Raw genomic sequence first — 70,260 nt, 5'->3', positions numbered from 1 at the left:
TCTCTTCCTCTCTGTAAAACATCAATAAAATATATTAAATAAAAAAGCCAAGCTTTTAAAAAAAAATTTTTTTTAATGTTGACATTATTGCAGGTGTCCTCCTTCTAAACCCCCTCCTTTCTTCACCTCCCTCCCAGCATATTGTTTTATGTTAAATTTATAGGTACTCCAAGTCTTTTCTATCTGGTCCTTCTTATGTAGTTATTTTTTCTCTTTTGTTTTGTTTTTTTTTTTTAAATGTTTTCTTAGCTGATTGGTATTTAGAAAGGTATATTTTTGTTCAGTGGTTATCTTTATATTAATGCCTTTATGTAAATATTCTTAGTTTCTTCCACCTCGCTGAGGCTTCCTAAAAGGCTGGTTGAGCCCTAGCTGGTTTGGCTCAGTGGACAGAGTGTTGGCCTGTGGACTGAAGGTCCCAGGTTTGATTCCGGCCAAGGGCATATGCCCAGGTTGTGGGCTCGATCTCCAGTGTGGGGTGTGCAAGAGGCAGCCCATCAATGATTCTCTCTCATCATTGATGTTTCTATCTCTCTCTCTCTCCCTTCCTCTCTGAAATCAATACAAAAATATATCTTTAAAAAAGAAAAGAAAAATATCTTCAGGAGAGGATTAACAACAATTACAACAAAATACTTCATCTCCTCTTAAGTCCTCCACCAGGGCTGGAGGATTTAGCTGAGCAAAGAGTAATTCTTTTTTAAAAAAAGTATATTAACATCAATAATGTTTCTATCTCTCTCTCCCTCTCCTTTCCTCTCTAAAATCAATAACACACACACACACACACACACACACACACACACACACACACACACTAGAGGCCCAGTGCACGAAATTCGTGCACGGGGGGTGGGGGTGTCCCTCAGCCCAGCCTGCACCCTCTCCAATCTGGGATCCCTCTCACAATCCAGGATTGCTGGCTCCCAACTGCTCGCCTACCTGCCTTCCTGATTGCCCCTAACCGATTCTGCCTGCCAGCCTGATCACCCCCTAACCAGTCCCCTGCCAGCGTGATTGATGTCTAACTGCTCCCCTGCCAGCCTGTTTGCCCCCAACTTCCCTCCTCTGCTGGCCTGGTCACCCCTAACTTCCCTCCCCTGAAGGCCTGGTCACCCATAGCTGCCATCCCCTGGAGGCCTGGTCACCCCTAACTGCCCTCCCCTGCAGGCTTGATCGCCCCCAACTGCCCTTCCTTGCAGGCCTGGTCCCTCCCAACTGCCCTCCCCTGCTGGCCTGATCACCCACAACTGCCCTCCCTTGCAGGCCTGGCCCCTCCCAACTTCCCTCCCCTGCTGGCCATCTTGTGGTGGCCATCTTGTGTCCACATGGGGGCAGCCATCTTGTGTTGGAGTGACGGTCAATTTGCATATTATTCTATTAGATAGGATTAGATAGGATAGAGGCCTGGTGCATGGGTGGGGGCCAGCTGGTTTGCCCTGAAGGGTGTCCCGGATCAGGGTGGGGGTTCTCTTGGGGTGTGGGGCAGCCTGGGCGAGGGGCCTGCGGTGGTTTGCAGGCTGGCCATGCCCTCTGGTGATCCAAGCGGAGGCCCTGGTATCTGGAGTTTATTTATCTTCTACAATTGAAACTTTGTAGCCTTCAGTGGAGCCAAGCCTCCTGCTCGATCCGTGGCTGCAGCCATTTCTGTTGGGATTTATTTATCTTCTATAATTGAAACTTTGTAGCCTTAAGCAGAGGCCTGGGCTGGCCAGGGTGTGTGGAAAGCTTGGCTTCCTCCATCGCCGGGGAAACCCAAGCCTCCCTCCTGCTCTCTCTGTGGCTGCAGCCATCTTGGTTGGATTAATTTGCATACCCGCTCCTGATTGGCTGGTGGGCATGGCTGGTGGGTGTAGCAGAGTAATGGTTAATTTGCATATTACTCTTTTATTAGACAGGATATATGAGGCCCAGTGCACGAAATTTGTGCACTTGGCAGGGGGGCGGTGTCCCTCAGCTCAGCCTGTGCCCTCTCGCAGTCCAGGAGCTCTCAGGGGATGTCCAACTGATGGCTTACTGATGGCTTAGGCCCATGGGCCTAAGCTGGCAGTCAGACATCCTTAGTGCTGCCATGGAGCTGGGAGAGGCTCCCCGCCACCTCCACTGCACTCGCCAGCCTTGAGCCTGGCTCAGGGCTTCTGGCTGAGCGGTGCTCCCCTGTGGGAGCACATTGACCACGAGGGGACAGCCCCTGCATTGAGTGCCTGCCCCCTGGTGGTCAGTGCACATCATAGCGACCAGTCGTTCCACTGTTTGGTCAATTTGCATATTGGCCTTTTATTATATAGGATATTTTATAAGTCCTAGCTGAAAAAAATAAAAGCCCTAGCAGGTTTGACTCAGTGGATAGAACATTGGCCTGTGGATTGAAGGGTCCCGAGTTTAATTCTGGTCAGGGGCACATGCCCGGGTTGTGGGCTTGATCTCCAGAGTGGGGGGGCCGCCAATCTGATTCTCTGTCGTCATTGATGTTTCTATCTTTCCCTCTTCCTTCCTCTCTGAAATTAATTAAAAAATACTAAAAAAAGAGAGACAGACAGACAGAGGAAGATATAAACAAGTGGACAAATATACCATGTTCATGGATTGGTAGAATTAACATCATTAAAATGTCCATACTACCCAAAGTAATCTACAGGTTCAATGCAATCCCTATTGAAATACCAATAGCACATTTCACAGATCTAGAACAAACACAAAAAAATGTATATGGAACCAAAAAAGACCCCAAATAGCTGCAGCAACCTTAAAAGAAAAGAACAAAGTTGGAAGGGTCACAAAACCAGATATCAAGTTATACTACAAAGCCACTGTAATCAAAACAGCCTGGTACTGGCACAAGAACAGGCATATAGATCAATGGAACAGAACAGAAAGCCCAGAAATTGACCCAAGCCATTACACTCAATATTTGACAAAGGAGGCAAGAGCATTCAATGGAGTAAAGACAGTCCCTTCAATAAATGGTGTTGAGCCCTAGCTGATTTTGCTCAGTGGGTAGAGCGTTGGCCTGCGGACTAAAGCAGCAGTCACCAACTGGTGGTCCGTGAGGTCCAAAAGGTTGTCGACTGCTGGACTAAAGGGTCCCAGGTTTGAATCCGGTCAAGGGCATGTACCTCAGTTGCAGGCTCCTCCCTGGCCTGGGCCCTGGTCAAGGCATTTGCAGGAGGCAACCAATCGATTTGTTTCTCTCACATTGATATTTCTCTCTGTCTTTCCCCCTCTCTTCCACTCTCTCTAAAAATCAATGGAAAAATATCCTAGGATGAGAATTAAAAAAAAAAGATTGCAATGTTAAACCTTTACATTTAAAAACATAATAATAAATGGTGTTGGGAAAACTGGACAGATACATGCCAAAAAAAATTAAACTAGACCACCAATTTATACCATACACAAGAATAAACTTAAAATGGATAAAAGATGTAAATGTAAGTCATGAAACCATAAAAATCCTAAAAGAAACCATAGGCAGCAAAATCTCAAACATCTCTCGTACCAATTTGCTTACAGATACATCTCCTAAAGCAAAGGAAACTAAGGAGAAAATAAATAAATGGGACTACATCAAAATAAACGCAACAGAAACTGATAGATCCTCCCTTCCCCCAACTGATGGACGGAGAATGACGTAAACTCCACCTGCAGCCCGAACATTCCTGAGCTCCTAACCAGGCACCTTATATGGACTGTACATTGAACCACCAATCAGCACCTGCCAAATACCCTAAGCCCCCCTCCCCATTCCTAAGTTCCTAGGTGCCTAATCATGTGCCTTACATGAAACCACCAATCAGCGTGTGCTGAGTGCCCTAAGCCCCATCCCCTCCTTTCCTCCCCTCAAAAGGCGCTTTCACCCCGCACGCACGCCCTCTCTTTTTCCCTCTGGAAGGGAGCCGGCAGGGTCTTCTCCTCCAATAAAGCCTGTATCCTGGTATCCAGGTTCTCCGCCCCCTGTTTCATCTTTCAGAAACCATCCCAAAAGGGAGCATTTGCTGGCATGTGAGGTCTCAAAGGCGTGCTCTCCCTCCCAGGAGCACACCCGCACCTTTCCTCTAGAAATGGAAAAAGTCACCTCCCCCACCCTTTTCCCCAGGAAACTATTGGAGTAGATTCTCCACCAAAAGGATGGAGTAAATAAAGAAAAAAGAATTCCAATATAGGAGTGAGGCGAGGGGAATCCCTAGGATGATTGTGAAGAAGACCCCAGGGTCAGAGGCAGGCTTTCTGAGAAGCTCCTACAGTGTAAACTTCAGGTTCCAGCACTTCCCCCACCCGTGTGAGGGCTAGGGATTGTAGATGGTTCTAGGCGGGTAGAAGTCAACCAGAAAGCATTTCTGCCAGATTACCCAATGAGATCTCAGAAGAAAAGGCCCTGAGACTCCAAAGGCTCTGAAGCTCCAGGAATTTATTGATTTATCAATCTAAATAAATTATACCTAATTTGGTATTTTTTAAGGGCCTCCAACTTGTACAAACTTTAAACCCAACAAAATCTGGATGTTTCCCTGTCCAGAATAAAGAGCAAACACCCCAGCCTGGTGCAGAGGGAAGACTCCAAGGAAAGTTTTTTCAAGAAAATGAAATTGACAGAATACATGATGTGGTAGTCATGGAGAGCCCCCTTAAGAAAGGACTGCTGCCCTGGCTGGTTTGGCTCAGTGGATAGAGCGTCTGTCTGGGGACTGAAAGGTTCCAGGTTCCTCTGGTCAAGGGCACATTCCTGGGTTGTGGGCTCATTCCTGGGTAGGGGGCGTGCAGGAGGCAGCCAATCAATGATTCTCTCTCATCATTGATGTTTCTATCTTTCCCTCTCCCTTCCTCTCTGAAATCAATAAAAATATATTTTTTTTTTTAAAAAAAGAAAGGATTGCTGCCCCACTGGGGGCTTTTGGACAGCAGACCCTTCAGGGATAGCCTCAGATGCAGAAAGCTGCTTCACCCAAGATCACACCCTCCCCTGGGACAGCCTACACTGGTGACTGAGTCAGGCAGGATACGAAGGCCTGGCCATGTCAGCTGGGCTCAGGACATTCTGATGGGCAAAGCTTGCTCCAGAGCTCTCTGCTAGGTGGGTTGGCAGAGGCTTTGGTAGGCCTCATTGCAGTTGGACTTCTCCCTCTGCCCAGTCCTGCTTTCACCCACTTCCTTTCACAGGTGTTGATCCCTAATAAACATCTGTATCTCCATGTCCACTTCCAGAGACACCCTGTGGAGAGCGGCTACAGTGTTTGGACAGGTTCAAGCCTCCGACTAATGAGAGGGCACAATCCTCTCATTGCCACGTGCAAGTTCCAGCTTGGAGGGCAAAGCCCTCCCAGCACAATTAGAGCCAACAACTAGAGTTGTAAGCTTGAACCTATGGTCCGAACAGGTGGCCCCACGTGTCTGAGTGATGTGGGCTTGATAGAGTTCAGGTGCATGTAATTGAGTAGGATCAAAACCCACGAGAATGTTGTAAACATCTTGACCACGCCCTTACTTTGCCTCGTGGAATCTGGCTATAAAATAAAGACATGGCTTGTAGTCCGTGGCGCTGTCGCTAGCTCTCCATCAGAGAGGACATCGTCCCACCCAGACCCAGCTTTCTTCTCTTGTCTGTCTTTTCTCAATCCTTCACCACCTCCTCTCAGGCTCACTGAACCTGGCTGAGCTGGCACGGCACATAAGGTGCCCTGGGGCTGAGTATGCCATGGCTGTGCCAGCTCGCCACAACACCCCGTTTGTAGGAACTTCTTGAGAAGAGATTTAGATAACTGGTGGACAGTGGAGAACATAAAAATTAAGCAAGTGACAAAACAGGACAATGATTAACTCTGGGGAAACAAGAAGTTGTATAGGAAAGAAAAAGTAATCGTGTCTTACATATAGCAATGTCAACAATGACTACTGAACTAACCAAAATTACGTTGGCAGTTCGGGGAGGTGGGGATTATGTGTATGGTGGGGCAGGTGATGGGGAAAGAGAGTTAAAACTTTATCTCCCATAGTAGAAAATCAAGAGGTAGTGCTTAAAACAGAAACATCAAAAATGGCAAAGCATGTTACTTAGAGATAATGGAGATAACTATACAGTCAGCTAAAAGAGTTGAAAATAGGTGTTTCTGGGAAAATGGAAATGGGGGAAGAGGGACTGCTTTGTTTTTACAGAAACCCTTATACTTGTTATTTCTTTAAACTATGTGTATATATAACGTTGTTTATAAAAGAAGACTATAAACTTCCTGATGGCAGGGACCAGGAGTCTTATTACTGTAAAATTCCCAGCCTTCTGCACAGGGTAGGTGCTCAAAGAGTATTTGTTATTTGAGTAACTAACTGGAAGTCATTCCTATACTTGAAACTCTAAATAGCTCCCCATAGGGCACAGCAAGCAATTAAGATCTAGTGAGGCCTCCAGGGACTACAGGCAGGAACTGGCCTCTACAAGCTCCTCTCCCTGCCTCTGCCTCAGGCCTCTTTCAAGTGCTCACATGTACGTTGTTCCTGCCTCAGGAACTTTGCACATCTGTTTCTTCTACCTAAAAGGCTCTCCACCACCACCATCTGGCTGTCTCCCATAAATCTGTTGGATTTCAGCTCAAATGTCACTTCCTCCAGGAAATGCTGTCTCCCATCTTCCTTTCTTCACCAGCCTGATTGGGCCATGGTGGGTCAATCCTAGGGTCCCAAAGGACTTTGCAAGCCATAGTAAGGCATTTACTCTTCATCCGGAACAGGAGGGGGGCCACCAAAGCATTGCCAAACAGAAAAGATAAGATTTGATACACTGGTAGGTCTGAGGGGTCAGGAAGAATTATGAAAAGCAGCAAGCCCTTTACTTGGTACATAGATGAACCTGGCTCAACAGTGACCTCATCCTACCTAGCCAGGGCCCCTTCACTAATTCCCTCTGGTAGTCTTTTCCACAATGGGGTATGACTACCACTGGGGTCTCTAGTGATGGTTTTAGTGGAATATGACCAGATGTTTTAAAATAGTACATATTTATTTCAAAAAATAAAACTTGCATATTAAACCCATTATTTCATTGGCTTTATTGTTTAGGGCAAACGAATGAAGTTGATAATCAATTTATTCGCTAAAAATTTGGGGCCTCTTCTCAAGTCAAACTCACCAATTACCTTGAAAATCCCTCCATGCCTTTTTCTGTATATACTAGTACAACTTTCCTGCCTAGAATACCTTTCACACCCCCTGCTATAGAAATTCTAGATCCTCCAAAATTCTATACCAGGAAAGTGGCCTTCAATTAGAGCAGGAGATTGGCATAGTGGTTAAAAGCCAACACTTATGAGATGTAAAGTTTAGACTCTGGGTGATAATGAGGTGTTAGGGTAAGTTCATTAATTGTAACAAATGCACTACTCTTGTGTGGGATGTTGATAGTGGGCAAGGGGGTATATGGAAACTCTCTGCATCTTCTGTTCATAAAATAAAGTCTATTAAAAAAACAAAAATCGGCCTGGCTGCTGTGGCTCAGTGGTTGAGAGTTGACCTATGAACCAGGAGCTGGAGGTTTGATTCAGGTCAGGGCACATGCCTGGGTTGTGGGATCCCTCCCCAGTAGGGGACCTGCAGAAGGCAGTCAGGCAACTGATCAATGATTCTCTCTCATCATTGATGTTTCTATCTCTCTCTCCCTCTCCCTTCCTCTCTGAAATCAATAAAAAACATATATATATATATATATATATATATATATATATATATATATATATATATATATATTAAAGCCAAGGCTTAGAAATTCAATTCTTAGCTAGCTGTGTGACTTTGGACAAGTTACTTAACTTCTCTGGATCTCAATTTCCTCATCTGTTAGATAGGAATAATAGTGCCTACCTTTAGAGGATTATGGTTAGCATGTAATGCCATCATGCATGTAAATGTACTCAGGAGCCCTGGCTGGCGTCGCTCAGTTGGCTGGGTGTTGGGTGCAGTCCAGTGCCCTGAAAGGTTGCCAGTTTGATTCTGGTCAGGGCACATTCCCAGGTTGCCGGCTTGATCCCCATCCCCAGTAGGGGCGGTGCAAGAAGTAGCCTATCAATGTTTTCCCTCTAACATCGATGTGTGTCTGTCTCTCTCTGCCTCTCCTTTCCTTTCTCTCTAAAAAATTAATACTCAGTAAATGCCTAGCATACATTAAGCCCTCCTTAAATGTTACCTGTTATTTTCACGAAAACGGGGAGGCAAGAATATGAGAGGACTTTCCCTACTTGTTTATTCATTTTGTAGGTGCTTACAGCTTTTTGGTTGTTTGGGTGTTGGAGGCCTGGCTGCCTTTGAGAGGGATCACTCTCATCCACACCAGGTGAGCTGGTTGGGGGCGGATGCTGGGAATCCACACGGTCCCACGCGGTCCTGAGCAGGATTCACCGCGGCCAGAGGATAGTGCGGGGATTGCTCCAACGTCGCCTTAGCAACCTCAACCCCAGTCCCGCAACCGGGTCTCGAAAGCGGGTCTTCCCTGGGGAGCGACGGGGGCCAGGCAGGCGCTGCTCCCCTCCCGCCACATGGTGGCGGCAAAGAGCTGAGCTCCACGTCCCAGCTGGGAGACTGGGGAAGCAGTGCGCCATCGGTGGGGCCTCCCGGGCCCTGCTCCCCACCCCTGCCAGGTCAGGTCACCTGCATCCAGGCGGAGAAAGCTGCTGGGTCTGAGCTCACCCCAGCTGGGCCCTGGATTCCCTATTCTAGGTCGGGCGTTCCCAGCTCACGTGACGCTTTCCACCCCACGACTGCTCCTGGGGGCGCCCCGCTCAGACTCGGCTCCGAGCCCTCCGGGCCGAGACAGACGGCCCGTCCCGCTCCCAAAGGCGCAGCCGGGGAGAACGGAGGTGGGCGTGAGCTAGGCATCCTCCGCTGCCTCCTACGGCTGCACCTTCCCTAACTTCTCCGAACGCCACGACCCTCGCCGCCCCCAAGCCTTTCTAACGCAGGCCGGGGGAGGTCGATTAGGGTCAGGATTAGGGGGTAGCCCCGCAGACCCCCGAGGCGGACGGAGCACGCGCGGGCACGTGCACGGCCGGGGCCTTGGAGGGGGCGGCGCCCTGGGCTCCGGTGACCGCGGGCCGAGGCGGCACGGGAGGCGCGCGCGGGGTGCTGGGAGCGGGAACGGTGCGGAAATCGGGCTGCGGGAGGCGCCGGCCAGGGGGGCAGGACCGAGGTCTGCCGGGGGCGGGGCGGGCACCGGGAAGGGGGTTCCGGAAGAGCGGGGCCGACTAGACCGGAGAGCTGAAGGGGCTGGCCCTGGGGTTGGACTGGGGTTTGGGGCCCGAATGCGAGAAGGGCCGGGAAGTGGGTGGGGAGGGGGAGGCAGGAACCCCGCCTACTTTCCGGGCAGCGTTCTTGGAATCTGCCAGGAAATACTGGGACTTGATCTGGGGACTAGGTCTGGAGGCCATAGACTGTACAGAGACGGCTGGTGGGGCCCCATGTGTCATCGCGCTCCCTCCCCGCATTCCAGGCGCTGCTCGGGCTTGTCCCCGAGTGTCTGAGGACTCGCGCTCCCTCCGGCCGCGCGCTGCGGGGCGGGCCCACCCCGAGAGCCCCGCAGGCCTCCGCCGTCTCTCCAGAGCCCTTCCTCATCTTCTGTCAACAACTGGGGGAGGGGAGCGTCTCCGGGGCCACAGGCGTCGTCTAGAAACATCTACAGGCTCCGGTTCCTTTTCTAACCCTCATCGTGGCTCCAGCAAACCTTACTCTCCTTAGGGGTCACCGCAGGGAAGGAGGAGGGAGCGACCTCAACCGGCTCCTTTCTGTTGCAGTCTTTGCAAGAGAGGACACGACCTTGAGGGCTGAAGACGGGGTGCGGCTACCCCCCCCCCCCCCCCCCCCCGCCAGCCCAATAGCTGGCTGGAGCGCAGACTGCAGAGATAGACTGAGGTTCGGGGAGTCTTGGAGTCCATTGCCGTCGGCCGTGCTTGTTCTGCTGACGGGACCTGGGAAACCCTCCCTGCCTGCTTTCCCCTCTTAAAATTTTCCTTTTCCATCAAAGTAGTTCATGCGTCTTATTTAAAAAGTTAAGCCTTAAAAAATAGATTTAAAAAATGAAAAACCCTCATCTTCACTGCCGAGATAGCTAAGGTGTTGAGTATCCTCCCAGCACTTCTTTAGTTTATTTATATATTTAACATTTAAATATACATATAAAAGGGTCACACTACACATTTCATCTTGCAACTTGCTCTACTGTGGACATTTTTCATGTCATTATTTATAGAAATACCTTATTTTTAACAAGTTTCTAATATTCCAAAATATAGGTACCCCAAAATTCATTTACCCCTCTACTGATAAATAGTTTGTACCTGTGTTTATAATAATCCTTATGGTGTTTTATTTTAAATGAAAAAATATGTGCTTCTTTGTAAACATTTGTTAAAATCTTGATAAAGGCAAAAATATTGATAAAGACAAAATTCACCATGTTCCCATCAACTGAGACACCTCCTTCATTTTGTCAGTTATACTTTATGGAACACTATGTCAAATACCAGGCTCAGTAATTCACGGAACAGCAATCTGAGGTTTGGAGAAATATCTCCAATGAGGCTTGCCCAAGGTCACACAACTAGAAAGCGGCAGAGCCAGGACCTGGGCCCAACTTTATCTGATTCAAAGCTCTGCTGGCCGCTTGCGGTTAACATTGAGGTGTATTTCCTTCCAATCTTTTTGTTCTATGCAACAGGACAAAAATACTCACATGTAAATATTCATGGCTTTTCCTGCTTCCCAGACTTAGCTAAGGAGTCTGTAAGGAGAGCAGAGGGAGAGGAACAAACCTCAGCAAAAGGGTGCAGTGACTGGAGGAATTTCCTCCCAGTCCCACTCAGGAAAAGCTAATGCTTAGAGAGGGGAGGGGAGTGAGCTGGTAGTCTGGATGGTCAGGAATTGGAGGGAAAAGGAGTTTTGGGAGCTACTCTGATAGCGTGGAACTTTGAGGAAGAAAGAAGATTTAGGAGGATTTTGAAAGGATGTCTTGCTGTGAGGTATGCTGTGTAAAATCCCTCCAGGGACCTTGGTTTCCTGTCAGTGCTTTTTGGAGTTAGATCGATTTCTTTTGGGGGAAGAGGGAGCAAAAATAAGACCAGCTTTATTCGGGTTCGCATACATTTTGTATAATAGTTTTACTTTTACGAAAATGACAGCCCCTCTGCCCTTGCTCACGGAAACCTTCCCCCTAAGAAGACCTGCCTTTCCCCAGTCTTTCTCGGTTTCCTCCTTCCTCTAAGCTCCACCTCCTACCCCTCCTATTGGCCCCAGGTCTTTGCAAGTACAGCCCAAATTAGGACATGGTGATCTGGTAGGCCATATGAAGAGGGACTTTTGTTATCACCAGAATCTCTTTCATTACAAGAAACTCTCTGGTTTGTTGGTTTTCTAAATCTCTTGGTGTCAAGCTGAGAACTGTGCACCGGCTACCAATCCCAGGGGAGGTCTCTGAAACCTTCTAACCCATGACATCTTGTTATCTGAGTCACCAAGGAAAACACTGGTAGTCAAGCACTGGATGGAACAATACTCCAGCTATTTGCAACCTTTTTCATCTCATGGCACACAAAACCTAATTACTAAAATTCCGCGCCACACCAAAAAAATATATTTTTTGCAGATCTGACAAAAAACAAAAGGTATAGTTTTGCTTCGTTCATACCAGATGGCTATTGTTGTGTTGGCTCTTGTCATTTTTTAATTTGACAATCTAAGGGACAAGAGGTCAGAGCCTATGACTAAATAGTCAGGTCTTGCATGTTTTTAAAATTCTTGGGGCGCACTAGTTTGCCTGACACAGCACACGGGTTGAAAATCGCTGCTTTACTCACATAGAGAAGAGACAGAGCAAGATCAGCTTCAGGTCCAGCCAGTGTGCTCGGTGGTTGAGCATCGACCTATGAACCAGGAGGTCAGTGTTTTATTTCTAGTCGGGGCGTGCAGGAGGCAGCTGATCGATGATGCTCTCTCATCATGGATGTTTCTAGCCCGGTCTTCCTCTCCCTTCCTCTCTGAAATCAATAATATGTGTAAGATTAGCTTCTTGGGCGTTGGTTCCTCATGGCCAGCAGCTCTCTCCCAGTGGCTAACACAGAGCAATTTGCCGATGCTCACCTTTTTCCTGCCACAGTGGAAGGACCAACTTTGTCATCTCCCGGAGAATAAATATAGCATTGGGGTTGGCCAGATACTGTATGACTGACGCGCATGCTTTAAGCAGCAACAAAAGAATACCCATTGCACCTACAAAACAAGGAAAGATATTCCCACACACAGGTTGTATGGACTCTATCTTTTGGTTAGGGAGTGTTACAGCCCAGGGCCCACTCCTAGGCAGCAGAGTGAGTCGGCGGGGGTGGGGTGGGGGGTGGGGGTGGGTGGGCAGGGTCCAAGGACTGTTGACATGAAACTGCCCTTCTAGGCTAGCATGATTCTTGTTTCCCTCTCTGCTTTGGATACTAAAAAGCTTTGAACTTTTCCATTTCTTGATCTCTATTTTTCTCTTTGTTCCAATTTTCATAATTACTTTTACCCTTAGAAAATGTTTTATTATGGCCGAAACCGGTTTGGCTCAGTGGATAGAGCGTCGGCCTGCGGACTCAAGGGTCCCAGGTTCGATTCCGGTCAAGGGCATGTACCTTGGTTGCGGGCACACCCCCAGTAGGGGGTGTGCAAGAGGCAGCTGATCGATGTTTCTAACTCTCTATCCCTCTCTCTTCCTCTCTGTAAAAAATTAATAAAATATATTATAAAAAAAAAGAAAATGTTTTATTATGGAAAATTCCAAACATACATAAAAGTAGAGTGAATATAATCCATTGTCCTGTACCTGTCACCTATCTTCAATAAGTATCAACATATGCCAATCTTGTTTCATCTACCTCCCCAATTTTCCCTGTCTGGAGTATCATAATGCTAACCCCAAACATTATATCACTTCACCCAAATTATTTCATCATATATCTTTAACAGGGCTTTTTCCAACATAACTATCATGCCCAACAAAATTAACAGAGTTCCCAAAAGTCATTTAATACCTAGTTTATGTTCAAATTTCTTTAATAATTTGGTTCGTTTCAATCAGGATTCAAATAAGATTTACACATTTCATTCAGTTGATATGTCTTCAAATGCCTTTTAATCTGTAGCAGTTCCACTTTTCTTTCTTTATGCAGGCTATTTATTTGTAAAAGAAATCAAAGCACGTGTCTTGTAAAGGTTCCCATACCAGGAGATTGGGCTGACTGCTTTCTGATGGGGTAGTTTACTTGTTCTTCTGTCCCTTGTATTTCCAGTATACGGAAAGTTAGACCTAGAGGCTTGATTAGACTCCAGTGTAATATTTTTGGCAAGAATATCTTATAAGATTAGTGCTATGTATTTATTATACATGGAGGCATATAATATTTCATTGAAACATTTTTACTGAGTGATCCATGGGTTCAGGGCTCTTAGCCAGCTCTCTTCATTATAAAGTTCTCCTTTAACTTTTTATTGATTTTTAGCACCCACTAATGATCCATTATTTCTTTTTTTTATTTTATTGATTTTTTACAGAGGGGAAGGGAGAGGGATAGAGAGTTAGAAACATTGATGAGAGAGAAACATCAATCAGCTGCCTCCTGCACACCCCCTACTCAGAATGTGCCCACAACCAAGGTACATGCCCTTGACCGAAATCAAACCTGGGACCCTTCAGTCCGCAGGCCGATGCTCTATCCACTGAGCCAAACTGGTTAGGGCTAATCCATTATTTCAGTAGGTGTTACAAAAATGGTAATTTTCTAATTCTGTCACTTTTTGCATTCATTAGTTGGAATTCTATAAAAAAGAACTTTTCCTCATTCATTATTTTATTTTTCTGAAATAATTTATATAAGAAAGACAGGATAAATACTTGATTCCTCTTATGTATTTTTATAATTTTCCTGAACTCCTTTGTGAAACAAGGTGTTAAAAAGGGGAGGGGGAGCCGAAACCGGTTTGGCTCAGTGGATAGAGCGTCAGCCTGCAGACTCAAGGGTCCCAGGTTCAATTCCGGTCAAGGGCATGTACCTTGGTTTCGGGCACATCCCCAGTAGGGGGTGTGCAAGAGGCAGCTGATTGATGTTTCTCTCTCATCAATGTTTCTAACTCTCTATCTCTCTCCCTTCCCCTCTGTAAAAAATCAATAAAATATATATTTTTAAAAATAAAATAAAATAAAAAGGGGAGGGGGGGTGCCCTAACTGGTTTGGCTCAGTGGATAGAGCGTCGGCCTTCGGACTGAAGGGTCCCAGGTTCGATTCCAGTCAAGGGCATGTACCTTGGTTGCGGGCACATCCCCAGTAGGGGGTGTGCAGGAGGCAGCTGATCGATGTTTCTCTCTCATTGATGTTTCTAACTCTCTATCCCTCTCCCTTCCTCTATGTAAAAAAAAAATCAATAAAATATATTTAAAAAAAACAAAAGGGGAGGGCGGAAGGGGAGAGAGGCAGGCAGAGCAGTAGAATGGAAAGAGCACAGGTCCTGGATTCAGACAGAATCCTGACTCCATCACTTATTATTTGTGAGACCTTGGGCAATCCTTCTGGGCCTCAGTCTCTTTAATTGCAAATTGGGGAAATTGACCCCCAACTTGCCCAGAAGTTGAGTAGAATCATTTCCAGGCCTAGATCAAGCAGTTCCTTGTACAGGAAGTAAAATGTATTCATAGTAGGAAATTTAAAGGATGCAAGTAACACAAAAAAGGGACTTTATGCCTTGTAAAAAGCATCTAGTACATGCCTGGCATATAGTAGGTATTTTTTTGTTGTTATTAATCCTCACCCAAGGATATTTTTTCAATTACTTTTAGAGAGAGTGGAAGGGATGGGGAGAGACAGAGAGAGAGAAACACGGATGTGAGATATATCTATTGGTTGCCTCACGCATATACCTCAACAAAGGCCCAGCATCGAGCCTACAACTGAGGTATGTGCCTTTGACCAGAATCGAACCCGGGACCCTTCAGTCATTGGGCTCGCTCTAACCACTGAGCAAACTGGCTAGGACTGTAGGTGTTTTATAACTCCCGTTTGGCTCTCAGGCTGCCCTATGTCAGCATCCTCCTGGAGGAGTGCAGATTTCGCCAGGATGACTCCAGCCTCAGTCCAAGAAATCCCTAAGAAGAATGAGAGGGAGCGAGAGGGAGGGTACAGGAGGTGGATTCCTCTGGTCTCATGTCAAGAGCTTATGAACTGAAGTTAGACAGACCTGCCACAAACTTGCAGTGAGATCCTGGGAAAGTCACCTAACCTCCCGAGCTACAGTTTCTCACCTGCAGGATGGAGGTTGTCAAGACTAACCTGCCAGCCCTAGCTGGATAGACCATTGGGGTCCCGGGTTCAATTCTGGTCCAGGGCACGTACCTCGGTGGCAGGCTTGATCCTGGGCCCCGGTTGGGGCACCTGCGGGAGGCAACCAATCAATGTATTTCTCTCACATCAATATTTCTCTCTCTCTCTCCTCCTTTCTACTCTCTAAAATTCAATGGAAAAATATCCTCAGGTGAGGATTAACAAAAACAACAACAACAACAAGACTAACCTGCCAGAGTTGTTGGGAGGACCACATGGAGTTGTTGGGAGGACCACATGGAGTTGTTGGGAGGACCGCGTGAGATGTGGATCTAGAAATGCCCACCTCAGTGACAGCCCATGGGAGGCGCTCAGGAAATGGGAGTTAGCTTGATCTGAGTGAGAATTCACTTTCTGAGCTCCCATCAGCTGTAAAGTCACTCCCAATTGTCTCCTGTCACTTACGGGCTGTGTGAGGCCTGGCTTCGAGCCCAGCTCTGTCATAAAAGTGCTGCCCTAGCCGGTTCTGCTCAGTGGATAGAGCGTCGGCCTGCGAACTGAAAGGTCCTGGGTTCGATTCCGGTCAGTGGCACATGCCCGGGTTGTGGGCTCGATCCCTAGTGGGGGACTTGCAGGAGGCAGCCGATCCATGATTCTCTCTCATCATGGATATTTCTATCTCACTCTTCCTTCCTCTCTGAAGTCAATAAAAAAATATATTTTTTAAAATAGTGCTATTGAGTAGGGTAAGCCTCTTCCTCCCTGAGACTTGGATTCCTCCGTCTGTGAAATGGTCAGATTAGGGGTCCAAATCCAGATGCCCCCCGGAGGAGCCAGGTAACAAGTGAGTGAAATGGGTGAGGAGCTGAGACAGGAGGGGGGTGGGGATATGATGAGCACGCCTTATCTAAGAGAGGCTGCCACTCCATTGCAAAACAGGAATGCGAGCCTAGGCGTAATGGCAAGTTACATGAAATATTTAGTGACCTGTACGGACCAAACAAAATAAATGTAAAGCAGGGCTAAGAGCATGGGCACTAAAGTAGGAGTTCATGTGCCAGCTCTACCACTTAATAACTGTGTCCTTGAACAAATCATTTAGCCTCTCTGCACCTCACTTTTCTTATCTGTAAAATGGGAGTAATTATTGTACCTACTTCATAGTGTTGTTGTGAGGATTAAATGAGCAAGGATGGGACTAGGGTGAGAGGTTAATAGAGTGAGGTTAATGAGGGTGCATTTGGGTGCAAAACTTAAGAGGGCACCAAAAAAATCTCAACATTCAAGATAATTAACATTTTCATGTAATATTTTATTTTTTCATGTAATATTTTAAAAAGTGAAAAGTAATAAAATAAAATAAAAAAAGTGGTTCTTGCCCTAACCGGTTTGGCTCAGTGGATAGAGCGTCGGCCTGTGGACTGAAGGATCTCAGGTTCGATTCCAGTCAAGGGCATGTACCTGGGTTGCAGGCACATCCCCAGTAGGAGGTGTGCAGGAGGCAGCTGATCGATGTTTCTCTCTCATTGATGTTTCTAACTCTCTATCTCTCTCCCTTCCTCTCTGTAAAAAATCAATAAAAAATAAATGATTAAAAAAAAAAAAAGGTGGTTCTTTCTTTTGGAAGCCTTACCTTTCCCCTTCTGGCCCCCACCACCTCCCCATCCCACACATTACCTTTGCCTTTCTCTCTAAACTCCAAGGGCCCTTCTTTTGCTTCTGTAACCTGTTTCCTGAGCCTATGCAGCCCAATTGGCTAACTTCTACTACCTCTGTCACTTTCTAAATAAACTTCCTCTTATAATTTGAAAAAAAAAGTTATGCATAAGAAATATCCATGATGAACAAAAAATATCAACATTCTGAAGAAAGACAAAATCTGACCTTACACTGACGTGGCCTAACAACTTCACGCTAGTCCTGGCCCTGTGGAATTCTGTCTCTATATATTTTTAAAATATATTTTATTGATATATGAAATATTTTAAAATGAGATGATACACAAGGAGAACCCCATCCCACCTCCAGGCTCAGAGGTTCAAGGATAAGAGGGAGAAAGCATTTGATTTTGTTCACTGTCATATCCCCAGCACCTACAATGGTGCCTCACACATGGTGGGATCTTAATATCTGTTGAATGAAGAAAAAAAGAGAGAGAGATGAAACATGCTGAACCTTAGAACAGTGCCTGACACCAAGTAGGTGCTAATAAAATAACAATAATTATGAGTGAGAAGATGATGGCATTGGGTCCTATTCTGTCTTCAGGCCAATGGCAAACCTAGTGTATTTGACACACAGAACAGATCATTTTTTAATGATCCCAACATGACAGAATTATCTTCAATAATAATCATGAAATAAAACAAAATAAAAATAATGGCCCTGGCCAGGTGGCTTAGTTGATTGGAGTGTTGTCCTGTATACCTAAAGATTACAGATTTGATCCCAGCTTTTGGTGCATATGAGAGGCAACCGATCAATGTTTCTTTCTCACATCAATGTTTCTCTCTCTCTCTCCCTTCCTCCCTCTCTAAAATAAATAATTAAAAAAAAATCCTCAGGGGGGGGGTTTTTAAAAAAAATGGTCAGAGAAAAATACATTAAAAATTTTCTTTTATTGAATGTCACATAAATACTCCTTCATATATACACTTCCTATATATATATTTAGACCAATAATTTTTTTTAAATTTTTATTGTTTTATTTTTATTTATTTTTTATAAATATATATTTTTTATTGATTTCAAGAGGAAGGGAGAAGGAGAGATAGAAACGTGAATGATGAGAGAGAATCATTGATTGGCTGTCTCCTGCACGCCCCCTACTGGGGATCGAGCCTGCAACCAAGGCGTGTGCCCTTGACCAGAAACGAACCTGGGACCCTTCAGTCCGCAGGCTGATGCTCTATCCACTGAGCCAAACCGGCCAGGGCTGTTTATTGATTTTTTAGAGAGAAAGAGAGAAACATCAATTTGTTGTTCCACTTATTTATGCATTCATTGTTTGTTGGTGTATGTGCCCTAACTGGGAATTGAACCCACAATGTTGGGATGATGCTCTAACCAACTGAGCTACCCAACTAGGGCTCCAATAAAATGTTTTAAGTAAAATAAAAATTACAGTATAAAGGGGGGGAAAATAGACTAATACTTTTTACATTTTTAAAAAATATATTTTATTGATTTTTTATAGAGAGGAAGGGAAAGGGATAGAGAGTTAGAAACATCGATCAGCTGCCTCCTGCACACCCCCTACTGGGGATGTGCCCACAACCAAGGTACATGCCCTTGACTGGAATTGAACCTGGGACCCTTGAGTCTGCAGGCCGATGCTCTATCCACTGAGCCAAACCAGTTAGGGCTACTTTTTTTTTTTTTTACAAAAAGGAACACACACACACACACACACACACACACACACACACACACACACAGAAACATTTCCAAAAGAAGCAACTTGACAAGGTCCAGAGAATGATTTGCAGAGAACAAGAGAACTGCAGTAACTCAAGTTTTGTTCCTTTGTTTTACAATCACTGGGCTATCATTGTTGTTTTCAGATCTGCTATGTAACTGCAGGAATATGGGGACATGAACACTCCCGAAGAGAGCTTAATGATTCTGACCTGCTGTGAACTCTCCAACTGAAGGCATATATTGGGGCCAATTGTGTAACTGCAGGTTCTCCAAATTAGCTTCCATTTAGAATATATTATTTATTAAAGGTTAGGTGATAAAAATGTCCTCATTTGAAGCTTACATATCCTATCCTATATAATCTGTAATAATAAAAGCCTAATATGCTAATTAGACCGGATGTCCTTCCAGATGAAGCCAGGGCTATGAGGGAAGCCCGGGTCCCAGGTGCCAGAGGGAAGCCGGTGCCAGCAGCCAGGGGAAGGAAGGCCTACTCTTGCATGAATTTTGTGCATCGGCCTCTAGTCCTATATAATAAAGAGCTAACATGCTAATTAGATTGGACGGCAGAACGACCTTCCGGAATAATCTGCCAGAACGACCAGTGGGCAAGGGGGTGGGGCCAGCGAGCCTGCGCTGCCAGGCCAGCCATGGTGGTCCTGGTGCCCCCCCCTTCCACAGAGGTAGCGGGAGAGGGGGCTGTGTGGCCCCAGATCCCTGGGGAGTGGGCCTAAGCTGGCAGGTGGACATCCCCCAAGGGGTCCTGGACTGCAAGAGGGTGCAGGCCGGGCTAAGGGACCACCCCGAGTGCACAAATTTTTGTGCACTGGGCCTCTAGTATATTATATTCATAAAACTCACAATAATTCCAGCAATTATTTAGAAGTTAGACCAACAGAAAGATCTCTTTAAGAGGATTTTATCACCCACCTTGTTTAGAATTGCCAGAGCACGGTGAAAATAAAAAGCAGACCCACCCAGTTTCATTAATGTTTTTAAATTCTCTACAGACAATGCAGGCCTTATTTCTTGCACATGGAGGATTTGCCACCCTTATCTGATTCACCTCTGCCTCAGGCCACCAGTTTTCTTCTATCTCTGGCTAAGAAAGTCCCAAAGGCCTTTCCAAAGCTGACATTCCTTTACTTTTTATCCTGGCTCTGCAAGCTATTTCAAGGGGTGTGATTCTGGGTAAACCAGGTCATTTCTCTAAGTCTCAGTTTCCTCATCTGTGAAATGGGAACAACAAACCCAACCCATGCCTTACCCCTTTAAGAGCTCCAGGAGGTAGCACAGAAGAAAACTTTTTATAAAGGAGCCGCACAGGTGGCAGGTAAACAGGTGGCAGGCCTTGATGACAAAGGTGATGATAATATTCCTTTGAACAGCATACAGGAGTCATTCCCGGATCAAGGATCTGGGAGACGGGAAGGGGAATCCAGTGGGTGCTGGAATTTGCAAGTCACTGAGTGTGACTTTTTCCTTCTAGGAAAAAGGCTAGATCCTCTTGATTTGGAGGCAGGGGGCTGATCACAATGCCCCAGCTCCTCTGCTGCTGTACTTTAGCCCACCTGGATGGAGCACTTCCTTTCCAAGGCAGGGTGGCTCAGGCAGAAGCAGGCTGTGAGGAAATGCTGATGCCAGCTGGCACTTGTCCTCAGAAGCACCCTGAAATGCACTTATCTGCTTGTTTACTGTCTCCCCAAAGAGAATGTGGGTTCCTAGAGCAGGGGTTGACAAGTTTTTTTTTCCCTAAAGAGCCAGCTAGTAAACACTTTAGGCTTTCCAGACCATATGGTCTCTGTTGCTACTACTCAACTCGGCTGTTGTAGTGTGAAAGCAGCCCTAGACCATACGTAAACGGAGCATGGCTGTGTTCCAATAAAACTTTATTTATGGATACTGAAATTTGAATTTCATATAATTTGCACATCATGAAATAGTCTTCTTTTGATCCCCCCCCCACCAATCATTTAAAGATGTAAAAACCATTCTTAACTCACAGGCATACAAAAATAATAGCCCAGATTTGGCCCAGAGGCCACAGTTCACAACCCCCGGCCCCCAATCCTAGAGAACAGGAACCCTCTCCGTCTACTCCTCTGCTGTATGCCCAGTGCCCAGAATAGTGCCTGGCACATAGCCAGTGTGTATTGATGACCAGCTGCTTCCTCTTCTGTCCCTCTACCTGCAGTTCCATTCCCTTCTCTGGCTGCTGCTGTACCCACCTCTATGGCCACCTCCCATCCTCCCTAACCAGTAGCAACAAGCTTCTGCCTCACCCCCAGGCTCCAGGTCAGTTCTCCAGCAGCCCTGGGACCGTCCCACCGGTGTGCTCCCGTTCCTCCTCACTGCTTCATCTTTGGCTCATTCTTTACCAGCCTCGTGACCACAGTCATGGGAGTTCTTCAAGCTGAAGCCTTCTCACATCGTCATCTCCCAACAATGGAGACCCTTCCCAGTGAACTCTACAAGCCCCAGTCTCCAGCCCTCCCCATCCTTTGCAGAGGGAAGAATTTGGAGGGGAGGGAGAGAGCCTATGATTGTTACCTACCATTTCTATTGAGTACCTACCATGTGCCAGATCCCACACAGATATTTTATTGCCCAATCTCACTTAAGGCAGCCGGTCCTCCATATCCATGGGTTCTGTATCAGTGGACTCAACCAACTGTGGATCGAAAACATTTGGGAAGGGGGGAGCCAGCTTGCTCAGTGGTTAGAGCGTCAGCCTGAGTACTGAAGGGTTGTGGGTTTGATTCTGGTCAAGGGCACATACCTCGGTTGCAGGCTCAATCCACAGCCCTGGTCATGTTTCTCTCTCGGTCTCTCCCCCTCCCTTCCACTCTCTCTAAAAATCAATGGAAAAAATATCCTTGGGTAAGGATTAACAAATACAAACAAACAAAAAAAATATTTTGGGGGAAATGTTACATTGTTGCTGAGTGTACCATGTAGTTAGGCCTACCAATGGTTGCATCTGTACTGAATTCCTAAACAATACCGTATGACAACTATTTATATTGTATTAGGTATTATAAGTAATCTAGAAATTAGTTAATTAAAGTATACAGGAGGATGTAGGTATATGCAAACACTACTCTATCCTACCTAATAATAGACAAATATGCAAATTGACCGTACCTTCGCTATGCCCACGATTGGCCAGGAGGCGCGGGGGGGCGGGACTCGGGGTGGCCGGGGTGGCCGATTGGGCCGGCGGGACGCTGAGCTTGCGTCGCCAGCGGCGGCTCGAGCTCAGCGTCTGCGCCGTGGCTGTGCTGCGGCACAGAAGGGGCCTCTGGGGCAGCGAGCTCACATCCCACCGCGGACCATCAAAAGCGGGGGAGCTGGGTACCTGTCCGCTCAGGCACCAGGCCTTTCAGAAGCCTTCGCCGCGCCGGAGGCTTTTGAAAGGCCTGGTGCACCAGCGGACAGATACCCAGCTCCCCTGCGATTGAAAGCAAAAGCGTGGGAGCTGGGTGCCTGCCTGTCCGCTCAGGCACCAGGCCTTTCAGAAGCCTTCGCCGCGCCGGAGGCTTCTGAAAGGCCTGGTGTACCAGCGGACAGGCACCCAGCTCCCCCCGTGATCAAAAGCGAAAGCGTGTAGGGGACCCTACACGTGCATGATTCAATCTTGCACTGGGCCTCTAGTTTTATATAAGGGACTTGAGAAGCTGCAGATTTTGGTATCTGTGGGGGTCCTAGAACCAATCCTCTGCAGATACTAAGAAATGACTGTACTCAAAACCATCCCTACTTTACAGATTCTCGGAGAGACTAACTAAAATGCTCAGAGTCACACAGCTAGGAAGTGGCAGAGCCAGAATTAGAGCCCAGGTTGGTGTGGTTCCATTCACAAGTATATGCTGTGGGCTTGAAATATGTCAGATGTATCCAGGAATACAGCAGTAAACAAAATATGTAAGTCCTGTTTCATGGAACTTGGTTCTAGTGGGAGGAACAAACAATAAACAGGTAAATAGATGATATGATTGCTGGTAAAGAGGCTTGCCATGAAAAGAAGATAACACAGGTAATACCATTACTGGGGAACCATTTTAGATAGGGCCGGTCCTTTCTCAAGAGGTGTGAATTTGAGCAGAAGTGAATGGTGAGAGAGTGAGCGCTCATGAGAGTTGGAGAAAAGGATGTTCCAGGTGGAGGGCACAGCAGGAGCAAAAGCCTGAGGTGAGAGGGACCTGGCATGTCAATGAGCTGCAAGAATGCCTGCTGGCCCAGGGCAGTGAGTGAGTGGTAGGAGAGGAGATGCCAGAAGGAGCAGGGGACCAGGTCCTGTGGGCTTTGCAGGCTGGCAAAGATTTTGGCTTTTGTTTGAAGTGTGATGGGGGAGCCACAGGAGGGTTTCAACCAAGGGAGTGCTGTCACCTCCATCCCTCAGACCTGGATGAGGCAAACAAGAGACTCCACCCCCTCACCTTTTCATCACTACGGACTGTCTGTAAACTGAGTACCCCGGCACCCCCTTCTGGGCTCCCCTGGCAGTGAAGTGATTGAGTCTGAGACAATTGGGTTCCCATCCCAGCTGCAATACTCACTAGCTGTCTAATCACAGGCAATCCCACCCATCTTGGAGCCTCAGTTTTCTCATTTGGAAAATGGGAACAATAATTTGTCTCATGATATTGTTGGGATGATTTGCTGAGCTCTTGCTTGTAAAACAGTCAGCCCGAGGCAGGTCACATAATTCTCTCTCAATAAGCCCTCATAGTTGGTGATGATGATTATTATTTAAGTACTTAGCCAAGTTTTGGCACTTTGTAATTACTTGTGAAAGGTAACTACCATTATGATTATTCCCCTCATCCTGTTCCACCTGCTGTCAGGAGACACATGTGCCAAGACCCTCCTCTACATGAAAGATCAAGAAAGAATAGCCCGTTTGGCTCAGTGGATAGAGCATATTGGCCTGCAGATTGAAGGGTCCTGGGTTCGACTCTGGTCAAGGGCACATGCCAGGGTTGCGGGCTTGATCCCCAGGAGGGGCATGCAGGAGGCAGCCGATCAGTGATTTTCTCTCATCATTGATGTTTCTATCTCTCTCCCTTTCCCTCCCTCTCTGAAATCAATAAAAATACATTTAAAGACAGACCCTTTCCCTAGGAACTTGTGCTCTAGAACATTATAGTAAGCACATGCCCAGACTGCAGTAGAGGGACCCAAAACCCAGCCCTTAGCCACTGTGAGTACATCCCCCCACTCTGTGCCAGAATGACGTCTTCAACAGGATACAGAATAATAATCTCATTTGTGTCCAGCAAAGCCCTTTTACACTCATGAGTCACTCATTTAACAAACACCTCAAGTGACTGCCCAGAACAGCCCATTCTAACCCCATTATTAATAATAATACTAGCTAGAATTTGTCAACTACTCAGTGTAGTATTTCAGAACATGGGGTTAAATTGCCTGGGTCTGAGGCCTAGATTTACAATTCCGTGGCTAGGTGATGTTGGACATTTCACTTAGCTTTTTTGAGTACCTACTATGTGCCAGGTGTCTGGAAAACAATGAAGAGCCAAGAAAACATGACTGCTGCCCTCTCAGAACTTACTGTCTAATTAAAGAGCCAGATGTTAATCAAATCACATAAACACACATAAAAGTACAATCTTAAGAAATGCTAAAGAGAAGTATCCATTGCTATGAATGTATATAACAGGGAGGTAAGGGAAGAAGTAATTGTGGAGATAAGCTGGCCTGAGGAAGAGGGGAGACAGTTTCAAGTACAAGGAACAGCATGTGCAAAGGCCCTGTGGTTGTAGCCTAGAAAGAAATAGAGAAAACTGTGAGTTCAGACTTCAGGATCAGCACATTGCAAACTGTGGTTTGGTTTCTATCGCTCTCTATTGAGTGACTGCTATCTCTACAACACTTACGGGCAAGCTGACCTGCCCAAGCTCCTCAGGCAGGGCCCAGGTGTGCTCTGGACCTCCTTTTCCAGCATGACCCACTGTCTTTCCAATACCCTTGGGAAAGGAGACACAGGAAGTAAAACATTCATAAGAAAGTACTATCACTACTCAGTCCTTAAATTGAGATGATAGAAAATCCTGTCCTGGCCGAAAACGGTTTGGCTCAGTGATTAGAGCGTCGGCCTGCGGACTCAAGGGTTCCAGGTTCGATTCCGGTCAGGGGCATGTACCTTGGTTGCGGGCACATCCCCAGTGGGGGGTGTGCAAGAGGCAGCTGATTGATGTTCCTCTCTCATCGATGTTTCTAACTCTCTATCCCTCTCTCTTCCTCTCTGTAAAAAATCAATAAAATATATTTAAAAAAAAAGAAAATCCTGTCCTGTGAGAAGGGGAAGAGAGGGCTAGGGACCCCAGGAAAGGGCCAGAGTAAAGGCAAAATCACTCCTGCTTTCCCCTCACTTACTCCACTCCCACCCATCCACCCCATCTCCCTAGCAGTCATTTGCCCTCAATCTCTGGGTCTCAGTGTCTCTTCCTAAATCTAATTTCAATGTGGCTTGTAGCCAGATATTTGGCATCTGTCTGCAATCTGTTCTGAGCCCTGAGTAGGATTACTAGATTCAGCGAATCGAAACAGAACACCCTGAGTGAAGTAGAGAACAAAGTTTGGGCCCGGGTTGTCTTTCAGCTCTGCCATTTTCCAGCTGTGTAACCTCGAAGGTCCTCAGAGAATGAGATGATTGACTTCTCTGCTGTTCCTTCTTCTGTACACTGGAGATAATAACAGGGCCAACCTCATAGTGTTGTGAGCATTAAGTGAGGTTATACAGGTAAAGTAACAGTGCCTCGCCCATAGTAAATGCTATGTTAGTGTTAGCTTTAATTATTTAATCACACCAGACTGAATGTAAACTCCATGAAAGCAGGGGCTTTGTTTTGTTTATTGCTATATCGTCAGCATCTAGAAGTGGGCCTGGTTTACAATACATGCTCAGGAAGAGGGCCTGGCATGTAATATGTAGCCATTAATCTTTATTGAATTAAAATGAATTTAGTCCTTAGCATATTCCTGAACGTTTGGGATTATAATTTCCCTTTTACAGATAAGGAAACAGGTTTAGAGACATAAAACAAGTTTCCCAATGTTAAGGAGGTAGCAGACCTGGGATTCAAATCCAGATTTGTTGGGTTCCTAAAGCTTTTTTGCTAAAAACTCAATTCACTTCAACAGCTACCCTGGGAACAAGGAATAAGGGGAGCTCTGGATTTAGGAGAAATTCTCATCCACTTTGATTTTTGAAAATCTTAAACTGTTCTTGACTTGCTGTGTAATTTTGGGCAAGTCATTTCATCTTTCTGAGGCTGTCAACTAGGTGGTGGAGAGGATTCAAGGAAATCACACGTTGGTGGAGGCTAGTTCACAGAAAGCTTTTATTTTTTAGAAGGTTTGAAGGCTTTTTAAAAAAGATCTTTTAAGTTGATTTTTAGAGAGTGAGGGAGAAGGACAAGGGGAGAAGAAGAGGGAGAGAAACATCAATGTGAGAGCGAAACATCAATTGGCTGCTGGCAACCCAGGCATGTGCCCTGATCTGAATCAAACCTGAAACCTTTTGGTGTACAGTATGTATGATGGATGCCCAACCAATTGAGCCACACCAGCCAGGGCCACAGAAGGCTTTTGACAAACAATCCTTTCCATCCCCCAGCCTTAGAACAGTTTTGCAAGTAAATGGCCATTCTTCCCCACCCATGAACCTGCAAGCTCATCCCTCCACTAGCCCATGTGAATAATTCTCACCACACCTGGACCCCTAACACTTCTTTAGATGGAGGCTGAATCTCTCCAGGGGAATCCTCCCTGGCTTTTACTCCAAGTGCAGCCCAAGTGTCGGTCCAGGTCCATCCTGGAAGCCTGGTCCGTGTCCTCAGAGGGGGAGCGACTCCAAACCAGCCCAGATCTGGGCCTACAGCTGGAGAGATTCTGGGAAGGCTGGGCTTGAAATGAGCCCTCCCCCCCCCCCCCCCCCCCTCCAGTACAGGTTGCAAAAAATGTGTATTAAGAAATCACTCTGGGGGCACTGTGGGTTCTGATGGTGGTGACGGTGTTGGAACTTACCTGGAGTTGGATCGCTGAGATCCCCAGGGGATCCAATGTTGACTTCCGGAAGGGGATCCCTAGGGCCTCCTGAGGGGGGTGGGAGAGTTCATGGGACTTGGGCCCAGGCTCCTTTCCAGCTTCTGCCAGGGTCAGGCCCCGGGCTTTCTGTGTGCGTGTGCGTGTGCGTGGGGGGCGGTGTGGGTGGGAAACCGGAGGGAATCCCCTGTAAGGTGAAGGAACATAGAGATTCTGAACAAGGTGAGTGGGCAGATGGCCGTGGACCTGGCGGGGCCAGAGCGGGGTGCGGGAGGGAGGCTTGTGGGGGGTTAGGGAGGTGGGACAAGGTTCGGGAGGGAGGAGCCAGGGAGGCTTTTTCTAGGCGGAGCGGAGCGCCGGGCAGGGGCTCGCGGTGGAGGCGGGGCCAGCGCGCCCGCACGGCCGGGGCGGGGGTCCGCGCCGGGAATGCCGCCAGCAGGGGCGGGGCTTCTTCGGCCCCGCCCCTCGCGCAGGTAGCCAATGGACGCGGCGGCGCCGGGTGACGGAGGGAGCCGAAGTGCGAGTGCCGCGGCGGCGGCGGCGCGGGCGGCCCTGCCGGAGCGCGAGGGTCTCGGAGCGGGGGCGCGGGGGCGCGGGGGCTCGGAGTCGGGGACCCCGGACCCCGGAGGCGGCGCGGCCAGGGCCGCCGGAGGAGCGCGAACGGCCCGGCGGCGGCGCGATGCCGCTCGCTCAGCTCAAGGAGCCCTGGCCGCTCATGGAGCTGGTGCCGCTGGACCCGGAGGTGAGTGAGCCGGGTGGGGAACCGGCGCCGGCGGCCGACGATCCCGGGTCCCCGCAGAGGCGGGGCAGCTCGTGGTGCTTCTGCAGTGTGGCGGGTGCCCGCGAGGGCGCGAGTGCCCTCCGATCTCTTGCCCCTTCTTCGGCTCCACCCCCTCTGCCTCGGGTGTGTGTAAGGGAAGGACAGTTCCGCCGAGCGCCGGAGAGGGGATCCGGTGGGCGCCGAGCCCTGGCCTCCCTCACGCCGCACACCTAGGACCCGTGCCGGGAGCTGTCGGGGCTTCCTCCATTAGCGCAGACGGGCAGGGCCGGGGTGCCTGATGTCCGGGATTCTGTGAGACAAGGATCATGCCCCCCTCCACCCCCCACTTCTCCTTGACGTCTCCCAGGGCCCTACCCCTCCCCGCTTCTCCGCTGCGGACCCTGGAAGGATTGTCCCTCTTGTCTCTTGGCAGTTATGGGATGTGAGGTGACACCGCTGGTCTGGGACTGAAACTCTTGGTTTTCTCTGCCCCGAGGCTAGGGCCAGAGGCCAGCTGTGTCCCCTGCCCCAGATTGTGGAGAAGCGAGTGGAAAAAGCTCTTCGACCTTGTGAAGATTATTCCTGGAGAGGGGGAGGACCTTGGTGCCTGCTACCCTCTGGTGCCCCCTCCCATGGGCAGGGCCCCTGGGCCCCTGGATAGTTTGGCCTCTGCCAGCCTAGCCTCTCCCAGAAGCAGCTCCTGCCCTGCCCTAAGCATGCAGGAGGCCAGCTCTTCCTGTGCCCTTTGACCCCAGGGTCAAGGTCAAGCCCCTGAACCAACAGGTCAAGAAAATTTTCTCTGCAGCCTCAAGTTGGGATGGAGGCAGGTGATACTCCCTTTCCGAAGGAGATGGGGGAGATGTGTAGGGCGGGTGAGAAGACCCCACTGAGCCTGGGAGCCAAGGCGATTTCCCCTGCCTAGGTTCCCTTCTCTGCCCTCTCTAACCTGGGACAACCACCAAGGGCCCTGTCTCTCATTCAAGGTGTGCTGCCCCTTTAAAGGGATGGTCATGGCTGACACTGGCTGTTGGAGGGTGGGTGAGGCATGATTAGGTAAGCAACCTGAAGGCGCAATTTGGAGTAAATTGCTCTGGGATCCCTGCCACAGGGTTTTTACAGGCCCTGCATGCTCTTGGAAGTTCTCTCTTGCTGACTCACCTTACACTGCCCTCTGCATCCCCTATTACTCCTGCCCCACTATCCCCAGGCCTGGGTCACTAGGGTCTGGGGAGGGCGCTCTGAGGTGGATTCCTTTGCCTTGGCATACCCCTGTGACCGAGGCCTCTCTAGAGGTAGGTAGATTGGGAGAGGCCAGGGAGGAACTTAACCCAAGGACTTACCTTGGAGATAGGGAGGGCAGACACCTAGGAGCCTGATTCCCAGCCCAGGGCACAACTTCCTGCTTCCCTTAGGGAATCCTGGGGCAGGGGCCAGCTTCATCAGGGGGCCAGGTTTTTAATAGGAAACAACTCCGTTTTGAATACTACTGCATTTGAACCCTGTGAAAGGAGAAGACTGGCTTAGTTCCTAGGATTGGGGCAGGAGGTGGGTGGGGGGTGGGGAAATGATTTCTCCAGGAGCTTTACCTTGGAAATGCTGTGTGACTCTCAGTCAGTCCTTAGCCTCTCTGGGCCTCTGTTTCTTCAGTGGCCAGGGCTGGGTTTTTGCTTCTGCTTCCTGGGTGCAGAGCCCTGGGTACTGCTGCCCATTCTCCCCCTCCCCCACTCCATGGAGGTGCCAGGCAGCTGGATGTTATTGTTTGGGTAACAGGAGCCATGGGGCAGCCAGGGCATGGGTTGGGCTGTTCTCACTGGAGAACAGGGCCTCGCTGTTCTTAGCCCAGGTGACATGTAAGCGATACAGCAGCCTGACCTGCAGGTATAGGCACTGCCTCTGGCTCCTGGACGGGAAGGAGATAGACAAGGGGCTGGCGGGATTTGGTAGAGGCCTGGGATCTGGACTGCCCTGCCCTCCCCATGACGCCGCTGAAAATGGGCTGCTGGGAGGCAGGGCCTGGCTCAGGGTGTGGCCCAGGTGGAGCAAACTCATTGGAAGTGTGGGCGAGGATTCTGCCTGGGCCTTCCTTGACTTTGCTGAAGGAAGTAACCTTGTCCCCAGGCCCAGCCCTGCCGGCTACAGAGCTTTACTGTGTGCCGCCCACCCTGCTTCATAATTAATTCTCATATTTAAATAATTCTCAGAACAACTTCTCAAGGTCGGGAATATAACCCCCATTTTCATATGAGACAACTGAACTCAGAAAGATCGGGCCTATGAATTAATGTCAGAGTTAGTATTGGAACCCAGGTCTCTCAAGTGTGGGGAGGCTCAAGGATGGGGAAGGGTTGGGATCAAACTGGCCCAGGTGGATGGTACTCCGCGAGAGGCTCCGGATGCTGGCAGGCTCTCCTCCTCCTGAAAAGCCCCTGTCCAGCCTTTGCCGAGGAGAGACTGTGCCAGCCAGCCCTGGCACCTGGCCCCCAGCCTCCAGCTCGTGCAGGGCTGCCAATGCTGGGCTCTGAACCCAGCTCCTGGGGCTGCTTCCTGCCTGCGGGACACGTGCTGTCTTTGTCCATCTGCTGCCTGGCCTCTCCAGACGCTGCCCTGGGCCCTTCTTCCCAAACAGAGCTGCTTGAGCGGGAAGGAAGAATGCCTGTTAGAGCCTCCCTCTGACTTCTTGGGAAGGGGTACAATGGTTGGGGGCCCTGGACAACTGTCCCCATGAACAGTGCTCTTTGAGAAAGAGGGAGGAGGGTGGATCTCCATCCTCTTAAGAAGCTGAAGGGCCCTTCCTATATCGGACTTTTTTTTTTTTTTTTAATCTTCACCGCAGTATATGTTTTGTTTTTTTAAAAATATATTTTATTGATTTTTTTACAGAGAGGAAGGGAGAGGGATAGAGAGTCAGAAACATTGATGGGAGAGAAACATCAACCAGCTGCCTCCTGCACACCCCCTACTGGGGATGTGCCCGCAACTAAGGTACATGCCCTTGACTGGGATCGAACCTGGGACCCTTGAGTCCGCAGGCCGACGCACTATCCACTGAGCCAAACCAGTTAGGGCCCAAGTATATGTTTTTATTTATTAGAGAGAGAGAGAGAGAGACATTGAAGAGAGAGAAACATCAATCGGCTGCCCTCGCCCCCTTCCCCACCCCATATGCATCCCAACCAGGGACTGAACCCGCAACCTAGGTATGACCGGGAATGAAACCCACAACCTTTTGATGTACAGGACGATGCTCCTGAACCAACTGAGCCACCTGGCCGGGGCAGCTGTACCAGACTTTTTAGACAAGGTCCTTCATTCAGTATTCTGCAAGGTCAGCATCATTGTCCCCTTCCATTCATTCATTCATTCATTCATTCATTCAGAAAATATTTATTGAGCACTTACCATGTGACAAGTACTATTCCAAGCAACAGGATACAGCTGTGTATAAGACAGACCTGCTTTCATGGTATAGATCAGGGGTCCTCAAACTTTTTAAACAGGGGGCCAGTTCACTGTCCCTCAGACCGTTGGAGGGCCGGACTATAGTTTAAAAAAAACCCTATGAACAAATTCCTATGCACACTGCTAAGTCAGCTGCTAAGCAGGACAGGCAGCGGCGGCAAAAAACACCCGGCGGGCCGGATAAATGTCCTCGGCGGGCCGCATGTGGCCCGCGGGCCGTAGCTTGAGGACCCCTGGTGTAGATGAAGGAACTGAGGCCCAGAGAAATGATGTGACAGACCCAAGGTTGGAGTGAGTGGCTGGCAGAGCTAGGATTAGCAGCTGCATCTTTGTGGCTGCAGAGCTGTGTTCTTCCTGCCATCCATGCAGCAGTCAGGTCAGGCCAAATGAACCCTGTCTTCCCTGTGTGGACCCTGGCTCTGGGGGGGAAGATCACCTGTGGTCTTTTTTGTATTCCTAGTCTTTTCTCCAGGGCTGCCATTCCCTTCTGGAGACTTTATGTATCAGCTCTTACAGATGTGGGGTTCCGTGAGGATGCACCCAGGCCAGAGACCCTGGGACTGGAGGCAGCCACACAGGGCCTGTGGGTCCCCTGAAGCACCCAGGTCACTGCTCAGTAAGCCCTCTAGGTACACCCACTGCCTCCTCCCTTCCCTCATTTGGGAGGGGACTTTGGGTTATGGCCCCGTGTCTGTTGCCTGCTAACTGAGGGACCTCAGGTGGGTCCCTTCACTCTCTGAGCCTTGTCTGGAAAATGGGAGTAGTAGAGCCTGCTCTGGCCTCCCTGCTCTCTTTGCTGGGTTGAGCTTTTATTTGACATACTACATGCTGCACCTTGAGCTGGGTGTCAGGGATATGATGACAGACAATCCAGGGCTCCTTCCTGAGTTAACCTGCAGCTTCCTCAGGGCTGCGGGATGCGGAGGAGAAAGGAAAGCACTCAAGGCTGTGTGGACAGAAGAGATGGCATTGAAGCGAGTCCTGGAAGAAGACCAGGACTTTGCCGAAGTGACGAGGCGGGAAAGGTTTCCTTGGTACAAGAAGTGAGCCATCATGCAAATGCTTAGCAATATGAAATAAGCTGGCCTGTTCGGGTCTCAGGTCGCTCCGTTTAGCTTCAGAATAATAATGACTATTGTTTATGGACCCAGTACATGCCTGCCAGGTATAGATATTTATAGACTATTTTGTTTGCTTCTTACAGCCACCTGATGTGGTACATTACTCTTATCCCCATTTCACAGATGAGGACTGAAGCCCTCAGAAATGAAGTAACCTCAGGGTGATGTAGGTGGTACGGAATATAGAATTTGAACCCACAAGGTTAGGTTCCAGAGCCCATGTTCTTTTTTATTTTTTTTTTCCTAAATATATTTTTATTGATTTCAGAGAGGAAGAGAGAGGGAGAAACATCAATGATGACAGAGAATCCTGCATGCCCCACACTGGGGATCGAGCCCATGACCCAGGCATGTGCCCTGATTGGGAATCGAACCGTGACCTCCTGGTTCATAGGTCAACACTCAACCACTGAGCCATGCCGGCCAGGCCTGAACCCATGTTATTAATCACTTGTGTTGGGTTGTTGGAAATGATAGCCTTGAATGCCATGCCAGGGAGCTGGGACCGTATTGTGCAGGCAGTGGGAAGACATGGAAGGGTTTGGGGCCGGATACATAGCAGGTTCTCAATAAGTAGTGAGTGAGTGACCGAGGAAATTAATGGCTCAAGTGCAATGATCACAGTTGAGTTTTAGGAAGGATGAAGGTTTGAATGGGGGAAGGCTGGGGCAAGGGGCTGGTGTGTCGGCTGTTGAGACCATCTGTGGGAATTCTATCAAGAGTCTAGACTGCTGGGTGAAATGGAGCTCAAGCTACAGATGCATCCTGCCTCCCCCTGGGCCCTGATCAACCTGACCCTTCTCCCCAGGCTGCTGAGAGATGACAGCATGTGTGTGTGTGTGTGTGTGTGTGTGTGTGTGTGTGTGTGTGTGTGTGTAGGGGCCTGCAGAACACTGGCCCTGGGGAGGATTAGGGGCATTAAAGGGGCTCAGGGGGCAGGATGTCCTGGAAGCAGCGGAGGGAAGCTGTTCCAGGGGCAGGGAGATTATGTAATGGGCAGAACACAGCTGTGCCTGCTGCTGCCAAGCAAAGCCACAGCTGCCCTGTGGACCCAGCCACTGGCTCCAAAGTCCTGCCGTGCCCTAGGCTGGGTCTTCCTAGCTGTTAGGAGCCTCTGTCTACCTCATCACACTCTTGCTGTGCAAGGAAGAGTGGGGACAGCTCCATTCAGCTCCCCAAGTTCCAGATAAAATTAATCACCTTGTATCATAGGCTGGGCTGGGTTTGGTGTACTCTAGGGCCATGGTCGGCAAACTGCGGTTCGCGAGCCACATGCGGCTCTTTGGCCCCTTGAGTGTGGCTCTTCCACAAAATACCATGGCCTGGGCGAGTCTATTTTGAAGAAGTGGCGCTAGAAGAAGTTTAAGTTTAAAAATTTTGGCTCTCAAAAGAAATTTCAATCGTACTGTTTTGTTTTGTTTTAATATATTTTATTGATTTTTACAGAGAGGAAGGGAGAGGGATAGAGAGTCAGAAACATCAATGAGAGAGAGACATCGATCAGCTGCCTCCTGCACACTCCCCACTGGGGATGTGCCCGCAACCAAGGTACATGCCCTTGACCAGAATCGAACCCGGGACCCTTCAGTCCACAGGCCGACGCTCCATCCACCGAGCCAAATCGGTTTCGGCTCAATCGTTGTACTGTTGATATTTGGCTCTGTTGACTAATGAGTTTGCCGACCACTGCTCTAGGGCAAGCATGTCAAACTCGTTTATTTAAATAAACGAGGCATGCGGCCCGTTGGCTTCGAGTTTGACATGCTTGCCCTAGGGTGAATATGCCCACCTGAGTGTGAAGTCTGGGGACTGGAAAAAGCAGGACTCCCAGAGATGGGCTCCAGTGTCCACCCTCTGCAGGAAGTTCCCTGCCTGGGATGTGGGCTGCTCTTTAATAGACCTCTTTTGAGCATCTCCTGGGTGTCAGAGACCAAAATTTGAATCCCCACTTACCAGTTCTGTGACCTTAGGTGTCATTACTAGGCCCCTTGGCCTCAGTTTTTTCCTCTGCCAAATGGGGTTAGGGCTGAGGATTTAATGATGCCACAGGTGTGAGGCACTGAGCCCAGTGCCTGACATGCGGGAGGGGCTCGGAAGAGAGCAGCTGTTAGCACGGAGCCCTAATCTCTGCCCTTCTGGCACTCCCATTTATTCGGAAAGGCAGGCGTGTGTGTAAATAGTCTCTGCAGCCCAGCTGGTGTGGCTCAGTGGTTGAGCATCAACCTTTGAACCATGAGGCTATGCTTCGATTCCCCGTTAGGGCACATGCCTGGGTTGTGAGTCCCATCTCCAGTGGGGGACGTGCAGAAGGCAGCCGATTGATGATTATCATCATTGATGTGTCTATCTCTTTCTCCCGCTCCCTTCCTCTTTGAAATCAATAACAATATTTAAAAAAAAATAGACCCTGCAATGTGACAAGTGGTACAATGAAGGAATGCGGGGGCAGAGTGGGCCAGCAGTGATTCTGCCTGGCAGGATAGGGGTCTCAGAGGGGGCAAGGCCAGGGTAGCCACCGTCTCTGGGCTGGATACTTTCCCAGACTTTGTCTCTTTCTACCCTTGCAGCACCTCTGGGAAGTGGCTGTAACTACCCTCATGTTACAAATCAGGAAACGGAGGCTGCTTGCAGTTGGTACAAAGTTACACAGTTTGTCTCTGGCAGAACTGGCGTTGGGAGGAGATGACATCTAATCTGGGCCTTCAAAGATAGATGTTTGCAGGCAGGGAGTTGAGGGAGAGAGTTTCGAGAAATGCACTGCCTGGATGGTGAGAGGCTGTTGCAGGAGGGCTTGGCACCTGTGCTCTCACTGTGCAACGGGAGTTGGGAGACCCATTCAGAACTCCTGCCCCACCTCCATGTCCTCCCTAGCTATTCGAAACAGCCAAGGATGGGGGGACCCACGGGTCTATCTTTGCTCTGTCCCACGCTGATAAACTCTGACAATGTTCCGTAATCTCTCTTCTCTCTTCCAGAATGGACAGGCACCTGGGGAAGAAGCTGGCCTTCAGTCATCCAAGGTGAGGGCCAGGGCTGGCATCCTGGGCCAAGTTCTGTGAGGGGAGCACTGTTTGCCTGGCCATGGAGGAGGAGGTGGGAGGCCTGCCCTCATCCCACCTGGGTGTGAGAGTCCTGGCCTCTCCCTTCTTTCCCAGCTCAGCCTTTCTTCTCTGGTCCCAGTTAATCCTCGAGGCAACCCTGTGCATGGAGATCAGTTGCTCCAGCCTTCCTGTTTCTTAGGTGAGAGGACAGTGGCCCAGACAGGGTCAGAGCAGAATCCATGCTAGAACTCTGGTTACCCATCACCCAGGCTAGGACACTTCCTTAGTTTATTTACTCTTGGCATCTGGGCTGACTGTGAGGAGAGGGCTGAAGGGGTGTGGGGAGAGGCTCAGGTCAGGTGGGCCTGACAAGGGCCTGGAATCATCTGGGCATGTGATGCTAGAGAAATGGGCACACAGACCATTTCTCAGGGCTCCCAACTCCCAGCATGAGGCTGATCCCTCACCCCTGCTGTCTCTACTTCCCCTGGGTTCCTCCCATACCCAATTGTGCGGGGTCACAGAGCTGTTCTCCCCCTTTATATGTGTGTTTTATTGATTTCAAAGAGGAAGGGAGAGAGAGAGAGAGATAGAAACATCAATGATCAGAGAGAATCACTGGTTGGCTGCCTCCTGCACGCCCACACTGGGGATTGAGTCCAAAACCCAGGCATGTATCCTGACTGGGAATCAAACCATAACCTCCTTGTTCATAGGACAATGCTCAAACACTGAGCCATGCCAGCCGAGTCCCCCCTATTTTTCCTTAATGTTTTTACTTGTTTTAGGGAGAGAGGAAGGGAAAGGGAGAAAGAGAAATATTGATCGGCTGCCTGAGGATCGATCCCACAACCTGGGCATGTGCTCTGACCAGGAATCGAACTGGCGACCCTTTGGTGCATGCGATAGCGCTCAGTGAACCGAGCCACCCTGGCCAGGGCTCTTCTTCTCCCTTCTGAGTCTTAGTTTCCTCATCTGTAAATTGGGGATAACAGTGCCTCCCCATAGGTGTGATGTGAAGAACATGAGATAGTCACTGCCTGGTACACAGTGACTTCAGCACCAGCAGTATGAATGCACCAATGCCTTGCTCAGCTCCGCTTCTTACTAGTGGCCACACCCTCCAGCCTGGGTCTGCCTGGGCACCAGACCTGCATAGGCTTGACCTTTGAGATCTACCCAGGGCTGATGCCCATGTTTGTCTTGACTCAGCCTCCTAAGATAAGGTTGCTGAGCTGCTTGAGGTAGGGCTGGGTGAGAGAAATAGGCTCTTACCTCCTCTTCTGGTGGTTACTATGGCAACCGTGGGCCACCAGAAGCCAGGCAGGTGGTGTGAACTGGGCCCCTTGGTTTGCTCAGCCCCATGTCTGCACAATCTCCTCCCACAAAGTAGCTGCCCAATGAAGAACCAGGATGTACAGATCTTGGAGCTAAGATTCTGGGGTTGCAGCTTTGGGGATGTTGGTGGTAAGTACAGCTTCTCATCCCAAGAGCTAGAGTGGCTGGTAGGGAGAGGACAGGAGCTTACCCAGTCAGGTAACCTACATTTAATCCCAAGCCTATGACTCCAGCTCTAGAGCAGAAAATTCTGGGGTGGGGTGATGAGGCTGGGGATGAAGAGTGTGGGAAGAGCCTCGAATGCCACTTTAAGGAAGAGAAAGAGCTTAACACATACCTGGCACCACACTAGGAACTTTCCCTTTAGATTTCTCAACAGCCCTGGAGGTAGATATTGTTAATAATCCCATTTTACAGATGAGAAAATTGAGGCCCACGGTCACATAGGTGGTGGGCAATGCAGTCAGATCTTGCTTGACCACACTCCTCCCAGCCCAGGGAACACTTAGTGCTGAAGAGGAAGAACATTGGGTACCCATGACCCCCAAGTTCCATTATTCCTAGGAACCTCCTCTTCATCTTCTCTGTTGCCCCAGAATGTCACAGTATCCCCAGTGCCCACTTCTGGGCTCAAACACCAGGGGGCGCTCAGTCTGTGTTCAGGACCTCATCACTTTGTGTAGTGGAATGAGCTGGCAAAGAGCTGGTGTATCATTTGCTTCATCAAACTTTCAGGGCACCCTGCTGTGCCCCTGGGGAAACCCAAAATGAAATCAACATCCCCACCCTCAGGGAGCTCTCTGGGGGGCAGGTGGAGACAGGAAAGCTATGTGATGGGCACTGTGATGGGGAAGAACATGACTGTAGGCATGCAGAACTTCCATTCTGTGCCAGGCCCCATAATGGGCAGAGAAATGACCACCTTCCAGTGCCCACATTTCTCTCAGTAGCAGGGTGATGTGAGCATGTCAGTGGCATCTGAGCTTAGGACTGAGCGTGGACCAGAAGGACAGTCACTGCCAGGGATGGCAGAGGAAGAAACATTGGGTGGGCTGTAGGGTACCAGGCCATCTTCCCTATAGAGCTGGCATTTGGCTGGGCCTCAAAAGGCAGGATTTGGGCACTTGGAGAGAAAAGTGGGTCTTCCAGCTGGAGAAGAGGTGGGAGGGGGACTTGGGAGTCAGGCATTCTGAGTTCAGAATCCTGCCGCTCTTTCCTGTTTGCCTCATAACCTTGGGTGAGGGGTTTGCTCTGAGGCGCAGATGTTTTTCCTGTACGAGGCTATCCAGAGGAAGGCATGGGATGTGTATATGTTAAAAAGATCTAACAGTGTGAGGCACAATGTTAGTGTTCAATACTTATTTTATTTTATTAGTTTCGAGCAGAAAGGGAGATTTGGGGTTTAGCAGCCATAGTGTAGACAAAGTCTAGGGTGAGAGCTCCCTGGATCTTTTCAGTACCCAGGGTGCACCTGGTGTCCTCAGGCACACTGGCGTTCCATTCATCCTCCCTTCCTTCCTGGGGGTAGACTGGGCACCCAGGCCCCCTCCCCTGGCTATCTCCGGAGCTGGACCCCTTTGAAGTGCCTGTGGGTCTATTTTGAGAGCTGAGCATCTCCCCCCTCCCCTCCTCTCTTCCTGTTTATGAAACCCTGATCCCTCCGGATCCCTCTGGCTCCCCTGGCTGGAGCTCAGGCAGGATGTGACTGTGGACTTCGGGGAGCCTCAGGTGTTGGGGGGAACTTCCCTTAGATTGGCTAGGGCAGGCTAGCCCACCCTCCCAGCACCTGGGACCCTGTGGCGGGGCTCTGTCCCTCCTACCTGCCCAGAGGAGACGCGGCAGCAGTAAGACTGCCCACTAATCCAGGGAGTTCTGTTGACTATGTTCCTCTGCCTCTGTGGCCCATTTTGCTTCTAGAAACAACATCTCGTTTTAACCTCTGTTTTACAGAGGAGGAAACCGAGGCTCAGCTAGAGAGAGAGTTTGCCTGGGAGCCCTCAGCTAGTGAGTGAGCAGTTCTTAACTTCCCTCCCTGCACTCCTGGCCTCAAGCCTCTTTTCACCCCGATCTCTCTACATGATGTGCCTTTTCCCCCCTCCTTCCTGCCTGGCCGACTCCTGTTCCTCCTCAGGGTCCTGCTGGGCTGCCCCCTCTCTGGAAGGTTTTCAGACCTCACCCTGGCAGATAGTCGCTGCCTCTGGGCATCCACAGCACCTAACTGTCGCTCTGTCGCCGGCAGTTGTGTTTTGTTATCAAGTATTTATTTTTTGGAGCTACCTGAGATCCAGGCCAGCATCTGCCTCAATCTGAGTGCTTCCTAGTGTGTGGTTCCTGACCTGGTGATAGAGCAGGGGGCCAGGAGCTGTGGGTGATGTCCACATGGGAGGCGGGCTGGCTGGCCTGGCAGGGAGGGCAATGATGAAATGCTGAGGAATGTAGGCTTTGGAAGCAAACAGGCTTTGATGTTGCTGTTAGCTCTCTCCCTTTCTAACCATGTGGCCTTGGCCAAGTCACTTTCTGAGTTCAGTTTCCTCATCTCTGAAATGAGACTAAGACACAGGGCGTGGCACAGTCCTCACCAGCAATGATTGAAGGAAAGAACAGTCTTACCCAATAAATGCTCAATTTATTGGAGGCACAGTTCTCATTGTCACTCCATGCCAGTCCTGGCCTAGTACCTGAGGCCAGCTCCCCCATCAAGAATGCCTGGGAACTATGGAACCCTCCTCACCTGCCCAGAGGCATGTTGGGAGACAAGTCGGGGGACATCTGTCCTACCAGAGGGGCAGTGCCTGGGAGGCCATGCCCATGCTGCCCACTGGGGAAGGGGCTGTTGGTATGCGTTAGGGCCAGGGGTTGGCAGGTAGGCTTGGGCTGTAGCTGGTGGAGGGAGGCCCAGGGTGAGGATCCTAGGGACCAGCGATCAGGGGGGGTCTCTGGTCTTCTCACCCAGCTGCCTTGTGGGAGGAAGTAAATAGAGGAAGTATCTATGGGGGGAATGGGGCAGGGACCAAGGGATGTGGTCTGGTGCCTGTCCTACCCCTTCTGCCATCCAGAGGCCTCACGGGCCCTGCACATAGCCTTCAGCAAAGGCACTTCTGAGACCACTTCCTTCCTGTTGCCCCTTCTTGTGCCCTGCTCGCCACAGATCATCTTCCTTTGCTTCTCAGGGACTCGAGGGTTGGGGAGCCTGAGGGCTGTCCCAACCTCTAAACTCCTGCCTGAAGAAGCTGGGGTGCAATGGGAAGCCTCAGTCTAGGAGGCCTTTCACAAGCCCAGCAGGCATCATCAGACTGTTTTATTGGAGGCCTGTGAGGACTGGAAGGGGAAGTCCGTGTGTACATGGGGGGGTGTTTCCACATCGGGGATGTCTGTGGAAAGGGTTTCCGATCATCGGCCTGTGTGTGTTTGTGTGTGTGTCAGTTCCTGTGGGTGTACTGGGGTGAGTGATGTGGCAGGGTCACGTGCAAGGGGGCGGGGCCTGGTCAACCCCGGCCCCAGGCTACCTGCTCCCCATCTCAGACCTCTGTGGGTCCTTGCCAGGGCCTTCGGCCCCCTTGCCCATCCCAGCGCCCTGGACTGTCAGGCTCTTCAGGGCTGGGCTGGGTGTGGCGGTGCCTGCTCTGTGGGCTGTCATTTTGGGTGGGCCTAGCCATGGATTGGTCGCTATGGGGAAGGGGTGTCTGTGCTGTAGGCTGGGACAGTTAGAGCCCATGGCTTGCTGACCTCTGCCCCTCATTCTCTCAAGGAATGTTTGTGGGTCCCAGGTGCCCCACTGTGTCGGTGCCTTATCACCTGTGACTCTGTCTGTGTTCCAGTCTCCCCTCCTTAGGATGAGAGGAGACAAGTAGGGGGTGTGTGCCTGCCCCCTTCCCCCATAGTCATGGGCTTGGGGTCTATAGTGTTCCCTCCTCAGCAAGGGAGCCTGACCCATCTTCTGTCCCTCCTCCCTGCAGAGAGGGAAGTGAGAAGGAGAGGGTCAGGGACCCTGCCTTCTGGGCTAGGAAGGCTGAAAAAGCAGAAGTAAGGGGAGTAATGGGGCCCTCTGGCCACCAGCGTGAGCCCCACCATGCAGACCCCGGCAGCTTCCTCCAGAGTTGAGAGAGACTCACTCTCCTGTCCCAGAAAGGTGAGCGGAGGGTTGGCCTGCCTCCAGCAGTGTCTGTCACCGTAGCTCTGGGCAAGGAATGGGTTTGGGGTAGCTCTGTCCCCTGGGGTTTCCGGGTGACTGCCTCTGCCTTCAGGGAGTGTTCTCAGTCACAGACAGACAGACGTGGAGGCTCAGGGTGGGGTGGGCAGGGGTTGCTGTGTGGCTCTGCCTGTCCCACCCAGGGTTTTACACGGAGCTGATTAGCTTGCAGCTTTTTGTGACTGTTCAGTGCACCATGACGATGGGGTTGGCCTCTGAGGGTCAAGACCAGGAATGGGAAGTTCCCAGACTGACCCTAGTACGGAGGGAGGGGCGGGCTTGGATGAGAGGACATGGCTCTGGGTGACTTACCTACCCACCCTTTCCTGGCACTTGAGGCCTGCCAACCGCAGGCACAGCAATAACCAGGGGAAGGACTTGGGTTCTGCCACCACTTCGCTTTGAGCCTGGGTGAGTCACTGTCCTCTAGGCCTCAGTTTCTTGTTCCTAAATGGGTATAACAGCTTTTGGGATATTTGGATCAGAGACAGAGTCCTCAGATTGCACTCAGATGTTCCTCTCGGCCCACTGTCTTAGTCCTGGTCCCCCCTCAGACATGGAGGACCTCAGAGATGGGTCTGCCACAAATACTGGACTGTCCTCCCAAGTGCTAGGGGTTTGCAGGTGACATCCTCTCCCCCAGGCAGACCAGCACGAGCCAGAGCTCTGCCTCTGAGTCCAGGGTCTGACTTTCTGAGTGTCTGGGTGTCTTTCCTGCCCGTGTGTCTGCCCTGGGTACTTGGGCCTCACTGACCGGCTGTCTCTGTCTGCTGCCCACTTGCCTCTGTTGTTGGGCTCCTGTCTCTGTCACTGCTTGGTGAGGGCCTGGCTTTACCTGTTGGGTACATGTCACGTGTAAGATGTCTGTTGGATCATGTCCTCTTCTGTTTCTGCCTGTTGAGTACGTGTCCCCATCTGTCTCCACCTGTTGGCTGTAAGTCCCCATCTGTCTCTGCCTGTTGGGTCCCCTTCTGTCTCTGCCTGTTGGGTTCATGTCCCCATCTATCTTTGCCTCTTCGATGGGTCCCCACCTGCCTCCACCTGTTAGGTGTGAATCTCTGACCACCTCCGCCTGCTAGGTATGAGTCTCTGTCCACCTCTGCCTCTTAGGTGTGAGTCCCCTCCTGCCTCTGCCTGTTGGATATGTGTTCTTCCTACCTCTGCCTGTCCATCCCTGCCTGCTGGGCATGTGTGCCCTCTGGTCTCTGCCTGTTGGATGCCCACATTCATTAATCTTCACCTGTTGGGTGCCGGTCTCTGCCTGCTGGGTGCCCCTCTTTATCTGCCTCTACATGTTGGGTGCCTGCCTTTGCCTGTTGGGTGTCCCTCTTTATCTGCCTCTGCATGTTGGGTGCCTGCCTCTGCTGGTTGGGTGTCCTTCTTTATCTGCTTCTGCATGTTAGATGCCTGTCTCTGCCTGTTGGGTACCTATCTGCTCCTCAGCAATTGGGTGGGCATGGGGCTTTCCCTTTGCAGGCCCACAGGGAGAATAGGGTGGAGGGCCAGAGGGCAGCCCTCAGGCAGTGGGGGAGAGAGAGAGGAAGGGAACGCGGTGGAGGGTGTAGGCCTGGAACTAGGAAACCACAGGCCCTGAGTGATTGGCGGCCCAGGCCCAGGCCCAGCCCCCGCCCTCACCCAGCACATCCGCCTTGGGCCCGGCCACCTCCGAGGCAGCCCCGGAGGCTGCCTGCTCCTGCCATGGTGCCTTGGCCCTGCTGGGCGGATGGAGCAGGATCCCAAGCCGCCCCGTCTGCGGCTCTGGGCCCTGCTCCCCTGGATGCCCAGGAAGCAGCGGCCCAGGATCAGCCAGACCTCTCTGCCTGCCCCTGGCCCTGGCTCTGGCCCCAGGCGGGACTCGGTGAGTGTGGCCGGATGAGTTGTCCTGACGGAGGCCCTCGGAGCAGGTGCCCAGGCAGCCAGTTTGGCCTCAGCTGGGCTCTCCTCGCCCAGGCCTGGCCCTGCTGGGTGACTGGGCTCTGCCCAGACTTGCTTCCTGGGGAAGTGAGGAGGCACTTCAGGGCTCCAGGGTGACACCGGAAGGTTGGAGGGACGGCAGAGGGTCCTAGAACAACCGCCGCCTGGCGAGGGGTTTCTGGTAGATTTGTATGAAGGAACTTAGGGAGGGTGGGCACGGAGTCTCTGGCCTTAGCTCCTGCCCACCCAAATTGGCATTTACTGGGTTCGTCTCTGGTGACTTGTGGGTTCCTATGTATCTCAGCCTTGTCCTTCTGGCCAGTGGAATCCTGTCATCCATCCTGTCTAGGAACAAAAACCCAGTCCTGCCAACCCAATATGAGAACAAACTCTACTTCCTATTGTGGCAAAACCAAAACCTTTACGGCAGGGGGAGGGGAGGACCTGAGGCAGGTCTCTGGGCCTCAGCCAGAACCTGGGGTTGGCTCAGCGTGGCCATGCCTGGGCATCTGTTTGGGCCCGAGCAGGCGGGGGCATCAGGAGCAGTAGGAGCAGTGCCTCATCTGACCTGCACCTTGAGAGTTTGACCCTCCCTGGCCTTTGAAGCCCTTTGGTATTGATGAATCTGGAGGCTGGTCTCGTCGGGGCAGTTGTCTGTTAGGGCCTGCAGGGCCCTGTCTGCTGAGGTCTGCTGGGAGTGGACTTGGAAGGGGGTCATGCCCTGTGCTTGCCAAGATGGGGCTCACCGTGCCCACCAACTCTATCCCTCCATCAGGATGAGGGCGTCCTCAAGGAGATCTCCATCACGCACCATGTCAAGGCTGGCTCTGAGAAGGCTGACCCGTCCCATTTTGAGCTGCTCAAGGTTCTGGGCCAGGGATCCTTTGGCAAAGTGAGTCCTGAGCCCACACCTGGGAGGGCAGCACTGGTCATGTCTGGGGTGGGCATGAGAGCTCACCTTGGGGCTCTGAGGACCAGAGGGCAAGGGTGGATGGGTCTGAGGGAAGACGAGAGGTCACCTTAAGACCCAGGGAGGGCAAAAGGTCAACATGGGGCTCAGGGAAATGAGAAATCAGCCTGGGACCTGGAGGATGGGGGCTGGGCCATCCCCAGCTTCTCCTCTGCTTTTCCCACAACTGCCTTCTCAGGTCTTCCTGGTGCGGAAGATCACCCGGCCTGACAGTGGACACCTGTATGCCATGAAGGTACTAAAGAAGGCAACACTGAAAGGTGAGTAGAGGGCCCTGGCCGGGGAGCTTGGTTGGAGCATCATCCTGATATGCCAGGGTTGCGGGTTCCATCCCTGGTCAAGGCGCATGTAGGAGTCAGTGGGTGCGTGAATGGTGGAGCAGCTGATCGATGTGTCTCCCCGCTCCCTTCCTCTCTCTCTAAAATTAATAAATAAAAATTATTTATCCAGGCTGGGCACAGGATCAAGGGAGACAGACCAGCTCTCCAGGGCCTTGCGTCCGATGGAGGAGGTCAGCCACCCCTTACCCCACACCCCACCTTATAGAAAAGACAGGGTCCATTCAAAAGAAAAGACTTCCGGGGTTAGCTGCATCCCCACTCCCATGCCCCACACCAAGTGCCAATGACCATAACTGCAGGCGAATGTCTGGAAGGAGGCAGGTGGGCGTGAAGTGCGTCTGTGGTGGGGCCTTCAGATATCAGCGTCAGGTTGCTTGGGCAGAGCCCTTCTGCCAGCATAGTTACTTCGCGGTGTTAGGAGAGTCTGAGGGAGACCTCTCGGGTGGAGAAGAGTGTGAGGCCGCTGAGTGGGTAGGATAGGTTGGGTCAAGGCAGGGGCACAGAGATGGATGGCAGAGAGGTTCAGAAGGGAGCCCGAGGCAGGGCTAGAATTCCAGGACTTAGGAAGGGCATGAGGATAGTTGGTACGGGCTTTGGGCTGGGCAGTGACTCTTCGACCAGCCTGGGAGCCAGTGTAGCCACCGATCAGATGCAGTGGGCCTGGGATACGGGGGGAGGGGGGTTTGGAAGTGTTAGCCTTGGGGACATTACAGTGTTAGTCTTGCAGCCCATGAAGGGCTGTCTGTGGGATGATGTAGCTTTGGTGCCCCAAGGCCAGCCTGCTAGGGTGGGAGTCATTCCCCAGGAGGGATGGTGGGGGCCACATGAGAAGAGAAAGATGAGAAGACGTGGTTCCTGCTTTGAAGGGGCTGGAGAGGCTGAGCAGCCCCTGCAGTGCGAGGCAATCGTTGCTGAGACGGGGCATCTCAGCGAAGAGGGGGTGCAGTGTCCTGGGGCAGGGGGTAGGCTCACATAAAGAGTAGCCATTTGAACTGTGCCTTGTAGGATGAGTTGGGAGTTCTCCAGACTGAAAATGGGAAAGGAATGGGACCCCAGGAAGGAGGAACTGTTTGCCAGAGCTGTATTATAGGGGCGGTTTGAAAATGTAAGGTGTATTTGGGAAACAGTGACTGGACTAGTTTACTCCAGCATGGTACCTGTCATGTCTGGTGAGGGAAACAAAAACATTAAAACAGGGTGAGAGGTGCTCTGAGGGGGAAGCAGAGCACTGCTAACTCAGCTAGGCAAGTTCAGGAAGACTTCCTGGAGGAGGTGAGGCCTAAACTGAGTCAAAGAAGAAACTGTTGATCAGAATTGCCTAGGGACTTTTTTTTTTTTTTTTAAGTATATTTTTATTGCTTTCAGAGAGGAAGAGAGAGGGAGAGAGAGATAGAAACATCAATGATAGAGAATCATTGATTGGCTACCTTCTGCACACTCCACACTAGGGATCGAGCCCGCAACCTGGGCATGTGCCCTGACCAGGAATTGAACTGTGACCTCCTGGTTCATAGGTCGACGCTCAACCACTGAACCACACCAGCCGGGCGGGGCATTTAGTCTTTAAAAAAAAAAAGTATGTGGGGGCTGCCTGCTCAGACCCATGAGGCTGAATTTGAGGCCCCAGGAATCTGCCTTTATAAGTAGCTCCCTAAGTGACTATTCTCACCAGCCCCAGACTGGCATTGGGGATTTTTACGCCAGATGGAAAGGGGGCTAGTGAAGATACCCTGGGGGGGCCCTCGGGGCAAAGGCAGAGGGCACACAGAGGAACGGGTTGCTCAGACTGGCTGCTTGAATCGCCCTGATGGAGCATGGTTGGAGATGGGTGTTGGGCAAGGCACCGAGGACCCATCCCTGGGCACTGCCATGAAATGTGAGGAACAGGAGGAAAAGAGAGCCCTTCTTAGCCAGGGGCTGGGAGTGGCTAGACTTGATGACCTCCTTTCTCCTCCTGCCAGTGCGTGACCGCGTTCGCACCAAGATGGAGAGAGACATCCTGGCCGATGTGAACCACCCATTTGTGGTGAAGCTGCACTATGGTGAGACTGCAGACCTTCCTGAGTCCCACCCGGACTCCAGCCTTTGCCCTTGCCTCTGGGCTGCTGTCTTCCCTGTACATTGCCAGCCTGCCACCTGGCAGGCCAAGGGAGCAGGGGTGGGGGGCGGGGCAGAGCAGCCGGGCCCAGCTGGCTCCACCATTGCTTTTCCCCTCTCCCCAGCCTTCCAGACCGAGGGCAAGCTCTATCTTATTCTGGACTTCCTGCGTGGCGGGGACCTCTTCACACGGCTCTCCAAAGAGGTGAGCTTGCACCCCACTACTCGAGGGCCCCAGGATGGAGCTGGAGGGACAACAAGGCCTCCCATCCCAGGGCTCTGTGTGGCCTGGACCTGGGACCACCCAGGCCTGTGTAGCAGTGTCCGACCCAGGAACCTACCCTGGGACAGAGTTCACACTCTCAAAGCCTCTGAGAGTTTGGATGGGTTGAGGAGGATCAGGCCTTGGATCTGATGCCACCGCGATGCTGGGGAGCTCAGTGTGGCTATCACCTGTCCCCCTCCATTCTTCCAGGGCTGCCTTGGGCTGGGCATTGAGAACGGGAGAAGCCCAAATTCACCCAGAAAGCTAGATACTGTAATGTTACATACTATGTGTCCATCAAACGGATTTTTAACTGACCTAAAACAATTGTAGCCAGGTATAAAAATGGCCATTAGTACAATTCAAACTGTAGAAGAGAACCAGACTTTTAATTTTTAAAATGTTATTTTAATGTTTGAATAGGTGATACATTTATATGATTGAAAAGAAAAATATTCATTGAGAAGTCTTCAGCCCCCCCCCCTTTGTCCCACATAGGTGAACATTTTAAAAAATATATATATTTTTATTGATTTTAGAGAGGAAGAGAGAGATAGGAACATCAATGATGAGAGAGAATCATTGATCTGCTGCCTCCTGCACGCCCCCTACTGGGGATCGAGCCCACAACCCAGGCATGTGCCCTTGGCCGGAATCGAACCTGGGACCCTTCAGTCCCAGGCCGACTCTATCCACTGAGCCAAATCGGCTAGGGCAATAGGTAAACATTTTTATTGGTTTCTTATTTAAGCTTTCCATGTCTCTTTGGAAATACACACCATTCTGATGTATGTTCTGAACCCCAACCCCCACATTTTTACATAAAAAGTACTATTCTAGCCCTGGCTGGTGTGGCTCAGTTGGTTGGAGTGTCATCCAGTACACCAAAAGTGCACCGCAGGTTCGATTCCCAGTCAGGCTACATACCTAGGTTGTGGGTTTGGTCCCCGGTTAGGGTGCATACGAGAGGCAACCAATTGATGTTTTCTCTCTCTCCCTTTCCCTTCTCTCTAAAATCAATAAACATATCCTCAACAAGGATTTTAAAAAAAAGGAACTATTCTGTGATACTGTTCTGTACCTTGCTTTTATTCAAAACTAGAGACCCAGTGCACGAAATTCATGCATTGGTAGGGTCTTTAGCGGCTGGTGGCAGCCGGCTGGGTACTCCTTCCCTTCCCCCAGCCGCCTGCCACCAGCCAGGGCCTCCCTCCCTTCCCCCGGCTGCCTGCCACCCCCTGGTTGAACTCCTGGAAGAACTCCTGGTCGAGGGGACAATTTGCATACTACGCTTTTATTAGAGAGGATAGTATATCTGAGAGATCGATCTGTATCAGAACATGGGGAAACTAATTTTTTTTTGCTTTTTAAAGCAAGATTTTATTGTTTAAAAAAAGAAAAGGATGTACACCAATCATTTCAGTATAACCTTACAGTACAAGACTTGAAGGCAGGACAGTGTTACCCAATTCTTTTCCTGTTTGAAACTTCTTTTTGTAGTTTATGCTGCACAGCACTGGATCTGCAGGGAGAGGTATCACTCCCGTCTATTGCTTGACCCTTGGGCTGTTTCCAACCTTTTGCTATTTCCAAGCAATGCCACAATGAGTGACATGTATATTAGTCATTTCACACCTCGAACCCCTTTATAAAGAGCAGGGTGGATGGTACTGGGGTCTCTTAAGGGTCCTCCTCAAGGTGGACCCTCAGGACCAGGAAGCTGCTGACTGCCCAGTGCTCCAGCTCCTGAAGAAGAGGCGATCCCAGCTGAAATCCCCTCCCTCCTGTTGCAGGTTATGTTCACGGAGGAGGACGTGAAGTTTTATCTGGCTGAGCTGGCTTTGGGCCTGGACCACCTGCACAGCCTGGGCATCATTTACAGAGACCTCAAGCCTGAGAAGTGAGTGCAGCTCCAGCCTCGCCCCGGCCCCCTGGGGAGTGCAGAGGCAGGCCCTGGGGCCTCTCCTAGGACAGGGCCACCCCAATGGGCATGGGTGTGACTCTCCCCAAGGAAGTTCCTGTCCCCTGAGCTGCCCCGGGAATGGGTGGGTACCGTGGAGTGGGGGCGGCAGCAGGCTTACCTTGGGGGCTGTCTAGTCACTAGTGTTGCCATTATCAAGGGCCAGGCACCTCCATGAAAGTACATTGCCTATCTTTTTCCTAATCCAGTATGACATCTAAGATGCTACCATTAAAGGTCATTCCTCGATATGGCTTCTCTAGAATTTTCCTTAACATCTAAATATCCTCAAACAGTAACTTGGGAGTCAGGGGCAGATGCTAAGGAGGAATGAGCTCTGGCTTTAGAGTGAACCTCCAAATTCAAACCTTGTCTCCACCACGTACTAGTTCTGTGACCATGGGCAGTTCCTTAGCCTCCTTAGGCCTTAGCTGCCCCTTTGTTAAAATGGGGCAGTAATGGTACCTACCTCACACAGTGTTTCAAGGGTTAGCAAAGAAGGTAGGCAGGCAATACACCTGCAGAGCACTGCCAGCACCCACCCCACCCACCCATTCATCAGATGCATCTGGGTGGATCACCTCTGGGCCAACCCCGGCAGCCCCCGTGGTGTCATCAGAACCCATAAGGAGCCACAGCTGAGGGGCCCTGACTCTTCTCTCTTCATTACAGCATCCTTCTGGATGAGGAGGGCCACATCAAACTCACCGGTGAGTGGAGGGCACCTGCCCCCTCAGGTCCCAGGGGAGGGCAGGATGGGCTCTTACTGGGCTAAGGATCTGTTCTTCCTGAGAGGCTATGCCAGGCACTGAGATGTGGTCAGAAGCCAGGTCCCAGACTTCAAATGGCCTGAGTTTGAACCTTAGCTCCCCATTGTGCAACATTGTGCAAGTCTCCCATCCTCTCAGGGACTTAGCTAACTCTTTTTTAAAAATAAATTTTTATTTATTTTAGAGAAGAAGGGAGAGGGGGGGAGAGAGAGAGAAACATCAATCAGTTGCCTCCCGTACCCACCCGACCAGGGCCCTCAGCTTATTCTTGAATTTCCTGGGGTTGATGTCCTAAGGCCTCTGGGCAGGGAAGTTGGGGGTGCAGGGGGTGATGGCAAAGAAGGCAGGGGTGGCCTGAAGATGTGTCCTCTTGCCCTCCTTACCACAGACTTTGGCCTGAGCAAGGAAGCCATTGACCATGAGAAGAAGGCCTATTCCTTCTGTGGGACAGTGGAATACATGGCCCCTGAGGTCGTCAACCGCCAGGGTCACACCCACAGTGCAGATTGGTGGTCCTATGGGGTGTTGATGGTGAGTACCAGGCCATGGTAAAGTATCCGACCCAGGCCTCAGGCCTCAGTTTCCTCATCTGTACAGTCAGGGGACTGGTGGTCTTTAAGGCTCTTCTGTCCTCTCATAGCCAAACTGGCCTTGCCCTTCACCCAGCCGCAGTTCCCTTCCTTGGAAGGATTCCAGGCTTGTCCTCACCTGGGTGCCCCAGCCCGGGACTGGGCCTCTCCCCAACTTTGGGTCCCTAATACTGCTCCTGGTGTTCTGACTGACAGACGGGAGAGGGACAGACACAGTTTTGATCCAGGTGAACCTCCAGCAAGCCAGCAAGAATCCTGGGAATGGAGCTGAGTGGCTTGCGTGGAAGGAGGTGGGGGGCATGGGAGATGGGGACCAGAGCCTGAATGGACCCTTGTCTTCTGCAGTTTGAGATGCTGACGGGCTCCCTGCCCTTCCAGGGGAAGGACCGGAAGGAGACCATGACACTGATTCTGAAGTAAGCACCAGCTCCTTCCTGACCCCTCAGGGTCTCCTCACGTCTGGCCCCAGTTTGGGGGCCACAATAATACCCTAAACCTGCCTCAGATTCCCCGTTAAAGAGACACTCCTCTGGGTGAAGCATTGTGCTTTCCAGGGCCCCTTGTTTGTCCACCGGGGCCTGTGGGAGGCGAATCCCAGAATTCTCTGGGAGGTAAGCTAGTGGATGGCTTGTCTGGCAGGAGCTGGAAACTAGACCTGGACAAAAGTGGGAGGGGAGATGGGGCCTCTGGGGTGGGGCTCAGCCCTGATGAGACCCGGGGGCTGTTTCAGGGCGAAGCTAGGCATGCCCCAGTTTCTGAGCACGGAAGCCCAGAGCCTCCTGCGGGCGCTGTTCAAGCGGAATCCTGCCAACCGGCTCGGTAAGCAGCCCCAGCTCAGGGGAGGGGAGCGGGTACAGCTGCGGCCTAGGCCACGGGGCCATATCTGGGGCTGAAAGGGACCGTTGTCCTTTGTGTAGGCAGACAATGCTGCTGGCCACCCTCCTCTTTGGCTCCATGTGTGGTATTCGGGGCAGCGGGGTGACCTGTGTGTAGGGGAAGGCAGGAACTGAGTCATCCCCACTCCCCCTGGGACAAGGACAGAGGCCCCCACACAGCTCCTCGCCAAGGCTGCTGGCACAAGAGGAAGAGCATGAGCTCAGGCATCAGAAGGCTCAGGTCCCAATCACAGCCCCATGCCAGGTCCCCACTTCCTGGTTTGCCGTGGTCCCTCCATAAATATTTGTTGAACAAATGAGTGCCATTTATGAGCTATGTTACAAAGGTAGTTGACTTCACCTCCCAGTACCCCAGGTCCTCATCTTTAGATTGAGGATGATCTCAAGCTCTGTTGATGAATGTGTCTGGTGTGTACTAGTTGCTCAATATATCTTGGCTCCTGGGTTCACCTGAATCATGAACCAGATCCTTGGGATTGAATGGAATGAGAGCCTGTCTGGTGACTGAAAAGGGCAATGGGATTAGAACAACAGAGATGATGCCTGTCAGGGAAGGAGGTAGAGGCCCTCTGCAGATCTTGGAACAAGTCCAGCCTCTGTCCTATGTGGCCTTGGGCAAGTTGCTTAACTTCTCTGGGCCTTCCTTCTTTTATCAGTCACATTAGAGCATGATCATAAGGGGCCCCAGAAAGTGGAAAATGCTGAGCGGGCAGTAGGCCTTGTGATGGCTGGGTAGATTTGGGGCAGGGTGAGCCCATCCTCCCCAGTGCTCCCAGTGGACTGCTCCAGCTGCTGGTTCCAGACCAGTGAGGCTGCTCGGTGGTGTCTGGAGGTTGAACCATCTGCAGACCCCTCATCTGGGCTCTTTCAGGCTCCGGACCTGATGGGGCAGAGGAAATCAAGCGACATGTCTTTTACTCCACCATTGACTGGAATGTGAGTGTGTCTGTCACCCCATCAGGGCTTTAACTGTTGGGGGAGGGGCTTCTACTGACGAAGGCCTTAAATGGGGAGCAGGGGTGACAGCATGGCCTGGGCAGCAAGGGCTGGCCTTCCAAGGGCAAGCAGTTGTGCCCCTGTCTGCATAGCCTGTGCTCTAGGCCTGTCACCTCTGCATGGGGCTCCCAGCAGGCTGTGGGGGTGCTGTGGTGACCGGAATGCCCACCCCACTTTTCAGAAGCTGTACCGTCGTGAGATCAAGCCACCCTTCAAGCCGGCCGTGGCCCAACCCGATGACACCTTTTACTTTGACACCGAGTTCACATCCCGTACACCCAAGGGTGCGTCCCTTGCCTGCTTTGTCTTGGACTGGTACAGGAGGGATGCAGGGGTGGTAGGACTCTGGCAGGCGCAGGTGTGTGGGCGGACGGGCGGGTGGGTCTCTGACTCTCTGTCCCCGTCTTGTTCTGCCTGACTCTCCCACTCCAGGGCTCTGTGGGCTCTTTGTGTCTGGGTGAGGGGGTGGGGGAGAGTGGGTGGTTAAGGCCACAATAGAAAAGTCAGGACCCCTGCCCCGGGCATCTGCCAGCCCACTGGGAAGACCAGACACATCAGGCTCACATTCACGTCAGGGGTAAAGAATCTGACCCAATAAAAACAAGGTGGAGATGGTCTGGCAGAGCAGAGGTGACAGCGCCCACAGGTCAGGGGCAAATGTGGGAATCTGCTTTGGCTACTCTGACTGCCAGGCCTCAGTGTATTCATCTGGAACATGGGTTTAGCCATAGGTCCACTCAGTCCCTTCTTTCCTTGTAAGGAGCCAAGGGCTTCTGGGAGGAAGTTTGGTAAACCCTAACATTTTGTCCAGTTATTGGGGCGGGGGGAATGTTAGTTCTGGAAGGAGGTTTTAGCATAAGGGGTGCTTTTCTCACTGTGCTTGTACATCTCTGATGATAGGAGCTTAGCATTTCTCTGAGCATTTTGTCCCTCCTTCTTCATTTATATGACAAATATGTTCCTGGTCTCTACTGTGTGCCAGCCATGGGGGGATTGATGGTGAACAAGACAGATTCAGGCCCTGCCTTTATATGGCCCAGGCTCTAGTGGGGGGAAAGACGTGAAAACAGCTACTGGGCAGTGTGACAAGTGCAGCTTAATAGGGGCAAAGGGCTAGAGGATCAACCTCAAGCAAGGCTTCTCCGAGGAGAGAGTGGATGAGCTGAGCCTCGAAGGATAGACAAAGAGTGATTATGTAGTGAGAGGGAACAGCATGCACAGTGGCTGAGAGTCTCCTTTAAGGATCTGAGAAGTCTGACCTGCTGAGCTGTGGAGTGAGGGAGCGGAAGCTAAGAGCACAAGAACCTGAGGAGTTGGACTTTTTCTTGCGGGCAGAGGGGAACGTTTGAAGGGAAGGGTACAGGGATAGATTTGTCGTCGGAACCATCTTTCTGGCTGCTGCACAGAAGATGGACCTAAAGAAGCAGACCTGAGGCTGGGAGGCCAGGAGGAGGCATCCAGGAAGGGATGAAGGTCTTGGCCTGCACTGGACACTGGATGTGGGGGGGTCTTTCATCCTTGTGTATCAGGGCTGGGCTGGTCTAAACACACATGAACAGATGGGCTGGCTAGGGGCTTGGGTAAGGAGTTCTGTCCTGCCCAAGCTCCCACCATCCATGGCCAGCTGCTGAGGCAAGCCTGAGAGCCCCGTAGTCACCCTTTGCTGGGCTGCCTCGGGATCAAGGGCACCTCCTCAGGCTCACATCCCCTTCCTACCCCTGTAGACTCCCCTGGCATCCCCCCCAGTGCTGGCGCCCATCAGCTGTTCCGTGGCTTCAGCTTCGTGGCCACCGGCCTGATGGAGGATGATGGCAAGACTTGGGCCACACAGGCACCCCTGCACTCAGTGGTTCAGGTGAGAGACCGGGAGGCTGTTGCCCAGTTGTCCTTTTCCACCTCAAAGCCACAGGCAAACTGACTGAGAACACAGGCTCTGGAAGTGGACAGGCCTGGGTTCAAACCCTGATTGCCACTGTGTAGTCATTGAGCTTCCAAACCTCCTTGGGCCTCAGTTTCCCCATTTGTAAAAACAAGGATGACCACATGGATATGAATTTTCTGGCACAGCCAGGGACATTGTAGGGCCTGAATAAGTGCAAGGGGGTGCCCAGGCTGGTGGTGCTGGGAGGTGGCTGTGAAGTCCCCAACAGGGATGGGTAGCAGGGGGCTCCTGTCTCCTCTCACTTGTTCCCCATTTGCACACTTTCCCGGCTCCGTGGAAAATTTAGAATTGAGAGGCAAGAATGTAGACCCTGGAACTCATTGCCTGGGTTCAGAACTTCCAAGTGAGGGACTTGCTTGAGACACTTACCCTCCTGATGCCTCAGTTTCCTCATCTGTAAATGAGGGTGATGATAAAAACTTTCCATAGGGTTGTGAGGATTATATGTTGATAAGTGTAAAGTTAACATGACTATGTGATTTATTATCCAACTGGACATCTTTGCCCAAGACGAATGTTAAAGCAGACTGGATGTGAGAACAGCAGGCATAAACCAGGGCTGTCATGGGTCGTGTGGTCACCTGGTAGAAAGTGCCTAGAATAGTATCTGCCACACGCTAAGCATTATCGAAGCATTTGCTATTATTAATGTCTTGGAACTTTGGGATACCTTATGAGGTGGGCTGTGACACCCCAGAAAGGGAAGGCAACTCGCCCAAGGCCACAGGAAGTGGCAGAGCTGGGACCCAGCTCAGGGCTCCTGCGTGCCTCTCAAGCCTACACACTTCACTACCCTCTGACTGCAGCGTGGGAGCCAGCGAGTGTGCCCATTATACCGTATAGGTCCAGAGAGGGGCAGATTCTTGCCCAGGGTCACACATCCAGCATTCTACCCCAGGCCTGGCTGCTGCCTGGTGCCATCTCCACGGAGCCCGGGCCTCGGGTGCTGGGGAATCTCCCCTGCATTCTAAAGCAGAAGGCCAGCCCACCTCTTGGTCTCCTGCAGCAGCTGCATGGGAAGAACCTGGTTTTCAGCGACGGCTACATGGTAAAGGAGACGATTGGTGTGGGCTCCTACTCCGTGTGCAAGCGCTGTGTCCACAAGGCCACCAACATGGAGTATGCTGTCAAGGTGGGCCTCCAACCATGTATCTGGGCAGGGGGGCGGGGGGGTGGGTGGCACAGAGGCCAATGTAGCCTTTGCCCTTTGGCAAGGAGGGTTGGTGCCTGAGGCTCTGGGTGGGGGAAAGGTGTGTGGCTGGACACTAGGCCCTGCAGTGTGGATGCAGGAGGAAATGCTGCTACATGCACCCTTTTCCCTCAGGTCATCGACAAGAGCAAGCGGGATCCCTCGGAAGAGATTGAGATTCTTCTGCGGTATGGGCAGCACCCCAATATCATCACTCTAAAAGATGTGAGTGGGGGTCCTTGAAATGGGTGAGGACTGACGCACTCAACTCTAGGATTTGTCTCGGGTCTGCCATTCCTTTGACTTCTGATCCTCCTCTGCTCATGGGGGAGGAGGGACCCTGGGTACCTGCCTGCCCCCCAGGAACCCTTCACTTCAGACTTGGGCATTGTTTGAGAGACTTTCCTGCCCATCAGGAGACAAGTACCAGCATCTTCTTGTCCAGGGAGAACAGAGGCCCAAATATCCGAAGGCCCTGAGCAGAACACATGCCCCCGCTCATGTCATTCTTTCCTGGCCTGGTGAACGGTGACCAAGGGGTCCAGTCCTGGCATTGAGGGGAGGGGCCTGATGGCACGGTTTTTGGCAGGTGTACGATGATGGCAAACATGTGTACCTGGTGACAGAGCTGATGCGGGGTGGGGAGCTGCTGGACAAGATCCTACGGCAGAAATTCTTCTCAGAGCGGGAGGCCAGCTTCGTCCTGCACACCATTAGCAAAACCGTGGAGTATCTGCACTCCCAGGGGGTAAGTCTGCGGTAGGGAGCACCGAGTGGGGGGGCATACCATCAGCAGAGTACAAGACCTATGGACTTGGCCCAGGCAGTGGCAGTCTTCAACAGCCAGACAGATGTGGTGGGTGAGGGAGGGAGGGAGGGACAGGGCCAAATTGTGAAAAGGAACATTTATCAATACCTACTGCGCTCTTTCCTTACATTATCTCCATTGATTTTCACAAAACCCTATGGTGCTGTTATTGGCCCACTTTATAGGTAAGAAGACTGAGGCTCAGAGATGTGGACTTACTTGCCCAAGGTCATACAGCCAGGGAAGAATGGAGCTAGTATGTCTGGCTGAAGAGTTTGGATGGGGAGTTGCAGACAGGGAATGGTTTTTTGAGTTAGGAAGCAGCAGGGTCACGGTGGGGGCGCTCAAGGCTTCAGGGAGGTGTATCTGGCTGTGCTTTCGGCTGCTAGGACAGAGGAAGTGGATGCAGGAGGAAATGCTACTGGAAACACAGCAGGAGCTACCAAAGAGGTGGATGTCCAAACAGTAGAACTTGGCCTTTATCACTGCACAAGGCAAAGATAGAAAAGTTCCTTGTAGTGTATTGAAGTCAAAATAGAGTTAGCATGAGTTTCTGGAGGAGGTGATGTTTTATTTTTTTTATTTTTATTTTTTTTAAATTTCTTTATTGATTAAGGTGTCACATATTTGTCCTCATCCCCCCATTCCCATCCCACACCCCTCCCCATGGATGCCCCAACCCCCTGTTGAACTTAACCATTGGTTAGGCTCATATGCATGCACACAAGACCTTTGGTTGATCTCTCCCCCCTCCCCCCACCCTCCCCTATCCTCCCTCTGAGGCCCGATAGTCCAATCGATGCCTCCTTGTTTCTGGTTCTGTTCTTGTTCATCAGTCTATGTTGTTCATCATTTCCCCTAGATGAGCGAAATCATGTGTCACTAGAGATATACTTATAAGAATTGAATGTGCGACGAGCAATAATAGTTATGCTGACAGGCAAATGAATCAGTCTGTAGTGAGTTTCTTTCTGGACCAACAGTTCTTAGGAGACCCAATATCAATGTCCACCAGTTCCTTATGAGTACATGTCGGCACTGACCCCTCAGCTCTGGATGGTGGACAAATGGTGGTAATGCAGGTCCGACTCCCTCTGGTTTGGTCTCGGCCGGACCCAGGGGCACGGCTTCACCCGGATCCAGGGGCCCACGGCCTCACCCGGACCCGGGACCCAGGCTCACCCGGATCCAGGGGCCCACGGCCTCACCCGGACCCGGGACCCAGGCTCACCCGGATCCAGGGGCCCACGGCCTCACCCGGACCCGGGACCCAGGCTCACCCGGATCCAGGGGCCCACAGACTCACCCGGACCTGGGGCCAGGCTCACCCGGATCCAGGGAGGAGGTGATGTTTTAGGTGCTTCCAGACACACAGTGTGGGGTTAAGAATGCAGGCTCTGGCCCTAGCCGGTTTGGCTCAGTGGATAGAGCGTTGGCCTGCGGACCGAAGGGTCCCCGGTTCGATTCTGGTTAAAGGCATGTACCTTGGTTGCAGGCTCCTCCCCGGCCTGGGCCCTAAACAGGTCAGGGCTCCTGCAGGAGGCAACCAACTGATGTGGTCTCTCACATCGATGTTTCTCTCGCTGTGTCTTAACCTCTCTCTTCCACTCCCTCTAAAAATCAATGGAAAAATATCCTGGGGTAAGGATTAACAAGAACAAAAAAAGAATGCAGGCTCTGGAATCCAGCTGGCTGTGTTTAAGTCCTGTGTGTGAGGTTGGGAAAGTCTCACCTCTCTGATCCTCTCTCACCTCTCAGCTGCAGACTTCCAATAACAAGACATCCACCCCAGGGTGGAGGTGGCATGAAGTGCACTGCATTTGGAAAGTTCCATGGTCCAGTGCAGGCCAGTGGAAGAGGCCACGTAAACATTAGGGGGAAATAGGACCAGATCGTTGCTGTGCCTTTTTTAAATTAACTTTTTGTTATAGAAAATTTCAAGGCTATACCAAGGCTATACAAAACTAGAAGGATAGATAATGAACCCCCAGATACCCATCACCCAGATTCAAGAATTATCGAGATTTTTCTCGCCTCCTTCCCTTCCTTCCTTTCTATCTCCTTTCCTCCCCTCCTTCTCTCCCTTTTCTTTCTTTTGTTCTTCCTTTCTTTTTTGTTGTTACTGATGTATTTTTCCAACTATTTATTGAGGGAAAAGCTCAAACCTGTAGAAAAATTTTAAAAATAGTATAATGAAAACCATTTCCCTTCTAGTTTCACCAGATCTTAACAGTTTGCTACATTTTCTTTCTCTCTCTGTCTCCGTCTCTATATAAATACATTTTTTTAAAGAGTGCATTTGAAAGGAAGTTGCCAACTTCATGACCCTTAACCCATCAATACCTGTAATTAAAGTATTCTGTGCATGAGTGTTGTCCCATACACAAAAGGGTCGAAGATTTGATCCCTGATAGATAGGGGTGTGTACGGGAGGCACCTGATTGATGTTTCTCACTCTTTCTCTCTCTCTCTCTTTCTCCCCCTCTCCCTTGTCTCTCTCTAGAATCAATGAAATAACACACACATATCTTCGGTTGAGGATTTTAAAAAATAAAATAAAAATAAAGCATATCACATCATCTTTGTTATGTATCTATAACTCTAAAAATGGCAAATATTTTCTTTCACAGCAGCTAACAAAATGGATGGTTACTTGTTCTCACATAGTACCCCTTCAATAGATATGTGTTCCCTATTGATTGTCCTTCTAAATATATCTTCTTGTGATTGGTTTATTGGAATCAGTCTCTGCAAGGTCCACACTTTTTATTCACTTATTATATCCCTTAAGTCTCTTTTCTAAAACTACAATAAAATTTGCACACAGTAGATCTTTTATTTTTTATTTATTGATTTGAGAGAGAGAGAGAAATACCAATTTGTTATTCCACTTATTTATGCAATCATTGGTTGATCTTGTATGTGCCCTGACTGGAGATTGAATCCACAACTTGGTGTATTGGGATGACACTCAGCCAGCTGAGCTACCCGGCCAGGGCCTGCACACAGTAGATCTTAAGTCTGCAATTTGATTAGTTTCGTTAAATGTGGGCATCCATATAACCTCCACAATAAAAGCCCCCTTTCTTATGCCACTGTCTTGTTGAAGAGGTCATTCTTATGTGGAATGTGCCTGTTTGCTTCCTCATGGCATCATTTTAACTGTTTCTCTGTTGTCTGCATTTTCTATAAATTTCAAGTGCTCAAATATCTTACTTAGATTCAGCTCCAGCTTCTTTTTGGGGGCAAGGAGCTAAAGAACACTTCATGGGAGGTGCAGTGTGGCATCACTTCCTGAGCAGCATGTCACGTTGCCCCATTAGTCATCAATCATGTCAGGTGGTAACAGCCTAGGAATGGTGGACAGGTGGCAGCAGTGGGTGGGACTGACGATAAAGATCCTCCGCAACCTCTCCCAGAATGCTTCCGTCCTTTCAGGATCTCTGCCTGAATCAATTAAGGTTTGCAAAAATGGCAATGTCTGGTTCTGTCTAATGTATTAGGGCGGGTTATTTTGTAAAAAAGAACTTTACCTCGTAACCAGAGCTTCAGTTTGGTTACCACATGTACTGTTATGGTCATGTTCGAAGTGGTTTTGGTTTTTGAAATGGCCAGTTTCCACAGACTAATATTTAAATATGGCAGGTCAGACAGTAAACGTGTTCCCTTTTTCTACTTTGTCAAAGTTACCCTCAAGAAGATTTAGAAGACAGGGCCGAAGCAGTGAGTTTCCAGTGGGGTCAGAATACGGAAGGTCTTTCTAGAGTGAGAGCTGTTTCCCAAGTAGTGAGCCTCTCCGCTGGCTCCAAGTACAGACCACCACTCGGCTGGGTGTGTCTCCAAAGCTTCTGGCCCTTTCCGAAAACCAGGCGCAGATGCTCAGGAAATGGGAAGTTCTTGTTGAGTCTAAATATGGAGGGAGATTCTCTTGGCTGATTATATTGGCAGCATCTGTGGTCTAGAAGCTGGGAATCCCATACGAACCGAAGGATGGGAAGGGCGTAACTGGGAGCAGGGTCCACTGGGGTCTCTTACATCTCCAGTGAAATATCACATAAACACACATTATGTACAAGTCAGTACATTTTCTTCAAAAAGTGAATACCTCCTTGTAACCAGTTCCCCTTCCAGTCCCTGCCCCCTCTCCAACGATAAGCATTCTAAGCTAACTTCTCGGAGCTTAGATTAGTTTTGCCCGTCTTTGAATTTTAGACAAACATGCTCTTTTATATCTTTCTGGCTTCTGCCACTCAACATCCTCTCTGAGATTCATCCACGTTGTCGTGTGGCTGCAGTTTACTCCTGTTGTGTAGTTTCTACTGTGTGAACAGACCACGATTTAATTGTGCAATCTACTGTCAGTGGACATGGGGTTGTTCTCTTGCCAGTTTTTGACTGATAAATAATGTTGCTGTGACATTCTAGTACTTGTCTTTTGGTGACCATCTTTTTAATCATAGCTATTCCAGGTGTGGGGTGGTATCTCATAGTGGTTTTAATTCGCATTTCTCTGATGACTAGTGAAGTTGAGCACCTCTTCATGTGTTTATTGCGTTTTATGAGATGCCTGTTCAAGTCTTTTGTTCATCTTTAAAAATTGGGTTGTCTGCCTTTTTTATCCTCTTTTGCAAGAGTTCTTTGTTTAATACATGAATCCCTTTTAAGTCTCTAGCTTCCCTCATATGGTTTCTGTAAGGGCCCAGCGTGCCAGGGACAGCCTGTTTGAGAACTTAGTAGAAAGTCACACTTTGGCTTCTCTGTGTAACAGATAATTTACATAAAAGAAAGCCACTTTTTATTTTCTGGCTGCTCACGGGCACCTACATGAACATCCTCCAGTGATGCTGATGATAACAGAGATGCTATTGCTGCTAATGACAGCTGGCACTACATAGCACTTTCCACGGGCCAGACAGAGTTCTAAGCACTTACATACAAACTCATTTAAGTGTTCCCATGGACCTATGAAGCAGGTATTATCATTACATCCATTTGATAAGCGAGGGTCCTGAGGCTCTAGGAGCTTAAGTAAAAGTCACATAGCTAATCTGGCTCCAGAGTCTCTGCTCCTGACTGCGTGGATCAAATGCTGCTGTGAATGGCACCTGTCTTTTATTTTATTTTTTAATATATTTTTTTATTGATTTCAGAGAGGAAGGGAGAAGGAGAGAGAGACAGAAACATCAATGATGAGAGAAAATCATTGATCGGCTGCCTCCTGCATGCCCCCTACTGGGGATCAAGCCCGCAACCCAGGCATGTGCCCTTGGCTGGAATCAAACCTGGGATCCTTCAGTCCACAGGCTGATGCTCTATCCACTGAGCTAAGCCGACCAGGGTGGCACCTGTCTTTAATTGCCCTGTCCTTGTCCTCTAATTTTCAAAATAAATATATTTTTATTGGTTGGAGAGAGAGGAAGGGAGAGGGAGAGAGAGAAACATTGATGTGAGAAACATCGATCAGCTGCTTTCTATACATGCCCCAACCAGGGATCGAACCCACAACCCAGGTATGTGCCCCGAGTGGGAATCAAACCAGCAATCTTCCGGTGCCCAGGACAACGCTCAAGCAACTGAGCCACTCTGGCCAGGATTGTCCTCTAATTTTTTATTTTATTTTAAATTTTTATTGCTTTCAGAGAGGGAGAGAGGGATAGAAACATCAATGATGAGAGAGAATCATTGATCAGCTGCATTCCATACATGCCCCACACTGGGGACCGAGCCCACAACCTGGGCATGTGCTCTGACTGGGAATCGAACTGTGACCTGGTTCATAGGTCAACACTCAACCACTGAGCCACGCTGGCTGGGCTGTCCTCTAATTTTTAAGTGCACTTGGCAAGCAGTCACTGTATCTTAACATCAAGCATGATGGTGGGGCTCAGCCCTAGGGAGTGCTGGGGTGACTATGGCAGCAGCTGCCATTTCTCAAGTTCTGTGCTAACTATTCCTGGTAAACAACTCAAGTGCTCCTTCTTGCAGCCCTGGGGGCTCGGCATTATTTCCAGCCCCATTTTACAAGTGAGAAAACCGAGGGCTAGAGAGGTTAAGTGACATGCCCAAGATCACCTCTGGTAAAGCCAGGATTCTCACCATGGCCTGCCTGACTCTTGACTGAAACCACAACTCTGCCTATTGACTCAGTGGCTGCATTTGGCTTACAGACATTTAGTTTGGCCTACAAGATGTGGGGTGTTTTTTGTTTGGGGTTTGCTTTGGTTTGGTAATTTGGCTGCTTTTGGAGCCAGGGTCCGAGTTGTTACATGGTGACTGTCAGCTGGAGTAAGTAGCAGATGCCCCTTTAGACTGGTTGACATGGCTCCCACTCAGCCTGGCTTCGCTCATTGCTTGTCTAGCCTATTATGCTTTTCAGTATAGTGAGGTGTGAGAATATGCTCCCCCCTCTCCCCACATATGACCTGGGGACAGGTATCATAATTACTTATGGGGCTACCTGCCATGGTGAGCCACAGTTCCCTGTAGGATTTGTTGTTTCTCTATGTTGTGCTAGGGAATAAAGATGAAAAACTTTCATATCCCCGTTTCCCAAAAGTGTCATCTGTGCTACACTAAACTAGAAAGACTGGAATTAAGGTCAGAACTGGGATCAAGTCTTATCTCTGCTTCTTACTTAGACGAGCAAGTCGGTTCTCCTCTCATTGCCTTGGTTTCCTTCTCTGTAGAATGAGCCCACAGTCCCTGCGCTGCACACTTACCAAGTACAATGGGCCCCACGGAGAGCATGACGGGAAAGGACTTGGTAAACCAGGAAGATTACTTGTCTGGCAGAGTTGATGTCCGCAACCAAGCTGGGCATCCCTGTCATCTGGGAAGCTTGGCTGGGCCCTCTGCAGGGAGAAGAGAAGAGCCTACATTCTGAGGGCCTGGTCTTATCCATATGATAGTGTTAGGGAGGAGAGGGCCGCAGGGAGGGGCTTCCCCATGGCCTGGATGCAGTTCATAGTGCAGCTGGGACCACTCTGCCAGTGTAGCCCTTTCCTCCTCATCTACCTGACACTTCCCTCTGTGGAGCTGGACTAGCCTGGGTCATGTCGATCCTCCAACCTGCCCACCTCGTGGCACCTGCTAGAGGGTTCAGGCCTCAACTGGGACTATAAAAGGACCATCTCATAAAGGCAAGTAATCAGTGAGATGCAGTGAATCTAACCTGCAAGGTCTTACGTGTTTCAGAGGTATGATTTGTTCATTCACTGAACTGAGTTCATGTAGCATTTGCTCTGTGCTAGGCCCCATGCTGGGTGCTTGAGGTGAGCAGGCGTTTCACAGACAGACAGGACTGTTTGTGGCCGAAGGAGCCCCAATGGCCCGAGATCAGGGCACTTGAGGGATGCAGTGGATGATGAGCCTGGAACGGGATAAGGACTTTGGGCTTTATCTTGTAGGTAGCAAAGAGCCATTGAAGTTGTTTGACAATGCCTAGGGAGGTACCATTGGCTCATGGGAGGAGGAGCAGGAGGGTGAGAGTGAGCTTAATCTGGATTGTCTTGGGTGTGAGGGTCTGTGGAGTGTGCAGTGGTTACCACCTGGTAAACAGCTCTAAGAGCTTACACTTAGGCCCTAACCGGTTTGGCTCAGTGGATAGGGCGTTGGCCTGTGGACTGAAGGGTCCCAGGTTCGATTCCGGTCAAGGGCATGTACCTTGGTTGCGGGCACATCCCCAGTAGGGGGTGTGCAGGAGGCAGCTGATCGATGTTTTTCTCTCATCCATGATTCTAACTCTCTATCCCTCTCTCTTCCTCTCTGTAAAAAATCAATAAAATATGTTTTTTTTTAAAAAAGAACTTGCACTCAGGAAAGTTCCCGGCTAGGATCAGAGATCTGAGTTGTCAGTAATTAGGTGATAGTTAGAGGAGTGACTGAGTAGAACCATGTAGAGGGATTGGGGAAGATGAAAAGTGAGTGGTTCAGTCCTCTCGGGTTACAAATGAGCAAATGGGGGCCAAAGGAAAATCATTTGCATAAGGACTCAGTAGTGTTAATCATCCATTCATTCAACAGATATTTATTGAATACCTACTATGTGCTAGAACAGTGGTTCTCAACCTTTCTAATGCCATGACCCTTTAATACAGTTCCTCATGTTGTGGTGACCCCCAACCATAAAATTATTTTCGTTGCTACTTCATAACTGTAATTTTGCTACTGTTATGAATCGTAATGTAAATATCTGTGTTTTCCAATGGTCTTAGGCGACCCTGCTAGCGGTTCTCAACCTGTGGGTCATGACCCACAGGTTGAGAACCGCTGCTGTAGAGCCTAAGAGATCAGGTGGGGCCACGTAGGCCGTTGTAAGGACTTTCCTCTTGAGAGGGGAAGCCTTCAAAGGTTTCCGGCTGGGATGACATGATCTGATGTACATTTAATGGTACTCCGCTGGCTGCTGTGCTTAGAACAGACTGTAGGAGGGGAGGCTGACGCAGGAAGGCCAGTTACAAGGTGGTTGCTGTAATCCAGCGGTGGCATGACGGTGGCTGGAATCAGCGCTCCCGGTAGAGGGGCTGAGAAGTGGTTGGGCTCTGGGAATGTTTTAATGGTAGAGCCAATGGAGCTTGCGATGGATCGATTGAGGTGTATGAGAAAACGAGAATGCCTCTTAAGATTTTGGCCCAAGCAATTGGAAAGATGGAGTTGCCATTAGGTAAGATTGTGTGAAGGGCAGAACTGAGGGGAGAAGAAGGGAGTTGAGTGTGGATAGGTGACGTCAGAGCTACCCTGTAATCACGGACATAGAGATTTCAGGTGGGCAGTACCAGCAGCATGAAAGGCCTCATTTCAGCCCCTTCCCCTCCTTTCAGATTCTGCATCCCTAGGTCCCTCTCTCTGGGCCCATCTGCCGAAGTCTCCCTCCCCGGCAGTGGATCTGAGCCACAGCCGCCTGCCCACACTGAGAACTGACCGCCCTCTGCCCCCAGGTTGTGCATAGGGACCTCAAGCCCAGCAACATCCTCTACGTAGACGAGTCTGGGAACCCCGAGTGCCTGCGCATCTGTGACTTTGGCTTCGCCAAGCAGCTGCGGGCTGAGAACGGGCTCCTCATGACACCTTGCTACACTGCCAACTTCGTGGCGCCTGAGGTGAGTGGCCTGACCTCCTCAGCTGCGAGTGAGGACGCGCAGTCTCTGTGGCCTTGGCCCAGGACCAAGGGAGGGTCCAGCCCATGGCTGGAGCCCCTGTCCTCCCCTTTGGGGAGTAGCAGGCAAGCACTTGTCACTGCCTCTCAGACTGACCACACTCCCCTGCCCTCCTTCCTGCCAGGTGCTGAAGCGCCAGGGCTACGACGAAGGCTGTGACATCTGGAGCCTGGGCATTCTGCTGTACACCATGCTGGCGGGGTGAGTGCCCATTGGTCTGGGCCCCCTCCCACTACCAGCCCTAATGTACAGGCTGGGGTGGTGCTTGTCTCATGGGAGAAACAGCCCTGCCTCAGGAAGGTCTGAAGATAGGGACGTGGCCCTAGCTTTGGACGCTTCACCTTGAGGAGAAAGATGCTGCCCTTGGGAGCACCCAGCCTGAAGGGGGAGACAGCCCTCCACCCCTAACCCCAGGATGGAGTCCAGAGGCAATACCCAGACGGGGTGGACTTTTCTCCAGATACACTCCATTCGCCAATGGACCCAGTGACACACCCGAGGAAATCCTGACCCGGATCGGCAGTGGGAAGTTCACCCTCAGCGGGGGAAATTGGGACACAGTTTCAGAGACAGCCAAGGTGAGTCTGAGGCTGGACCCAGCTCATTTGGGGTGGGGAGGCAGGGACCATCCGAGGGCTTTTTAGCAGGTCATGAACAGGTGACCTGAAGCCTCGTTTTTCCAAGTGGAAGATTCCCAAGCAGCCTGCCTACACACACACACACACACACACACACACACACACACACACACACACCTTGTTTGGTCCACAGGGTAATCATTCAGTGGCTCTTCTGGTGTTCTGGGCCCGCAGGGGACAGAGAGCTGTGATTATGCCTTATGGGAACTTGCTGTGGGGGGAGATACAGGCTTGCATATAAGGAACAGAGATGCCAGGCAGTGGAGAGAAGTGGGTCTTCCTGGCCAGGGGTACAGGCCATGGAGGCACAGAGCAGAGCTACTGACCGAGGCCTTCTCAGAGGAGGGAACGTTTGCGCTTTCAATGTGAGCAAGTTTGCAGTTACGGCACCGCTGTGCTGGACCCTAGGTTGAGCCCTGAATGAGCAGTACACCTCACATCAGCCTGATGAGGCAGGTATTGTTGTTCCTGTTTCTCAGAGGGGACACTGAGGCTCAGAGAGTTGAAGTGAATTGCCCAGGATACTCAGTTGAGCAGAAGAGTCACATTTTGAGCCTGAGTCTGCTCAACCCCAACCTTAGGTTCTTCCCACCTTCCTGCGTGGCTTCTAGAAGATGCAAGAGAAAAGAAAGGGGAAAAAAAAAAAAAAAGAAAGGGAAGACGTCCCAAAGAATGGCCTGTGCTCAGGGAGGCCCTGGAGCAGTGGGGAATGGGTCACAGGGAGGGGCTACTGCAGGGTTTAGACAGGAGAGGGTGGGAAATGGTTGCCTTGCCCATTCCCCAGCAGTGGGACACAGCTGTATGCTCCCCTGCTGGTCCCTCCCACCAACCCCCTTGCCTACTGTGTCCCCAGGACTTGGTGTCCAAAATGCTACACGTAGATCCCCACCAGCGCCTCACAGCTAAGCAGGTCCTGCAGCACCCGTGGATCACCCAGAAGGACAAGCTTCCTCAGAGCCAGCTATCCCATCAGGACTTACAACTTGTGAAGGTATGGTCATCCCAGCTACTGGGCATCCAGGGCCCAAGGCAAGTTTTCCTGGGCAAGGACTTGGGGTGGCAGGGTCAGGAGATGCCACGTCTGTCTGTCCTGGAGTCCAGGTCTAACATGCAGAGGTGTCAACAGTACACTCCCAGGCCTCCAGGCCTCCGGGGGTCACAGCCCCTCACATCTGATGTAGGAGGCAGGACTACTGCCCAAGGCTGGATTAACGGGGCTGGGCGGGCTGTGGAACACTGGGAGGAGCAGGCCTGGCCTTGGAGCACGTGTCCCTCCTCCCGCCTGTACCTCTCCATCATCGTGAACTAACCTCCTACCTTCTCTCCCAGGGAGCCATGGCAGCTACATACTCTGCACTCAACAGCTCCAAGCCCACCCCTCAGCTGAAGCCCATCGAGTCATCTATCCTGGCTCAGCGGCGGGTGAGGAAGCTGCCGTCCACCACCCTGTGAGGGGCCAGGGCATCCAGGCTGCAGGGCAGTGCTAGCTCGATGGAGGCGCATCTTTCCCGGAGAGAGCAGGCCTGAGCCACAGGACCAGAGGGAGCAGAGCCCCGAGGGGCCCCGGAAGCAGCCAGCCCAGATCACCCCAGTGAGGGTGTGAGAAGTGCCTTCTCCTTCCCGAGGACGGACTCTTCTCGGCTCCGGCTCTGCTGGTTGAAATCGATTCACTGTACAAACTCTTATCTTTTTTTTAAGGAAAAATGACATCAGCCACCATGGATTTTTACAAGATCCATTTGCCTTTCTGGGAGCAGAAATAGCCCTGTGCAGCCCCAGGAGGGGCACTGAGTCACACTAGGGCTCTCTGTGGCTGAGACTCCTTAGAGCAGTTTTGCAGTCCTACCCTGGGGACCCTGCGATTGGCCTTCTGTAGCCATCTGCACCCACCTCCGAGGCAGCAACTTCCAGAGCCTTTGGCTGTTTAGCAGGACTTGCTCTATCCCCAGTCAGCTCTTTTTCCATACTGTTCTGCTGGGGAGTCTGGAACCACTTCTTGCTAGAGGAGAGGTCCAAGGCCCCGTGGTGCCCAGTTCCAGGCACCAGCATCCACATCAGCCCCAGCAATGGGTCCCCTGCAGTTAGGATGGGCCGCTCTCAGAGGAGGATCCGGAATGCACTTTTTGACTGACTTCTGTTGGAGTCTGCCACAGGACAGAGCACACAGGAGGCCTGTGGGGTGGGCCAGGCGGGCAGGGGCTTTTTTTCATTTCTTCCTCAGCTGGTAACTCAGGGTTCATCTGTCCATGGCCTTTCTAATAAACTTACAGTTGAGTTGAAGCACGCTTGCCTCCACTTTTCATCCCTGAATTTGCCCCCTCTCTGCTATCAGGGGGTGAGGACTTTGGCAGTGACGGACGAGTAATGGACTAGGGCTGATTAGCCCAGCTACTTGGAGCTCAGGTCATTTGGAGAGCATGAGGAGTCCCGCTGGCCCTGCCCTCACATTCCTGCCAGGGGATTCCGTTATGCTATTGATAACAGTAATGGAATTATTAGCCATCGGTTGGTGACCAAGTGCCAGGCACTGTGCCTGGGCCTTAACTGTATATCTCATTTAATCTTTTTTTAAGATTAAATATATTTTTATTGATTTCAGAGAAGAAGAGAGAGATAGAAACATCAATGATGAGAATCATTGATCAGCTGCCTTCTGCACGCCCCGCACCGGGGACCGAGCCCACAACCCGGGCATGTGCCCTTAACTGGAATTGAACTCGGGACCCTTCAGTCCGCAGGCTGACACGCCATCTGCTGAGTCAAACCAGCTAGGGCTATATCTCATTTAATCTTAACCCTGTGGGGTAGATGCTATTTTTATCCCTGTTTTATAGATGGAAAATCTGAGGCTCAGAGAGGGAATGACATTGCTTCACATGATAAACTTCTGAGTACCTGTCTGCCCTGCTTCAGGTGCTGGTGAACCAAGTAGAAAACAAGGTCATTGTTTTCATGGGTCTTACTCTGGTGAGGAAACCTCCTAGTGAAAAAATGGACAATTAATAAACCAAGGTCAACTACTGTTAAGACATACAGTATGCAGAGTTAAATTGGGGTGATCAGCCAAAACTGGTTTGGCTCAGTGGATAGAGCGTCGGTCTGCGGACTGAAAGGTCCCAGGTTTGATTCTGGTCAGGGCATGTACATTGGTTGCGGGCACATCCCCGGTAGGGGGTGTGTAGGTGGCAGCTGGTCGATGTTTCTCTCTCATCGATGTTTCTAGCTCTCTATCCCTCTCCTTTCCTCTCTGTAAAAAATCAATTAAAAAAAAAATTGGGGTGATCAGGGAAGGCCTCTCTGAGGACATGACCCAGAAGCTAAGATCTGAATGATGAGAAGAGGCCAGCCAAGACCAGGAGGCAGAGGGCCGAGTCAGGACAAAGGCTCCCAGGGGAAACAGGCTGGGCTTGCTCAGGAAACAGAAGCTGATGTGGCTGTGATGTCAGGTTCAGGAGATTGCACAAGACGAAGTTAGGAAGGAGGGCAGTCATTCTAGGTTTTTCAGACCAGGGTAAGGAATTAGGGTTTAATTCTAATTGAGATGCAAGGCCTAAAAGAAAAGTAAGCAGGAGAGTGACATGATTTGATTTACATTTTTAAAAGATCGCTCTCATGTGTAGAGAATTGATGGCGATGAGCCCCAGTATCAGCTCTCATAGCTTGTCCCCAAACTGCTCACAGACCTGAAGTTGCCATGCTCCTCCCTCCACTGGATTCTGCTGCTGCATGTCCTGGCTAACTTCTACTCGTCCTTTAGAAAAGTTCAAATGACATCTTCAGGAAGCCAACCAGGACACCCCTGACAGGGCTGGGCAGCCCTCCTTTCGAGTCCCCAGGCACTCTCATTCTCCATCTCTTTGTACATCACACTGTTTTAGGAACAGCTGATGATGTGTTTTCTCCCCCCCAGTCTGTGAACCTGAGGCTGTGTTTTGTTCATTTCTGGAACCCCAGCACCTAGCACCAGGCCTGGCACACAATATTTTGATCCTCAGCCAGTGCTTGTTGAATGGGTAAGAGAGAATGCAGGACCCATGGACTTGGTGGTGCTGTGGGAAGCATAGACACTACACCTCAGAGTGGCAGGCGCCTGGGGAGGCATCTGGGGAGTTAGGAAGGAATGCTGGCGCTCTGAGGCGCAGAGCAGTTAGTGTCTTGGCCCAAGCACCAGAGGGAGGACTCAAGAACCAGGAAACGGTGATGGGTGGAGTGGGAGTCCACAGGTGCTTTCTTAGCAACTCAACCTCAAAACCCAAATACTTACCTTCTCTAAGCCTCAGTTTTCCCATTTGCTAAATGGGAACATAATCCACACCCATCTCCCAGTGCCATCTCCCAGTGAAAATCAAATGAACAAGTTTAGGAAACTCGCCCTAACTGGTTTGGCTCAGTGGATAGAGCGTTGGCCTGTGGACTGAAAGGTCCCAGGTTCGATTCCGGTCAAGGGCATGTACCTTGGTTGCGGGCACATCCCCAATAGGAGGTGTGCAGGAGGCAGCTGATCGATGTTTCTCTCTCATCGATGTTTCTAACTCTCTATCCCTCTCTCTTCCTCTCTGTAAAAAATCAATAAAAAATATATTTTTTTAAAGTCCTTTCTTTAAAAAAAAAAAGTTTAGGAAACTAAGTGCTGCTTGTACAGTTAAGCTTGTTCTAATTTTCACAAGGTAAGGACAGTCCCTCAAGAACTCAATAGACTCCAGAAACAGTCCCCAGCTGCCAGCCTGTCAGACAGGAACTTCCCTCTCTGTGGACCAACTCCCTGAGCAAAACCCACGAATAGAAGTAACCCAGCTTAGGGAAACAAATTGCCAATCCAGATAGCCCCAAGTTCCAGGGTCACTGTTCCCTTTAATGCTCAAATAATAATCCCTGACCTCCCCCCACCACCACCCCCTGAGGATGCCCCTTGCCAAGGAATATTGGCTCCCGTCTGTTACACAAATACGATGTGGAGATGCTAGACACCAAGTGTTTTCTGTGCTTATTTTATTTGGTCCTTATGTGAGGCTTGGCGATG

At 50.5% G+C, this 70,260-nt stretch overlaps 1 protein-coding gene across 4 annotated transcripts; it reads left to right on the top strand.

Annotated features, from left to right (window-relative positions):
- The first annotated feature begins 27,324 nt into the window (after positions 1-27,324).
- Positions 27,325-67,872, top strand: RPS6KA1 (ribosomal protein S6 kinase A1). 4 transcript variants are annotated; one of them, XM_079776061.1, is made up of 22 exons: positions 27,326-27,543; positions 35,117-35,161; positions 43,399-43,515; positions 43,772-43,853; positions 45,896-45,976; positions 46,157-46,236; positions 48,090-48,196; positions 48,929-48,966; positions 49,415-49,557; positions 49,962-50,032; positions 50,347-50,435; positions 51,384-51,448; positions 51,690-51,792; positions 53,233-53,363; positions 54,457-54,582; positions 54,775-54,864; positions 55,229-55,387; positions 64,384-64,545; positions 64,727-64,803; positions 65,063-65,180; positions 66,094-66,231; positions 66,570-67,537. In XM_079776061.1, exons 1-22 carry the CDS (start codon positions 27,481-27,483, stop codon positions 66,690-66,692), a joined length of 2,208 nt encoding a protein of 735 aa, XP_079632187.1. In that variant the 5' UTR covers positions 27,326-27,480; the 3' UTR covers positions 66,693-67,537. The 4 variants fall into 4 exon arrangements, with proteins under 4 accessions (XP_079632188.1, XP_079632187.1, XP_079632189.1 ...); XM_079776062.1 differs by lacking the exon at positions 35,117-35,161 and having other exon boundaries at positions 27,325-27,543; positions 66,570-67,539; XM_079776063.1 differs by lacking the exons at positions 27,326-27,543; positions 35,117-35,161 and adding an exon at positions 40,314-40,649 and having other exon boundaries at positions 66,570-67,539.
- Positions 67,873-70,260: the final 2,388 nt, after the last annotated feature.

The sequence above is a fragment of the Cnephaeus nilssonii genome, assembly GCF_951640355.1.
Source record: "Cnephaeus nilssonii genome assembly, chromosome: 7".
In the NCBI taxonomy this organism is placed as follows: domain Eukaryota; kingdom Metazoa; phylum Chordata; class Mammalia; order Chiroptera; family Vespertilionidae; genus Cnephaeus; species Cnephaeus nilssonii.
The sequence above is the reverse complement of the archived record's forward strand: the minus strand, read 5'-3'. Positions and strand labels throughout refer to the sequence as shown.

What these genes read in the sequence shown, in the direction of transcription:
- RPS6KA1 (XM_079776064.1), top strand. Translation starts at nt 42,433, where the DNA reads ATGGAGCAGGATCCCAAGCCGCCCCGTCTGCGGCTCTGGGCCCTGCTC. An exon ending in GGGCCACATCAAACTCACCG is followed by an intron (nt 48,967 to 49,414) that starts GTGAGTGGAGGG and finishes TCCTTACCACAG; the next exon opens with ACTTTGGCCTGAGCAAGGAA. An exon ending in CTGTACACCATGCTGGCGGG is followed by an intron (nt 64,804 to 65,062) that starts GTGAGTGCCCAT and finishes ACTTTTCTCCAG; the next exon opens with ATACACTCCATTCGCCAATG.